At 46.0% G+C, this 72,089-nt stretch overlaps 1 protein-coding gene across 1 annotated transcript; it reads right to left on the bottom strand.

Annotated features, from left to right (window-relative positions):
• Positions 1 to 6,869: 6,869 nt before the first annotated feature.
• On the bottom strand, positions 6,870 to 31,561 carry LOC140720585 (uncharacterized). Its single transcript, XM_073035418.1, has 2 exons — positions 31,466 to 31,561; positions 6,870 to 7,274 (listed from the first exon to the last, which is right to left on the bottom strand). Exons 1-2 carry the CDS (start codon positions 31,559 to 31,561, stop codon positions 6,870 to 6,872), a joined length of 501 nt encoding a protein of 166 aa, XP_072891519.1.
• Between the last annotated feature and the right edge of the window lie 40,528 nt (positions 31,562 to 72,089).

The following is a 72,089-nucleotide window of genomic DNA, read 5'->3' on the forward strand; positions in this document are numbered from 1 at the left end:
CTGTGATTCACTCTGTTCCAGCAGCCTCTCTTCACAAACGGAGAGCATATTCTGATTGCACAGCCCCCTGTTAGTACCCGAAGTAATTCCTCTGTCCCGTCATATCTTCACAGACCGTCGGTCCCCAAATTAATTCTATTGCCTCGTGTTCTCCCTACAGCCCCATATCAGTTCCCAAACTAATCCCACTACCCTGCTCATTTCCCCTGTCCGTGTCAGACCTTAAACTAATCACACTGTCGCAGTCTCTCGCAACAGCCAGGGTCGGTGCCCGAGCTAATCACACTGTCTCACTCTCTCCCCACAGCCCGTGTCAGTCCCCGAACTAATCACACTGTCCCACTCTCTTCCCACAGTCCTGTGTCAGTCAGAAATAGAAATATAGTCAGCAGCAACTCTCTGAATGCGCCATTCTAAAGATGCTGTGCAGGATATGGTTCAGCTGCAACAGATCAGATGCCCCCGAGCCCACATCCCATTCTTCCGATGCTATGTGGGATACGGTCTGTTTGGAAGTGGAAAGCAGGAATTCAGAGTGTTGCGGGCTCAGTCTCTACACTCCGGCTGGAGGACAATTATGAAATGGAATGGCGGTGGATTGGTGATCTTCCGACAAATTAGAGCGATGCGCGGTGAGCAGTCGATCGCTCCTGTAAACAACACCATTTCCATTATTAGAGGTGAAATAGCTGAAGGGATTGTTTGTAGCCGTGACAAAGTGGAGTCAAATGATACAAAACACAATTTAACATTTACTGACTTATGTTAAAACAGACCTACGTGTCGAAAATAGACTGGACCGTCATTTAAATAAGCTGCCACGTTGTTATAAGGTCGAAGTGTCTGCACTGATAGAGACTCGGGCCTAGAAAAGCGGAGACCAGCATGACTTCAGAAAGCCGAACGAGGTGAAATTATGAAACAGTGACGATATTGGCACCAACTAAATTCACAACAGAAGAAGAAAACATTGCGATCGAAGTATGGAAAATGTAAAACCATTTGATGCCTGAAACCTCCATTCCGGAAACACGTTTCAGCCGACGGTAACATCTGTGCTCAGTAACAGTACGGATACCGCAGCAGAGTAACGACGGCACCATACATAAAGTAACCAGCTCCGGCATCTTACCGGGGACACCAACCGCTACAAGTGTGGGATAGAAAATGGCCGCGATGTAGTAAATCGTCGAATATCCCATATTCCGTCAAAAGCGGCGTTCAGTTGTACGGAACGTTTCAGCTGCTCAGATGGACTGGGGATCGGTTTAGCAGACGTTTATTGAGGTGAGAGCAATTCCGCTGGGGCAATTAGCGTGGGATTCACGTCAGGGATATTAGTGACAACCAACTGCAGAAACACTTACGTTAATCTATTTTTACTCGCTGTTCCCGTGTAATGAATTTCTCTCCTCAAGGGATATTGCAATCTATTTACTGTAAAACAAAATATGATGTGAATTTTCCATGAAACCTGAATTCAGCTATTTAAATAGAATATTTTTATATCATTGTTGCTTTAAAACAGGCATTCATCTTGGAATCGATTTATTTTGTAACGTTTGTCGGAGCACATTCGCTTCTGAAATTGAGGGAAGGAGATCGTTCTGGCGGGTGAAATGGAGAACACTTCTTTATTAAAGGGAAACATTCGTTCATTCTTTTCTTTTGTTTGTTCCAGTCATTCCGGGCGGTGCGAGTGATGGAATAAACAATGACAGCTGGCATGTATTAGAATAACACTGCACTTATATTCCTCCACAAACAATTTAAAAGATCCATAGCGATAGTCCAGAGACCTGTGATCAAAAAGGGAGCGTTTCTTCGGGAAATCAGCGAGGGCTGTGGATAGTCTGAAGAACAATGTTTTCCAGCGCACACATGGGCCGTTTGGCAGGAACCTGACCTCTGCCAGTGAATGACTTGACCACCCCACACCCGTGACGTGAGATGCAGTCTATTTAACTTTAAAGGTACTCTCAAATCTGCCACAATTCTACCACCATTTCTCCATCCATTCTCAGTTTGAACAAATATAGTAAGTAAAATCTATGCACAATCTGCAGGTTCTCTGTTGCATTATTTGCCACGAAGTTGGGTTATTTTTCTCCTGATTTACTTTCAGATATATTGCCTTTCGAGCGTCACTATGAGTATGTGCAGAACAGCGGATGTGTTCAAGCTCACCTGTCAATCACACTTCCTTCTGCTCCTGCAGTGCACCGCTCCGTGCCGATTGTGGTTCTCGTACCGATGAGCGGACCTCGGCTTATTGGAGAAAGTCTCATCACTCTGTTTCCATTCTGGAACTCGTACTAATGTGCGACCCTCTGTTGACTCGAGAAAGGATCACCTCTGCCTTCAAATCCATCCTTCCAAAGTGAATCACTTCGTACCTTTCCGGTTTGAACTCCGTCTGTAACTGCTCAGCACTGTTCTGCGTCCTGTCACTGTCCTGTTGGTAATCTGTGACAACCTTCTATACTCTCCATAACTGCACCAACCTTCAAATCTCTGAAAATACAATAAACCACCCTTCCACCTCCTCATACAAATCATTCATAAAAGCACAACAATCCGGTGGTTTCAGAACAGATCACTGCAGCACTCCACTGTTCATGGACATCCGGGGAGAATTTTTTCCATCCACAACTATCCTTTGCTTTCTGCAAGTTAACACACGGTCCTTCGACGGAGCATATCCTGAAACTGCTTTTCCTGCCGATTTTTCTGGGTTCTCACTGGGCACAAATCAAACAATTCTTGTAATAATGTACATCTCCGCTCAGATTTGGACACCAACACAGATTCTTCAACTGTTCCATAGATCTATCTGATCCTTGATGCCCACAAATGTCACGGTGTCATGCATCATCTGGTTTCTTTCACAATTCCGCTCCTCAAATTTACCACTCTCAAGTGTAATCGAAATCCATGCCTGTATCCATCGATATTTCCCATAAATATCAGAATCCTCTCCTGTTTGTACCTTTTCTAACTCCTGATCCTGTTGCTGTGTCATTTCTAAGTCTATGTGTGTACAGATTGCTGGTTTTTCTGTCATTCCTACCTCTATATCTGGATTCCATTTCACCACCCAACTTGAATCTAGTTTGGCTAACTCACCAGCACTCCTGCTCCCTTCCACGGATGTCTTTAAGTGATCCTCCATCTTTTTAATCCATCAGTGGTTTCCCTTGCCTTCTCAAATATTTACTTCAAGGGAGCCGATGACAAAGGTTTGCCTTCTATTAGGATACAACGTTTAGATTCCCATAACGGTAAATATTCATTCAAAGCACATGAGCATCCAGTGAATGAAGGGAGATGGGTCATGTACTGACAACAGAGTTTAGTCTCTTTCGGTATCTTGTTCAGCGCAGGAGTAGTGAGTCACAGGGCTTGTTCCTGTTCTCTGCTGTTCCATGATCCCAACTTGTCCAGGTGATGGGTTCACATTGTAATGTCAATCTGTTCATCATCTGCTGTCCATTCACCCCCATTCATCTTGGTCTTCTGCACTGACGGGTGTAACATAGGACACGGTGTCTTGCAACACCGGAACAAGTTCTCCCGCCAGCGATGTCCCTGACGAGCGGAACATTCCCGGCTGTGCAGTGACGTAGCAGTGACAGCAATTTCTCAGAGTTCATCAGTCAACCGCCTGCTGCAATGTGGACCTTTGGATGATTCCAAATGTCAGAGTTGAGCTTCCCTCGAATTCCTACTCACAAACTCTCTCAGTGCTGCCCCGAACAACGTAGTCACAATTTTCCCAATCAAAATTCATGGCATATTGCAGACGAGTCCGAAACTGTCATAAGAAAATCGAAATGATTTTTATATTATTTATGAGTGGGACATAACTCGAGTAGATTCACGCTCCGGTTCACATTGAGGAATATGTGACGGAATCAGCAAACGTAAGAGTGCAGAGATACACGGTGAAGGAGCAATTTAGAATTGCTGAGGGGAATGTATTCATATAAATAATGCAGGAACATGAAACAGGCTGTCTTGGTGGGTATTATTTCGATCGATTTATGAAATTAATTACGCACTTGTTTATTTAAATTAATTAATATATTTATTTTGTTTATTTTCATTCAACCTTTCAGAAGTTGTGTTGCCAAAACATAGAGGTTTACGGATCAAATGCTGCTCAGTTGGCGCTGTGCGGTTTAGCAACGTATAGCATGCAGGATGGTCTGTTTGCCATATGGCCCGATGGTGCTGACTGTGTTGCCCAGTACAACCGTCATTATTCATCAGTGCACTGTCTCTCTCACAATTTTAACATCATCCAATTGTAGAAGGCTCTTGTCCTAAGAATAGCTCAGTGAATACAGATTCTATTTTAAGAGTATTCACTAGATTGGTGGAACAGCAGGAAAGAAGGAGAGAAAAAAACAGCGGCTCACACTGAGTCAGATATTCACAGGTACGGGACTGAGACAACACCGTAACGCTGGAACAGACAGATACAGAACGAACCCCACACTCACACGGGAGTAGAGAGTGTCAGATACAGAATGAAATCCACACTCACACACTGTAGCAGAGACTGACAGATACAGAATGAAACCCACACTCACACACTGTAGACTGACAGATACAGAATGAAACCCACACTCTCACACTGTAACAGAGACTGACAGATACAGAATGAAGTGCTTACGAAATGTTCAGAAAAACAGGTAATGATAATGAACCAGAAGATTTTAATGCAACCAGGATGGAGATTAGGATCGAAGTCACGAGAGCCTGAGGTGCGATGACAAGGCCTTTCCAAGCAGTATGAGTGAAAACCTCAAGGCTGTCTAAAAGTACGTGAAGAACAAGATGATAAGACGTGAGAGAATAGTACCAATCAATGGTGAGCGTGGAGAAGTGTGTACGGAGCCGGAGGAGATAGTAATACTTTATGAATACTTTGCTTCAGTAGTCACTATGGAAAAAAAAGGATCTTGGCGATTGTAGATATGACCTTCAGTGGACTGAAAAGATTAAGTGTGCAGATGTTAAGGAAAAGGATGTGCTTGTTACAACGAATGACGCGAACCCAAGTGCAGGACACAGGCACGGAGAATTGGTTAGGATGCAGACGTGAACGGAAAACAGGAGGGAGAGCAGGTAGGCAGGAGACGTCGGACAGGCTTTATCAAGAGTCGGAGCGTCGAGAAAGAAAGGGCGCATAAAACTCTGCTTATTACGGAGAGACAGAGTTACACTGAAGTAAAACATTAGAAGACTTATTTTGGTGCGAACAGGCTGTGTTTCACGGGTAAACCTCTGAAATGGAATTCAACTTAGAAAGCTGAACTTGACATGAAGAGATGGAGTTTCACAGGCAATTCTCGATACTGGAGAAAAACTTAGAATATAAGGTCCTAAGCGGTCGGGAAACGTTAATTACCACACAGGCAAAACCAACGATCAGGCAACTAGTGGGTTCAAATCCGCGGTTTTTCTGCTGCAGGTCCTGATGAAATATAGATATGCCGTTATCAAATGGATTTAGCAGCAAATGGGAAATTAACAGTTGGAATCGTGGCGCAATCAAAGGAAAAGAAAAGAAAATACGGAATTGACGATCAGGACCATGATGGTACCACCTCCCCCCCCCCCCTCCATCTCAACGGGAGCTTCCAGGCAGAGATACACGGTGAAGGCACCAAATTAGGATCGCTGAGGGAAACTTATTCATATAAATAATGCTGGTACATGAAACAAGCTGCCTTGCTGGGTTTTATTTCGATCAATTTATTAAATTAATTACGCACTTATTTATTTAAATTAATATATACATTACGTCCGGCCGAGTGGTCTGTTTGGCACATGACCCTCTGGCGCTGAATATGTTGATCAACACAACCGTCATTATTCATCAGTGCACTGTCCCTCTCACAGTTTTAACATCTTCCAACTGCAGAAGACTCTTGTTCTCCAGACTTGAGAGACAAATTGGAGACCCCGGTCAGAAATAATATCCGAGAGAATTCCATGAAGGCGGAAGACGTGATGAACAAGGAGGTCGGCTGTTTCACGGGGTTTTAGGGCGTTTGGGAAGGGCTGCGAAGTGCGCTGCTTCGGAGTAGCGGTCCACCACGGTGAGTACAGCAGTGTTACCATGTGACGGGGGTAGCAAACAAGGACGAAGCAACCCAGCAGGTGGTCGATGGGAGGCTTTTCCGTGGCCACATACTGAACAGGCAGAGACCGAGGAGCGAGTGTCAGCATCCATGGAGGACCACCAGAAATGTCTCTTCAGAAAGGACAGAGTCCGATCGATCCCGGGATGGCAGGCGAAACGAGAAGTGCCCCCACTGAATAAACTGAGACCGAACAGCGTCGGGCAGGAAGAGACGACTGGCGGGTCCATTCCCTGGGTCAGGATGAGTCCGTTGGGCCTCGCTGACTATGGATTCCATCTCCCAGGTGAGGGCAGCCACCACACCTGATGGTGGAAGGATGGTCTCGGGGTTCGGAAGGCCCTCCTCGGAGATATATTGACGAGAGAGAGAGAGCTTCGGGCTTCCCGTTCTTGGGACCAGGACGATAGGCGAGTGTGAATCTGAAACGGCCAAAATATAATGCCCAAAGGGCTTGGCGGGAGGTCGGGCGTTTAGCGGTTTGGAGTTATGCGAGGTTCCGGTGTTCCGTCCAGTCGATGAATGGATGTTCAGTGTCTCCACTCCTCCAAAGCGAGTTTGACGGCCAGTGACTCCCGGTTCACTACGTCGTAGTTACTGTTCGGGGGGGGGGGGGGGGGCACAGGCGGCGAGAGAAGGAGGCGCAGGGACGGAACTCTTGGTCTGGGCTGGAGAGTTGGAACAGGACCGCTCCCACCCCAGAGTCGGAGGCGTCGACTACCACAAGGAATTGACTAGAAGGGTCAGGTTGGGCCAGGATGGGAGCGGAAGTGAAAGCATCTTTAGCTCCGAGAAGGCCGAGTTCGCTTCGGGGGTCCAGTTTAAAGGGGTCGCAGGAGAGGTGAATCGAGTAAGGGGCGCTGCCACCCGGCTGTAATCCCTGATGAAGCGACGGTAGAAATTTGCGAACCCCAGAAATCGCTGGAGTTGCTTAAGCGTCGTGGGGTTTGGCCACTCCGCCACCGCCCGGATCTTTTCGGGATCCGCCCTCAATTGCCCGCCCTCAATGATGTACTCCAGCAAACTGACGGAACGGGCATGGAACTTGCACTTCTCTGCGTTAACGAATAGCTTGTTCTCCAAAAGCCTCTGAAGAACCTGATGGACATGGTGCGTGTGTTCCTGGAGAGTGCGGGAGAAGATTGAGATGTCATCCAAATAAAAGAAAATGAAACGGTTAATAAATTTCGTAAGGACATAGTTTATCAGGGCTCGAAAAACAGCGGGGGCATTGATGAGGCCGAATGGCATGATCAGGTATTCGAAATGACCAAGAGGGGTGTTACACGCTGTTTTCCCACTCATCTCCCTCCCTTATCCTGACCAGGTGATAGGCACTCCGCAGAAAATTGTGGCTCCGTGAAGGGGCTCGAAGGCAGAGGTGATAAGGGGCAGTGGAGACTTATTCTTTATGGTAATGCTACTCAGGCCACGGTAGACAATGCAGGGGCTCAGAGAGCTGTCCTTCTTCCCCACGAAGAAGAATCCTGCCCCTACAGGGGAAGATGAGGGTCGGATAATGCCCGGGTCGGAAAGAGTCATTTAGGTAAGCCTCCATTGCTTCCCTTTCTGGTCGGGCAGGTTATATAGCCGACAGATGGGTAGAGGGACCCGGGGAGAAGGACCCACTTGTAAATTGTACAGAATGTCCCATTACTAACATGACTCAGTGTGTTTCATCATACTACTTTGCGGCGTTCGTAACAGGATCCAACGGATGTTATTACAGAAACGGAGAGAGAGGGTGAAGACCGCGAAGACCAGTTTAGGAAAGCGAGATCGAGGATACGGTGTGGGAAGGAGAGTGGTTAAGCAGGCGGGGTGAGAGAGGTCAGCGAGATGACACGGGTTGCTTGTTTCTGAAGGACTTTAGAATGGAAGCGCTGTAATCCCAGAATTCCCTGCAGAAAGGAACGTCCTCTAATCGCTCAGTGCATTTATGGACAGTATTCTCTGACTCACACTTACCGACCTCATCCCAGTCTCTCTCTCAACCCGTAGTGTCTATTTCGCTCCCAAGTATTTTAATTTCGCGTCTCTCTGTATCCGCCAATCTCCCCTACCCACCTCCCCCCCCCCCCCCCCCGGCCAATTACTCTCCCTACCCGCTTTCACTCATATCTTACTCCCCTCACCGCTGTCTTGGGCTCTCCCCTTCCGAGTTCTCTTCCAATCTTCCTCCTCACACTGATCTTTCCACATCACAAATATCTGTTCTCACTCCAGATCTCTCGACTTCCCCGGTCTCCCTCCCCCTGGTCTTTCTCTAAGCCCTCGGTCTCTCCCTCTACCCCGCCCCACCCGGTCTCGCTCAGTTTCTCTCGCCCTCTACCGTTTCTCCTCTCCTAAATTCTCGACTGCTTCTCTCTCCCTTCCGTCCTTCTGAGACTCTCGCCGCCGTCTCTTTACATTCGTTAGTCTCTTTCTCCTCAGTGAGGAAGACTAACGGAGCATTAAGCGGGATCTGGACCAATTTGAACAACGGGCTGAAAAACGGCAGGTCGGATGTAACACATACATAAGTGTTCGATGTTGCACTTTGTGAGGACCAGCCAGGGTTGATCTGACACACTGAGAAACAGGGCACTGAAGAGTACGATAGAACAAAATAATCTGGGAATGCAGGTCCTTATTCAATGAAAGTTGTGGCGCAGTTGGACAAGGTCGCGAAAAAAAAATTCGTACATTGGCCCTCATAGACGAAAGTACTGAGTACAGGAGTTGGGATGTTATGTCGATGCTGTTTAAAAAAATATTGAGGCCTAATTAGGAATATTGTTGTGTTTTTGCTCAACTACCAACAGGGCAGATATAAATACGTTTGAACGGATACAGAACAAAGTTAACCAGCTATTGCCGGGACTGGATGTTCTGAATTAAAAGGAACGATTACGTATGTTAGCACTTTATTTCCGAGCGGGTAGAAGGTATACAACCGAGGGGAGATTTGATAGAGGTATACAACATTAAGACGAGTATAGAGAGTGTAAATGCAAGCGGGCCTTCTCCACTGATATTGGGCAAGAATACAACTGGAGATCATGGGTGAAGGGTGAAATGTGAAATGTTTAAGGAAAATAGGAGGGGAAACTTCTACACCCAGATGGACCCCAGAGTGTAGACAGTGCTGCCTACGCAAATGCTTGTTGAGATTCCGATGTGAACGTTTAAGAGATGATTGGATGAGCACACGGATGAGAGGGATATGGATGGCCACGGTCCGGGTGATGTCGATGGCAGTAGGCAGTTTAAATAATTCCTCACTGACGGGCTGAAGACCCTGTTTCTGTGCGGTGGTTCCCTCTGGCTGTCTCGCTGGATATCTGGGTTAGAGCTTTAGTGTCTCACAGCACCGACCAATCTAGAAAGTCGTTGATACTGTTTTATCCCTCTGTCCTTGCACACACTGAAGCATGGAGACTGAGTTAATGGATGGTTACAGCATGAGACGATGGAAGCCTTGGAAGTTGTTTATTCTAAATTCTCCAATTCCCTGCGATGATTTGAAGGAAGGAAAAAAATGTGAGCCCGGTTATTTGCTTTGCTTTCGCTGCGTTTTTAGTTTGTGTAGTTTTGAGTGTTTCATTTATTATTAATTTCAGAGGGAGACACGGATTTCACACCGGCCATGTGGATTCACGGTAAAATAGATCGAAATATGAGCGTACCTACAGCCGATACGATAAAACCACGATTCAGAGGTAAATTGGCATTTGGATAACTTGGTGCGTACTTGAACTGGGAATTTGGAATTGGAATTTTGGAAGGCTAGTTATTTTAATAAGCAGAAAAACCTGCTGCTGAACACTTTGAAATGCTGTTTTTAAGTTGCAGGGCTCCATTGGAAATGATTGCTTTGAAGTCATTGTAGCATCTGCCCTGTAATATGTAAATGACAGGTCAGATTAGATAACGTGGCGGTTCAGTCAATAGCTCAGCGATCTGCTTACGTCTTCAGCCCTATTTCCGTAAATTAGCATCTTCTCTGTAACATGTAAATAACGGGATAGTGAAGAAAACGTGCCGGTGCAGTCAATAGCTGAGCGATTTGCTTACATCGTCACCCCTAATTCCATTAACTTTCCAGCTGTTGCTGGGTGGTCAAGTTAAATCGGTTATTTCACTCAGCCCTGTTTCGCGGAACACTGTAACTGCAGAGTCCAAAATAGAGTTGTAACTTGTACCACAATTTCGACCCTCCGTGCAGAACACGGTTGTCCGCTGTCTTCCAGCAGGAAGTCACCCTATCTACTACATGATCTACCTTCTGTTAGGAAGCCAAATCTGAATCAACGCAACCAGGTTTCCTTCGATCCCATGTCTCTGACCTTCTGAATGAGTCTACTATGGGGAACTGATCAAACGCCTGACCAGAATTAATGCACCCACATCGACTGTCCTGCTTCCTCTGTTGGTATTATTTTCATTTTTTTTTTCAAATAATTCTATCTGGCTCATAGAGGACAACATGCCATGTTGTCTCTCCGTAACCAGACAACATTTCTCCAAATATTCATAATTTCCTTCTTCAATAATCCTCTCCAGTAGTTTACCCACTACTGATGTAAGGCTCCCTGGTCTGTAATTCCAAGAAGTATCCCTATTATCTTTCGTTAACAAATGAATAATATTCCCCCTCCCCAAGTCATCCGGTTCTACATTCGTGGCCAGCGAAGACACAAACGTCCTGTTCAAAAGCTCACTAATATCTTCTCTCGCTTTCCCAAATTACCTGGACTATATTCCTTCTGTCACTGGGGAATCATCCATCATAATGTTTTCGAAGTTTCCCCCGAATCCTCTTTCTGAGCGTCTGCCGTTTTACGCTGTGTTCACATTCATCAATGTATTCAGTGAGGAGCTTCACTGCCTTTTTGGACTCCAGACACAAGTTGTCCTCTGATCTGCCCAGACTCCTCCAGTCTCCGCCTGTTCTTCACAGTGCAATTCGCCAAGAACTTCTCAAGTCCCCTTCTACCTCTTCTAACTCCATTGTTAATTTTTTTCCTTTCTACATTCTGACCCGCTATAGCCTTACCTGATTCTTTCTACCTAATTTTTAAGTATCGTTCTTTCTTCCTCTTGAGGAGTTGTTCCAACTTTCTTGTCACCCAGAGTTACTTTACGCTATCATCCTTTCCCTGCTTCACGGAGACAAGCCTATACAGAACCCTATGTCAGTACTCCCTATACAATCCCCTCATATTTGTTGCGCATTTCCCTGAGTAGATCATTTCCAAATTTACCTTCCCGAGTTCCTGCCAGGTAGCACCATAATTAGCTGGTCTCCAGTTAAATAGATCCCATGCTCCCTGGTCAAGGTCAATGGAGGGGAGTTGTGCCCTGTTGTTCTGTAATGCTGAGCCGCGGAAAGATCTGTCACCTGATCCATTTCCTTTTGTAATATTAGAACCGGTACGGACTGTTCACTAGTCCACCTGTCTTCTCATAGTGACATTAATCCTTCCTGGACACAACTGAGAAATTATGCTATACCGAAAAGTTTCACCTTGGGGAGTTGCCAAAGAATATTATGAAAGTTTCAGTTACCCATGCCAATAACATGGCAAATGTCCATGTCCCGCTTCCCGATCGGTTCCTCACTGTTCCCGTTGCAGTTTTTTTTTTATTAGAGGGGTGGCTGTATAGAATAGTCCAAATGAGCTGATCACATATCTCTGTTTGTCTCACTGTTGCCCTCCATATCTGCAGCTGCGATACTATCCCTGGTTTCCCATCGCGCTCACTTTCCAGTTTGTTACCCGAATCTGCCCATTTTGAAACATCTAAACCCCGGAAATTGCTGGAGCCATCCCTGCCCTTGTGACAGTCGAGTGTCTGTGATAGTTTGGAACATACTTCAACCGATGTAACAATCAAACCAGCAGCATTGAGCGTTTGTATTGCTATCAACCTGAACTGTATGAAGTCAGCAATCTTCCGCCGATTCTGCATTTCCCGGATGACCAGGCATATGATTGTTTGAATTAATGACATATTTGCTAAACCAGTTCATTGTAAAACAGCTTTATTTGAAAACTCCGCTGAATTGTCATTAGACTCGGGCGTTATCTACACAGATGGCCAGTTAATGTAAACACATATTTCATTCCATTCCTTAGCTCTTCTCTGAATTTCCTCTGTGTCAGTGTATAGATACAAGTATTGGTGCACACGCTGAGCATTTGTAATATATACCCAATTTGTTGGAGGATGTATACTGGGGAACTCAAATATCTGTCCTGGTAAAAATAGTTTTCCTTTTGCCATTTCAGGGAATGGGCTACATCGGGCATCCAAAATAGTATGAAATTAGCTGATATAGAAAACAACAAAATCATCGATTTTCTGCGTTTTTCCACCTCGGCATCTTTCTGATTGTCGCTGCTGTACCGAAGCCTTCTGCGGACTCTATTTGACACAACGATATGTCTTACGGTTAATCCGTTAAACACCAGGATTAAGCCGATTGGTAGCAATGGTGTTAAAATACAGTCCAGTAATGCGTATCCTCTCCACACGGGTGAAGTCGCGTACTCATATGTGGTGGTGCACCGCCACGGCGTGTTGTCAATGATGACGTAAGGTTCAATGGCAAAGTATAACGGGGCACATTTCCCGCAGCTCAGTATAACCACGGTCACGATAACCGCCGTTGCTGTTCTCTCGGTGCAGTATCGCTCCCGCAGCTTTCGGCAACATATTGCGATGAAGCGATCGAAGGTAAAACTGACAGTGAACCATACAGAACAGTCCATCGTTACTAACCGAAATACAAGTGTCAGAGCGCATACAGGAGTGATGAGCAGGGATCTGGAATAAATGTAGATATTGTTGGTTTGTTCCACTAAAGCAACAACGATAACCACCATCAGATCCGCTGTTGCCATTCCAACCAGGTAACGGGTGATGCATTTGGAGAGTCCGCATTTTCCCCGAGAAAGGATCACAATCGCCGTTAAGTTAACTGCAAGAAATTTGGAAACAAAATTGAAATACGTTCAGCTCCGTGAATGCCCCATTCTACCGATGCTATGCAGGTATGGTCTGTTTGGAAGTGGAAAGCGGGAATCCAGTGTTTGCGGTCTCCGTCGCTGCACTCCGGCTGGAGGACAATGACGGATGTGAGTGTCAGTGGATTGGCGACCTTCCCACAGTTTAGAGCGAGGCATCCGAGTTCCACGACTCACGGACCGGTGAGCAGTCGATCGCTCCTGTAAACAACACCATTTCCATTATTAGAGGTGAAAGAACAGACGTGATTATTTGTAGCGGTATCAAAGTGGCATCGAGGAGATATAAAGCACGAGTTTTCTTTTACTGCCTTACAGAAGAACAGACCGACGAGTCGCAAATAGACTGGACCGTCATTTAAATAAGCTGCCACGTTGTTCTAAGATCGAAGTGTCGGCACTGATAGAGACTCGGACCGAGAAAAGCAGAGACCCGCATCACTTCAGAAAGCCTAGCGAGGTGAAATTATGAAACAATGTCAATATCGGCACGAACATAATTGATAAAAGAAAAATCACTTCGTTCAAATTATGAAACGGTGTCAATATCGAAGAAAACACTGCGATCGAAGTATAAAAAATGAAAATGCCTGAATCCTCCATTCCGGAAACACGTTTCAGCATCTGAGCTCAGTAACAGTGCGGATACCGCAACAGAGTAACGACGGCACCATACATAAAGTGACCAGCTCCGGCATCTTACCGGGGACACCAACCGCTACAAGTGTGGGATAGAAAATGGCCGCGATGTAGTAAATCGCCGGATATCCCATATTCCGTCAGAAGCAGGGTTCAGTTGTACGGAGCGTTTCAGCTGCTCAGATGGACTGGTGATCGGTTTAGCAGACTTTTATTGAGGTGAAAGCAATTCCACTGAGGCAATTAGCGTGGCGATCACGTCAGGGACATTATTGACAACCAACTGCACAAACAATTACGTTAAACTATTTTTACTCACTGTCCCCGTGTCATTAATTTGACGCCTCAAGGGATATTTCAATCTATTTACTTTAAATAAAGTATGATGTGAATTTTCCATGTTATTTTCCATGATACCTAGCTTCGGCAATTTAAATAGGATATTTTTATATCTGTGTTGCTTTTAAAGTCGGCATGCATATTGAAGTCGAATTATTTTGTAACATTTTAGATAGATAGATAGATAGATAGATAGATAGATAGATAGATAGATAGATAGATAGATAGATAGATAGATAGATAGATAGATAGATAGATAGATAGATAGATAGATAGATAGATAGATAGATAGATAGATGGATACTTTATTCATTCCCATGGGGAAATTCAACATTTTTTTCCAATGTCCTATACACTTATTGTAGCAAAATTAATTACATACAATACTTAACTCAGTAAAAATATGATATGGATCTAAATCACTCTCTCAAAAAGCATTAATAATAGCTTTTAAAAAGTTCTTAAGTAGTTTACTTAAATACATTGAGTCCTAACCCCGGCACTTTAACATATCTTACTCCTGGCGGTTGAATTGTAACGCCTAATGGCATTGGGGAGTATTGATCTCTTCATCCTGTCTGAGGAGCATTGCATCGATAGCAACCTGTCACTGAAACTGCTTCTCTGTCTCTGGATGGTGCTATGTAGAGGATGTTCGGGGTTTTCCATAATTGACCGTCGCCTACTCAGCCCCCTTCGCTCTGCTACCGATGTTATACTCTCCAGTACTTTGCCCACGACAGAGCCCGCCTTCCTTACCAGCTTATTAAGACGTGAGGCGTCCCTCTTCTTAATGCTGCCTCCCCAACACGCCACCACAAAGAAGAGGGCGCTCTCCACAACTGACCTAAATTGACGGAGCACATTCGCTTCTGAGATTGAGGGAAGGAGTTTGTTCTGGCGGGTGAAATGGAGAACACTTCTTTATTAAAGGGGAACATTCTTTCATTCTTTTCTTTCGTTCATTCCAGTCATTCCGGGCGGTTTGACTGATGGGAATGACATGACAGCTGACATGTATTGCAATAAAATACACTGCACATATTCCTCCAAACACTGTAAAAGATCCACAGCGATATTCCAGAGGCCTGTGATCAAAAATGGAACGTGTCCTCAGGAAATTAGCGAGGGCTGTGGACAGTTTGAGGAACAATCTTTTCCAGCGCACAGCTGTGATGTTTGACAGGAGCCTGCCCTCTTCCAGCGAATGGCTTGACCACCTCATACCCGTGACCTGCGATGCAGTCGATTTAACTTTAAAGATATTCTAAAAACCCGCCACAATTCTACCAGTATTTCGCCATCCATTCTATGTTTGAACAAAAGTGACAGGTAAAATCTTGAACATTCCGCAGGTTTTCAGGTTATTATTTGCCACGAAGTTGTTTGTTTTGCTCCTGATTTGCTTTCAGGTATATTGTCTTTCATACAATCATAGAAACATAGAAAACTTACAGCACAATATAGGCCCTTTGGCCCAATGTTGTGCCGAACATGTCCCTACCTTAGATATTCCGAGCGTTACCCATAGCCCTCTATTTTTTTAAGCTCCATGTACCTATCCAAACGTCTCTCAAAACACCCTATTGTATCCGCCTCCACCACCATTGCTGGCAGAACATTCCACGCACTCACCACTCTCTGCGTAGAAAACCTACCCCTGACATTTCATCTGTACCTACTCCCCACACCCTAATCCTGTGTCCTCTTGTGGCAACCATTTTCGCCCTGGGAAAAAGCCTCTGACTATCCACATGATCAATGCTTCTCATCACCCTGTACACCTCTATCAGGTCACCTCACATCCTCCGTCGCTCCAAGCAGAAGATCCGAGTTCAACTGCTTTCATAAGACAATCGTCACTATGAGTCTGTGCAGAACAGCGGATGTGGTCAAGCTCACCTGTCAATCACACTTCCTTCTGCTCCTGCAGTGCACGGCTCCGTGCCGATTGTGGTTCTCGTACCGATGAGCGGCCCTCGGCTTATTGGAGAGAGTCTCATCACTCTGTTTCCATTGTGGAACTCGTACTAATGTGCGGCCCTCGGTTGATTCGAGCAAGTAACACCTCTGCCTTCAAATCCATTCTCCCAAAGAGAATCACTACGTAACATTCGGATTGAGCTCCATCTGTAACTCCTCAGCGCAGCTCTGCGTCCTGTCACTGTCCTGTTGAAATCGGTGACGACCTTCTAAAATTATTCATAAAACCCTAAAAGCCGGGGGTCTCAAACCAATCCGTGCAGGACACCACTGGTCACCGACATCCAGGGAGAAAACGCTCCATCCACAACTACAGTCTGCCTTCTGTGGGCGTCGGTCCTGAATCCACCAGCCAACTCTCCCCGGATAACAAGCCTTCTGACGCTATGAACGGTCCTACCATGGTTAACCGTATCAAATGCCATATTAAGATCTATTTATACCAGATAAACTTTTCTACCTTTGCCAGTCTGTTTTGTCACATCCTCACCGAATTGAACCTGGCAGTGAGCTATGACCTGCCTCTCCCAAAGCCATTCTGATTCTCCCAAATCAAGTTCTCCCAAACCTTGCAAATTTGGTTTCTAAGAAACTTCTCCTATAATTTGCCCGTCACTGAAGTAGGTCCCCTATACTACAAGTGCGGCAGTGATAACGCAAAGGTAATCGCCAAGGGTGCAGAAATCTCTTCCTCCGCTTCCCACAGTACCGTGGGGTTTCTCGCAACTTCACAAGAGGACTTATCTATCCGAATGTGTTTCAAAAGTTCCTGTACATCCACTTTTTTACATCCTCGTCTTGTTTTTGCACATCAGCCCGTTTAGAACTGTCCTCCCAAATCGCTCTTACTGTTGAAAATTGAAGTAAAGTCGGCATTAAGGCCCTGTCCCACCTCCACCAACTCCAGCCGTATGTTTCATCTCTACCCCTGACCGGTCCTACTGTCACTCTAGTCATCCACCTTCACATACATCCAGAATGCCGTGGGGTTTTCAAGTTCCCTAATTCCAATCTTCAGGTCGTCCCGTGCTGCCTTGTAACTCTACAGCCGTGTCTGATCCTAGCTTTCTAAACCTGGTCAGTTTCTTTTTTCCTCTTGACCAGATGATCCACATCTCTGTCAAACATGGCTCCTTCACCTGCCCAGAACCCTATGCAAGTGCTGTCTAAAATACATTCTCATTTCCGGTGTACATTTCCCAGGGTGCATCCGTTCCCTGCTTTAGCTCTGAGATTCTAGCCTAAAGCATCACAATTACATTTAGCCAATTCATTACTTTGGAAACTTCGGGCCTGTGGGGAGACAGACACACAGAAAGACAGACAGACATACTTTATTGATCCCGAGGGAAATTGGGTTCCGGTATAGCCACAACAACCAAGAATAGTGAAGAAATATAGCAATATAAAACCATAAATAATTAAATAATAATGTTAGTCATGCCGAGTGGAAATAGGTCCAGGACCGGCCTATTGGCTCAGGGTGTCTGACACTCCGAGGGAGGAGTTGTAAAGTTTGATGGCCACATAGGATTGACTTCCTATGACGCTCAGTGTTACATCTCGGTGGAATGAGTCTCTGGCTGAATGTACTCCTGTGCCTAACCAGCACATTATAGAGTGGATGGGAGTCATTGTCCAAGATGACATGCAACTTGGACAGCATCCTCGTTTCAGACACCACCATCAGAGAGTCCAGCTCCACCCCCACAACATCACTGGCCTTACGAATGAGTTTGTTGATTCTGTTGGTGTCTGCTACCCTCAGCCTGCTGCCCCAGCACACAACAGCAAACATGATGGCACTGGCCACCACAGCCTCGTAGAACATCCTCAGCATTCTCCTGCAAATGTTAAAGGACCTCAGTCTCCTCAGGAAATAGAGACGGCTCTGACCCTTCTTGTAGACAGCCTCAGTGTTCTTTGACCAGTCCAGTTTATTGTCTATCCGTATCCCCAGGTATTTGTAATCCTCCACTATTAGCAGGACAGTATAGTTAGTTCGGTGACTGACATAGGTTCGTGGGGAGAGATCGCTGTCACGGGATTCGTTTGGGAACTGACACGATGGTGTGGGGAGAGAGCGGGGCACGGGGATTAGTTTCAGTACTGACACAGGGCTATGGGGAATATGCTGGGACAACGGGGCAGTGAAGTCAATTTGGGGTGACACGAGGCTGGGGAGATAGCGAGATGGTGGCATTATTTTGGTACTGACACAGGCCTCTGGGATTAGAGTATGTCCCCGTTTACGAAATGTGAGTGCCGGTACAAAGTGAAGCACACTAAAATACGAATGTTACTGTATTTTTCACAAGAGACCGTTTCGTGTTGTTCCATAAATAGTTACAATGACAAATCGAGCTTCCCCGCCCCATCCCTCCATCCAGTAGCTCCCCCTAACGGCCCAGCCCCGCATTTCCATGCTTTCACTCCAGCCTTCCATTGACCTCCAGGCTACGGAATCTCCGAGCCCAGGAGCACCGACAAACACACGAGAGCCTGGACTTCTGATCACCCACCCACCGGGCCGGCTCTCCCCCATGGATCACGGAGGTGAGGTAAATCTCCAATCTTCCCTCACCTTCCCACAGCCTCTTCGTCCTCAGAACCTATGGACCCAAAACGACTCGCAGGCGAGGCCACTCTGAACACACACTCGGGATGCCCCTGCGCCTTCAGCACCCTTACCGCCTGGGACAGAGGCAGGAGCTCGGGGGCGTTTTGCGTCCGGATGAGGATAGGCACCGGTGAAACACCGTATTGAATAGGAGTAGAAGGAACCTGCTGGTTGGAGGGGGAACACGGGTACTTCAAGGTACAGGCGACGGAGACACGGGCCAGATTCTCCCTACCCACTTCCAGTCCACCCCGGCTCTGGTCTGCACTGAGCTCCGGCTGCGACTCTAAATCCGACTGCAGACTGGGAACAGGGCTGGCTGTATCCCGTCCGCATACACCAACCCCCCGCCCCCCCCCCCCCCCCCCTCCCCGGGGCACTGCACCTCTCTCCGGCAGGCAGGCACGGTCCCGATCGGGAAGGACAAGGGGCACCAAAGAGGGAAGGGAAGAAAATTTCAGTGGAGGGGTCACGGAGATAGTGAGGGTCAGGTCGGAGGAGGGCGTCATGCAGAAGAGAGTGGTCGGGAGAGGAAGTGGGAATTGTCGCGAAGGCGGGTCCGAGAAGGGGATCGCGAGATGTGGTGGAGAGGGGGATCAGTGTGACAGGGAGGGAAGGGTCAGTCCGAGACGGAAAAGGCTGGATGGATCTTTCAGAGGGATTTTACAATGGAAGTTGTGCAATCCTAAAATGACGAGCGCGTATGAAAGCCCTCTAATGAATCACGGTACGTAAACGTTTTCTCTGACTCACAATGCCCCATCCTCCCTCATCCCACTCTGTGTCTCATCTCCCAGTCTCTCTATAACCCTCCCCCAGTCTCTTGCTCTGCCGGCTCCATCTAACATCTAGTGTCTCGCCTCACTTCTAGCAAGCTTTCTCATCGTCTCTCTCTCACCTCACGGTCACTCATCTGCGTCTCTCTCCAACCCTCAGGTCTCCCTGCAAGCTTCTCACCAACCCCCGACAAATCACTCGCTACTGCCTCCCGTCTCGTTTTCACATAGAAATATAGAACATAGGGGCAGGAGTAGGCCATTCGGCCCTTCGAGCCTGCACCGCCATTCGGTATAATCATGGCTGATCATCCAACTCAGAACCCTGCACATGCTTTCTCTCCATACCCCCTGATCCCTTTAGCCACAAGAGTCCTATCTAACTTCCTCTTAAATATAGCCAATGAACCGGCCTCAACTGTTTCCTGCGGCAGAGAATTCCACTGATTCACCACTCTCTGTGTGAAGAAGTTTTTCCTCATCTCGGTCCTAAAAGGCTTCCCCTTTATCCTTAAACTGTGACCCCCCGTTCTAGTCTTCCCCAACATCGGAAACAATCTTAACCAATCTTTTTATTTTCACCTATCTATAAAAGGTTTTACAGTCAGTTTTTATGTTCCCTGCCAGCTTTCTCTCATAATATTTTTTCTCTTTCCTAATTAAGCCCTTTGCACTCCTCTGCTGGACTCTGAATTTCTCCCAGTCCTCAGGTGTGCCGCTTTTTGTGGCTAATTTATATGTTTCTTCTTTGGACATGATACTATCCCTAATTTCCCTTGTCAGTCACGGGTGCACTACCTTCCCTGGTTTATTCTTTTGCCAAACTGGGATGAATAATTGTAGTAGTTCATCCATGCGATCTTTAAATGCTTGCCATTGCATATCCACCGTTAACCCTTTAAGTATCATTTGCCAGTCTATCTTAGCTAATTCACGTCTCATACATTCAAAGTTACCCTTCTTTAAGTTCAGAACCTTTGTTTCTGAATTAGCTATGTCACTCTCCATCTTAATGAAGAATTCCACCATATTATGGTCACTCTTACCCAAGGGGCCTCGCACGACAAGATTGCTAACTAACCCTTCCTCATTGCCCAATAACCAATCTAGAATGGCCTGCTCTCTAGTTGGTACCTGGACATGTTGGTTCAGAAAACTATCCCGTATACATTCCAAGCAATCTTCTTCCTCAGCACCCTTACCAATTTGGTTCGCCCAATCTATATGTAGATTAAAGTCACCCATTATAAGTACTGTTCCTTTTTTGCACGCATTTCTAATTTCCTGTTTAATGTCATCCCCAACATCACTACTACTGTTAGGTGGCCTGTACACAACTCCCACCAGCGTTTTATGCCCCTTAGTGTTACGCAGCTCTATCCATATCGATTCTACATCCTCCAGGCTAATGTCCTTCCTTTCTATTGCGTTAATCTAATCTTTAACCAGCAATGCTACCCCACCTCCTTTTCTTTCCTGTCTATCCCTCCCGAATATTGAATATCCCTGGATGTTGAGCTCCCATCCTTGCTCACCCTGGAGCCATGTCTCTGTGCTCCCAACTATATCATATTCATTAATAACTATCTGCACATTCAATTCATCCACATTTTTACGAATGCTCCTCTTATTGACGCACAAAGCCTTCAGGCTTGTTTTTACAACACACCTAGCCCTTATACAATTATGTTGAAAAGTGGCCCTTTTTGCTTTTTGCCCTGGATTTTGCCTGCCTGCCACTTTTACTTTTCACCTTACTTCTTTTTGCTTCTACCCTCATTTTACACCCCTCTGTCTCTCTGCCCTTGTTCCCATCCCCCTTGTAAATTAGTTTAAGCCCTCCCGAACCATGCTAGCAAACCTACCAGGGATATCCTCTCTCCCCGTCTCTTTCTCGTATTTCTCTCCCCCAAGTCCCTCTCTGCAGCCCTCCTTCTCTCTCTCTCTCTCTCTCTCTCTCTCTCTCTCTCTCTCTCTCTCTCTCTCTCTCTCTCTCTCTCTCTCTCTCCTCTCTCTCTCTCTCTCTCTCTCTCTCTCTCTCTCTCTCTCTCTCTCTCTCTCTCTCCCTCTCCACTTTTTCCTTCCACGTCCTACCTGAACACAGTTTTCCTCCACGCTCCGATCGTTCTGGCCATATTTCCGCCCATTCCAGATCCCTCAGCTCAGCCCGACCTCTCTCCCATTTCAAGTCCACTCTCTCTCTCCCCCGCTCTTTCTCTCAAACCTCAGACTCTCTCTACCCCAGCAGTCGCTCTCTTAGTCTCACTCTCCCTCCCCACTTTCTCTCTCCTCAGCACCAGACTCTCTGTCGCCCAGATCCTCTCTCTCTCTCCCAAACTCTTCGTCCAGTCTCTGCCTCTCTCACTCTTTCTCGCTCTCTTCCTTATCACTCCCTCTCGTTTCTTCCTAGTGTCCCCCTTCTCTTTCGCCACCAGCGCTCTCTCTCTTCACATCTTATCTTTCCTGACCCTTTGTCCCTCGTCTTTCTCACCCGTCTTCTCCCCTGTCTCTGTCGGTTCCCAGTGTCCCTCCACTCGTGTCTCCTGTTCCTCATTCTCTTTCCCAAAGTCTCTTCCTACCCAGTTTGTCTCAATAAACAGTCATCCCCTCTTACGCTTTAGTCTCTCTTTCAGCCCAAAATATCTGTGTCTCTCATTGAACGGGCACACACATGTCGTCTTTCTCCTCCAATCTCTTTCTCCCCAATCTATCTATCCCCAAAATGTCTCTCTCCTTGTCTTTTCTACTAGTATTTCTCGCCTCACCCTACTCGCTGTGGAGCCTCCCTCGCCCTCTCTCTCCATATCTCTCAGCATCTTTCGGAACCCATAGTGTCTCTAACCTTACTCTCTCTATACCCGCAGCCCTCCTCGCATCGTCTCTCCCTACCCACTCGCTCTACCCGTTCTCCCTCTCCCCAGTCTCTCTATCATCCAGTTTCTCTCTCTTCATTACTATCTTCTCGTCAGTCTCTCTCTCTCTCTCCCTACTCTCTCTACGTCACTCTCTCTACCCAGTCTTTCTCACTTCCATCTCTCTGCCCAGAGTCTCTCTACCCAGTCTTTCTCACTTCCGGTTTCTCTCTCTCTTATAACATTTTCCCACTACCGTATCTCCACCGTTTCTGGCACTGCCTCTCTCCAGCCCGTTTTCTCTCCCCCGTCAATCTCGGCCGTTCTTCTGTCCCTCAGACTATAACCCCCCGTGTGTCTCCCCACCCATCCGTCCTTCTCTAACCCCCAGTCTATTCCCCTTCCCACGAGTCTCTAACTCCCTCAGTCATTCTCTCCCGTCTCTCCAACCTCATGCCTCTCCCGAGCCCGGACTCTTTCTCGCTCATTTTCAATCGCTACCTATCCCCCCATCTCACTTTCCTCCAGGCTCTCTTTACTCCAGTCGCTTCCCCCTCCCAATCTCTCTCCCAGCTTTCAACCTCTCTCACCGTCTCTATGTGCTCCGATCTCGCTCCTCATCCTGGTCTCTGCCCAAACCAATTTCCATCTCCACTCCGATCTCACTTCCCAAACCACATCCACGAGCTTTACCCACCCCGATCTGTTTGTTCACCATGGCTACTCTCCGCATCCAAGGTCTCTCTCAATCTTCCCATGGTTCTTCTCTCTACCCCACCACTCTCTCTCTCTTGTTGTCACATCCCGCCCCGTTCTCACTCTCCTTAGCAATCCAGTCTGCCAGTCACTCTCTTCCAGATGTTCTTCGTCCTCAAGTCTCTCCCTCTCTCCAGTCTCTCTCTCTCTCTCTCTCTCTCTCTCTCTCTCTCTCCCTGACCACTCCGTCTCTCCCGCAATCGTAACGAGTTTTCCCCAGTCTCTCTCTCGCGTCCGAATCTCTGTCCCCGTGTCTCTCCCTTCGACACTCCCTTCGTCTCCCTTTCCACTAGTATCTCCACCCGCTTCGTCTGACTCTTTCCAAAGTCTCTTCTCACCCCTGTCTCTTCTCTCCTAGTATGTCACATATTCCCCAAAATGTCTGCGTCAGTCTCTCTCACCGCAGACTTCATTTCCCCTCCGATTCTCCCCATCCCTCCGTTTCTCTCTCCATAGACCCAGTCTCTCAGCCCCTCGTCGAGGGGAAGTGGTGGTGTTCGAGAGGGGAAGTGGGACTCGAGATTTTTATTATGTGATTGTGTCCTTGTGTGTGCTCACTGTGTGTGTCTGTTGGGTATGATCATCGATTTCCCAAACTTCCGGTTCACCTTTTCACTCTTTGGACATTGTGGGAGTCGGTGGCCGGTAAGGGAACTGCGCCACAAAGCCGCGGTTCGTAGACCGTCGGGAGATGATATCGGTAGGCTGGGGTTTCCAGTGTTAAACTATATCAGTGTTGCGTTGTTGTATTTTTACTGATGTTCTATGTGGCTGTGATGACATATGCATGCAGCCACGGCGTCACCGGGGTGGGGGTTGGGTTGGGTAGGTCGGTGTCGGGACTGTTATTACGTCATCATGATCTTGCGTGTGCTCACTGTGTGTGTGTTGGTAACGAGTCCTCGCACCTTGACCTAGTAACGCTGTCTCGTCTGTCTGCATTCATGAGTGTTCATATATGGATAAATGACAATTAAATTGAAATTGAATTGAACCGAACTGAGGAGGGTTGTAGACAGAAAGGGGGCATGGTAAGTGAGAGTGAGGGAAAATGGGGTTGAGTAGAGTGAGACAGGGGTAGGAGGACAGCAGGGTGAGGAGAATAAGAGAGGATGGAGGAACAAGGCTGAGAGATAGGAGGGTGTGCTGAGGGGTTGGAGTGGGCTGAGAGAATGGTAGGGTGGAAGAGAGAAACGAGGTAGTCGAGAGCACTGTGGAGAGGGGAGGGAAGACGAATGTGAGTGAGTTGCACACATTCAAAAACAGGATGTTAGTGGAGTTTACATTCCCTCTGCTGCAAAGTACGATCAGTTAACACAAAAAAATATGAAATTACACAGTTAAAGACCAGCAAGACGACAAAAGGAGAAAATGCCAGGAGAATCCAGAAACTATCCAACACATTCAGGGATCTTGCAACAGTTTAGTTCAATCCGATTACTCACACAGGCAGAACCAAGTGACAAGCATCATTCACCAAAAACTTGCTTTGAAACACAAACTCATGAAGGATACGGTCCATTACTATCAATACAATCCTCATTCAGTCTGAGAGCCGGAGTACATATTGATACGAGGACCGATCTATTATTACATATCCATAATAACCTTCCCGATAGAATATTACAGGATACACCAGCAAGAACAACTTCCTTCATGGACCGATTCCAAACATGCACAACATTCTGAAATCCAGAAATGAAAACAGTAGAAATATTATAACTTCAAGGAGAAAATGGATAGACGATGGTATGAACAGTGTATATATTGTACCGACAGTAATATCTACAACTGTTTCCACCTTAAAGTCACTACACAGTAATATTAAACAATTAGGCCGACACAACAATATTTATGTAATTGTCCAAAACGCCAGAACACTGAACACCACTAGAATAGACGGAAAGCTTTTGGCAATCGAGAAGTCATTACAGGTTTTTGTTACTCTCCCACCCGTGTAGGCGCGGGGTCAGGTGGTTCAGGCCTTGGTCTACTGATCTGAAACTCACTAGTTCGAGCCTCAGTTGAGGCAGCGTTTTGTGTCTTTGAGCAAGGCGCGTAACCACACGTCACCGGTGCCAAGCTGTATCGGCCCCTTGCCCTTCCCTTGGGCAACATCGGTGGTGTGGAGAGCGGAGACTTACAGCATGGGCAACTGCCCGGGCCTGCGCCCTGAAAACCTTCCAAAGGTGCAAATCCATGGTCTCACAAGACTAACGGATGCCTATCCCTCTCCCATCCCCGCCAAATATCCAGGGAAATGAAGAGGAAACGTGTTTTCCTCACAAAGTAATATAAGTCAACTTTAATGATAATCGGACCTTCTGCAGACACTCTCTGTGCAGGTGAACACATTAGGAAATTGATACAAGCTCGCTGGATACAGGTTAATTAGACAATTGATCTTAGGATGTTTGTGCACGTGGACTTTGTCTGCTCAAAGCGTGTTGGCGGACGTGCCGATCAGATGTTGGATGCGAACAGTTAAATCTCACTGCGGTGTTGTCTACTCACTGCGAGCACGGAGCGGTCCCGAGCTGGTCTCCGGTGCGCTCAGTGTGAATTCCGCCCGTTCTCCTTGTGTCGGCACTGTTTCCGCTCGGTGCTCCATTTCCTCACCGTCAGCGAGAAGCAACGGATATGCCGATCACTTGACCGGTGAGCATTGACACTGGAGGGCGGGATTTGTTACCGATAGACGTGTGGCGGTAACAGCAGCGGGAATGTGGTGAAAATACAAACAGAAGGTGGTTTGAGTTTAATGACCGGTGGGAGGTGGAAATACAAACAGAAGGTGGTTTGAGTTTAATGACCGGTGGGAGGTGGAAATACAAACAGAAGGTGGTTTGAGTTTAATGACCGGTGGGAGGTGGAAGTCGCCGGCTGCAGTTGCCGAAGAGCCTGTTCCGGATCTGGGTCTCGCTCGGGCTCTCAACCACTCTCGCAGCTGCCACGTTCTCCGATGACCGTCAGTTCTGCCGTGTCGAGATGGAAAACAGAAACTGCGACAGCCTCTGGGAAGAACTTAGATAGTTTGTTTGTTAATTAGTTGAATGATTGACGTGAGGGGATATTTCGCTGCGCTGATGAACTGCTCTCTGAATTTGGACTGAGTTACCCCATAAATAAACGTGTTTGTGCAGCAACTTAATATCATCAGCATGTATCCGGTGTGTTGAAATATATATTCCGAATCGTTGTAACTATTCTGATCCAATCCAGCAATGGTGTAATAAAGGAATTCGGCAACTTTTACCGACCACAGGATGATGAAGCTTCCGGAGATGGTGAGGAGTAAGATCACAGACCTCCTCCTGCTTTCCATCTCCGGGTCTCTGCGGTTCTCCGTCTTGCTCTGGCCCCTCAGCCCCTTACGGACGCGACTAGCCACTAAAATGTGTCTGACTGTCAGAGCGTTGAGCAGTAGTATTAAAACAAACGGGAATAATGGCGCTAGAACGGTAGAAAGCCAACTGTATCCCACCCACCCAGGATCAGTATAGTAGCTCGATTTACGAATGCAGTCCCAGCGTATATTGTCAATTACTTTCAGAGGTCGATACATAAAGAAGTAGGGCACATTTTTAAAGCAGAAAAGAACACTGGTTGTTGTCAAAACTACAGCTGCAGTTTTCCCGGTGCAATATTTTGCTTTCAGCTTTTGACAACAGATGGCGACAAACCGATCAAACGTAAAAGTGACGGTGAACCAGACAGAGCAGTCTGTTGCTGCCCTTGCTGGGACAGAGATGGAACTGCATACGGGGGTCATCTCCAGAAAAGAACCGGGGAAGTAATAATAACTGATCCGCCACAATATGACCTGAAAGATAATGGTTAGTAGATCCGCCGTTGCCATGGCCACCAGGTAGCGAGTGGTGCAGGTGGAGAGGCCGCACTTTCCCCGAGACAGGATCACAATCGCCACTAAATTCACTGGGGGAACAGCAGAAAAAAATAATGAGTGAATTACTGTCACGCCGCACCACGGCTCTCAACACAGAGATGTGCTGAAAATTCAGAACAATCAAAGTTTGCTGACAATGCATTTCCGGAGTTTAAAAAGTGTAAAGCGGGAATCGCAGATTTCTCTTACAACTGCATGCATGCCGGCTGAATGGTAAGAGTACTCGGTCCTGGAAAAGGAGCAGGGTTTGGGAAGGATGCATTGTCAACGAATTGGCGTATATGCTTTGGTTTAGAGAAATAATTCCAAATGTCCAACGATCAAGGTTTTGACATATACAAAGCCTGGATAACTCGGCAATTTCTTGGCGACGATGTTTGCTGCGTTTCCGTCAGATACGTCCTGGAATCGCCCCTCAGAGCGGAGCCCCGATCCCGCCGCTTCTGTCTCCCGTTCGCGTGACTTCACGTCCTCTTCAACTCCTTTTTGCCATCCGCGTACAGGAACCTCCCTTAGTTCGCTTCTTTAAAATTCTGTAACTACGTTTGACCGTGGTCGGTTGCAATCAGGAAGTTCTATTTCCCGATTTTAAAGATTTAGCATGTATTTTGAACGTTAGTGCTTAAACCATCCAATTTCCAAAAGAAAGCCAATGTATGTGTTTTTTTCAAAATATTTGCATCTTTTAGTAGTTGTTCCAAAATTACTGCCGTATTATTCCAAATGCTGCCAAGCTTATTGTTTCGGAGCGGAGTATCACATGTACCTTACCCCGTCCGATCTCCCACAGACACTGCTGGATTGGCTCTTCACTACACGTATCGTAGGACATGGAAACAAGCCCTGGTGTACTGAAACTCTAACAGACCCTTACTTGAATTTTGGAATCTCACGATGGTTCGATGTCTTACTCACAAGTGATGTCTACAGTTCTCCCCTGAATCTCAGCGGCGATCCGCTCCCCGCCTTCCCTTCAGACTTGAAGCGATTTCTTAAAACGCAGCGCAGTACGATAAATCTGAATGTAAAGCATCTTACACTATTGACACGGAATCATACCAACTAGCCCGAAAAGGTGCTGATCGCGCTGGATTATCGGAGTTTACTTTGACAGCGGCTTTGCATTGGTAAATCAGAACTGCCTGCTCTGAATCCACAAAATGAATCTAACTGTTCGATCTTCCACTCTACATCTGTTTCAACTGCCGCTTTACATTCCGCCGAGGCCACGGATTAAACGGCGAGGGAGTTTCTGAACGAACACAGGGATTTGTCACAATGTCTGCACCGCACTCACCGGCATCACAACGCTGTCGGTAACCGAACGCGTCCAATGACCGCGGACACTAAACTGTAAACTTCACTCCGCCTCTGTTCTTACCAGGAACACCAATAACGGCCATGATCAAGAAGTATATTTTTCTCACACGGTAAAATGTTTCAAGCATGCTGTATGATATCCAGCCTGTCTTCCAGTTGCCTCGTGATCTCGCTAAAGAAACTCTGAGCTGATGAATCTCCTCGGTCATTAATTTATACTCGCGCCAGCACACTGAATATTCAGTATTACACAAGGCTGACGTACTTTCCAACAGCTGGGGTAAAAATAAACATGATGTCATTCAATTAAAATCCCAATTGCGATGAGATATGGATTGCACACGAAATTACAAAATCTCAGACAAAGAAATGACGATTGGAGAAGTCAGTGAGTGTTGTGAAACACTCCCAGACTCGCCTCTCGGTTTAATGATTGTTATTGTAGATCCTGTCCATTCCTTGGCCCCATGGGGGTGGACATCATAGACCAATGCTGTATCCTCATCGGCTGCTCTGTTTCACTCTGAGAATTGCTCCGGAGACAGATCTTACAATAGAATTATGTAAAACAGAATATTTTTTTTTGTATGTCCCTTTGTAACATTGTGAAGGGCTTTAAACTAATATCGCTTCCAAGGTTACGAAGACAGCCAACTTACCAAACCGTTCATCCAATGAATCGCAACACACACAAAATGCCGGAAGAACTCAACAGGTCAGGCAGCATCTCTGGAAATATGTCGACGCTCTGGCCGGGACCCATTTCCTGATTCATTAGCGCATCGTCGAACACCCCAGCTGCATCGACAAAGTTTTCCAGCGGCCAGCCGTTCCCATTTCTATCCCCATTCCAGGTGCGACATATCCATGGCCTCCTTTTCTGCCACGATTGGCCACTGTCAGATTGGAGGGGTAACTCCTTTCATTCCGTCAAAGTAACCTCCATCTTATGGCATGGACATGGGTATCCCCATCTTCCGGTATTTCCACCTCCCCCTTCCCTCTTCTTTACTTCTCCACTCTGGACTCTTAATCTTCTCCTCGTCTGTCTTTCCTCTCCCCCGGTGCCTCCCCTCCTTCCCTTTCTCCCATGGTCCACTCTCCTCTCCTATTATATTCCTTCTTCTCAAGCACTGTGCCTATTCCGCTAATTCCCTCCAAGACACTTACTTGTTCACCCTACTCCAATCACGTGACTTCACCTAGCAGCTTCCGGCTTGTTCTCCTCCCGCTACCCAAACATTCTTATTCCGGCATCTTCCTCCATTTGTTCTCCAGCTCTTTCCTGGGTTCGCCCCCGCAAAGTCAAACGCTTTTCCATTTCCATAGATGCTGCCTGACCGGCTGTGTCCCTCCAGCACTGGTGCGGCCCGTCACATGTTCGCAGTGGTATGAAGCAAAGTAATTCAATCTCCGTACACACGACCCTCGAACCGGTGAAAATGTTTAAACCGGCAGAGCATCTGCATTCATTACATTAGTACCAACAATGACAACTAATTGGTAGCGTTGTTGATAGTGAGGTAGGTGATCGGGTTTACGTATTTGACGAACTGACCAGCATTTCCATTGGGAATACTACACAGTATTCCATATTCTGTAGTTTGCTCGTGACGAAGTGCTTATGTCTTGAGTGATCTGAACTGAGCGGCACACAAGGAAATACTTCCACTGTGACTAGATACTCGTTGCAGTAATATATCAATGGGTCGTGGGTTACGGGATTAATTTCATTAGATGGATACTGAACGTCAGGTCGGGATCAATATTGAGGTACGTGGGGATGATCGTCCATGGGTGAGCAGTGCTACGATATTGACAGAGACTGACGGGTTCTCGTGAGTGCTGATTCAGAATCAGAATCAGGTTTATTATCACCGTCAGGGGACGTGAAATGTGTTAACTTAGCAGCAGCAGTTCAATGCAATACATAATCTAGCAGAGATAATAATAATAAATAAATAATAATAATAAATAAATAAAACAATAATAGTAAATAAACAAGTAAAACAGTTACGTTTAAGGAATAGATTTTGAAAAACGTGCAAAAACAGAAATACTGTATACTAAAAAATACTGAGGTATTGTCCAAAGATTGGTCATTTAGGAATCGGCTGCTAGAGGGAAATAAGCTGTTCCTGAATCACTGAGTGTGTGCCTTCAGGCTTCTGTACCTCCTCCCTGATGGTAACAATGAGAAAAGGGCATACCCTGTGTGCTGGAGGCCCTGAATAATGGACGCTGCCTTTCTGAGAAGGACATGGTAATGGAATTCCAAATATCAGTGAAGGTAGTGATGCGAATTGATAATGTGGTGTTTAATACTTGACTTCACTGAGGGGAAATGTCATAGTGCAGAAATATATAATATTGGCCCGATTAGCATCGGGTAATTTTCTGCTCCCCATCGGTCAACGATGTGATTACAATGGAGCTGACGCAGTGGTGTGCCATCAGGAGAATGGAACAGTTCAGATATCAGTGTCATTTTGACCCCAATTCTTTTCCACAGCCCCTGTTCACTCATCGAACCAGTTGTTCCGAGCTTTCACCCCCCTGCCTGAAGATGAGCCCGTTGCATGTTGTACTTAGTTTCTGATCTCTCTCGCTTTGTGGCCCTTCGTGGCTCGTTATGTTGCCGGTTCTGATTAATTTTATCGATCGCCGCTGAATCTTCTCCGCTGTTCTCCTTTTAGATCAAACTCCTCAGTCTTTCCTGAATCGATGAGTGAAACGTCGATTGAAGAAAGGATATGTTTGAAGAAAGGATATCGTCTGCCGGCATGAACACACGATCCAGAAGCAGCAGAGAGTCATTAACTACGGTCCGCCACTCTCATGCAGCTCTGCGTCTCGGTGGAGCACCTCCTCGCCTGGAATCGTCTTGTCTCTGAACCGCGAGTTCTGCTGCACAAACGGATACGATGAATCTCTAACCCGGCATTGCAACTTCCTGTCCCAGAGCGTCTAACACTTCGAGCTCCAGCGCTCTCTGTATTCTATACACCGTGACAAGATCGTCTTCTTAGTCTGTCTATTGACTGGACGAGATTTGACCTGGGCAACCGCTAATAAAGACAGCATTTGCAATAAGTATAAAGATTTCACCTCTGACGAGAGCTGGGCCTTCCGAGATGTGCAGAGGAGGCACCGGATCTGATACTTCTCCTGCGACAAGGATTGTGCCGTGGAATCCAGGATCATCGCCCAGGGGTTCTGCTAGACTGACGGAACAGACGCTTGTCCATTTCCATCACGGCCTTTGGAGCAATTGAAAGATGAGCTGTTTACTTGGGAGTTGCCCACCGACCTCTAACACCTCTTCAGTCTGGCTCTCCGTATTGACAAAGATCTTATGGAATCATGAACCAATGGCTTCAGAATCCACGCAGTTAAGGGAAAATGCTTTAACACCAACGAGCTTCGGCGCGGATAGCAAAAACACGAGTAGCTAATACGGTGGAGCCGACCACCAACGCATCAAATATCAACAGAGTCGGCTCTCCCCAGCCCCTCGTTCCATTACCACAGTCCGTCTCACTCCCTCTGTCCTCCTCGACAACCCGTCGGCTCCACACGCGAAGGAGGCCCTCTATTCCAGCGCAGCAGATTACTTTCTGGATGGGACTGTGTGTGTGCAGCTTGGAAGCCGAGCCGCAACTTTCTCTCACGCCATCGACATCACGGCCATTGACGAAACTCCCTTGGGATCTGTGACAGGCAGACGCCCACACCGCTTGTGCACCACGAGTCCACTCCATTCCTTTCACTCTGAGTTCCCCTTGGCTCCCCACTCAAGGCTCTCCCTGGTCGTCCGCTGCACTGTGGAGTGGGAGGCCCAGCTGCTGGACCACAAGCCTGCAACCTCAGTTGATTTCACCACATAAACTGTGGAAACGGATCGGACATTGGCCCTCACCAAACCTGCACGGGATTATTCTGACTTAGCTATCGCCTGCAGTGATAGAGAAGCAAACATCCTATCATATCACAGACATGACTGTGTAATCGAACTCTTTCGGAGCACCTCCCTATCCCGTGGCACTTTGCTCTCCCTCACTCCGGCAAAAGCTGGAAATTTGTGTTTCAGAATAAACTCTCTGAGTTGCTAGGACGCAACTCTCTTGTCGCACTCTTGTTTCCCCTATCCTTTAATGACTAAATACAGGAGATTCCTCGTTATCCTGACCGGTGTTTACAAGCCGCTAAATGCCGACTTTGATATTGAATGATGTCATCAGCAAACAAGAAACCGTCCAGCCCGACTTCTTCCAAATAATTTTGGTGACTTCAATCAATCTTTAAAATCATTGACGCAAACTTCAATCAGGCTTTTTTGAAGAAATCTCTGCCCAATTATCTTCACAATGTAACCTGCAGCTCCGAGTGTCACAACGCACTCGGCCATTGCTACACTGCCATTAGGGATGAAGAATTTTCCAAGACGACATTTCGGGACATCGGATCACTTGGCTGTATATCTCCTCCCAGTGATCAGGAAGAAGCTAAAGAGCAGGGCTCCAGAGATTAGACAACAAGAACAAGGTCGTGGGAGGTAGGGGCGGCTATTGGATTGTTGCCAGTCGGCAAACCTGGCCCTGCTAGGGATTCATCAGAAGGTCTGAATGATTGGTTCTTGGTTCTTGATTGTTTACCCTGTAACGTTTTATCAGGACGCATATTATGGATTCTCCTACCTATAATAACGGATAGTTCGTAAAATAATTCGTCGGACTCTGCCTCTAAAACTGGATCAGTCTTTTATCTACAGTCGGGGAGTGTGTCTTTTAAGTTTATATTTGAAACCAATGTTTTGATCTCCTTCCCAATATTTTGACATTTGTCCCTTGATTGTGTCTGTGTAAATAATAAATTGTGTTAAACTGCTGCCGGATCCTGTAATGTGTTAAGTTGTTTCTGGATTCTTTTGGCATTTTCTGCATTTACCACCCTGCATTTGTTGGTCTTGTATTATTTATATCTGATAATACTATTGCGTTAACCAGCTGGATCGGCATTGCAACAAGGAGCGTTTCTGTCTCATGGAGGAGCTGGACAACTCTCAGCAATGCGGACGACGCTTCCATGTCGACGCCCAGACTGCTCAGATCGTGGGGTGTCTTCCATGCAGGGTCTTGCTTTTCCTTGGGTTAATTTTTACTCATGTGGTAGAAGTTTCTACATTTTCTTGGGATATGCTCTCATTTAAGTTTAGTAGTGTGTACTTTTTATCAGAAATGCACATCCTCCCGCTGAGTGCTGAGTCCCGATTTCCTTGATGGAAACATATTATCAGAAGATTTAGCTGACTGATATGTATATTTTTATGCCTATTAATCCTCATCCTCCTCTGTGCGAGTTTCGGACACTCACTATTATGCAATATGTTATTGGGTGCCGATAACAGTTAGGAAAATTTTGTCTCAAAACTCTAATTCATCATCAACATTCTGCGGAGGCTGTGCGTCTATGATGTTACAATTACCGGAAGGTTGTGCAACCGTTGTTGAAGTGAATCTATTTTTAATAGCTCCTCCAGGGTTTGGTTGTCAACTTCAATGTTTTTTTGTACACCATTGTTGTGTTCTTTGGTTTGATTTCTCTCCAGCTCTTGCGCAACTTCATATTGTGTTTGGTTTTACATGTCTGTAGGGATTATATTATATGTTCTTTATTATCGCTATTCGCTGATCTGCTATTCCTTGTGCATTTACTTGTATGGAGTGATTTCGCGCTATATACTGCTGAGGAAGTTTATCCTTGTACGCTGTCATGCCAGTCTCAAGTACCATCACTCCATAATGTACGCACTTTGTAAGTGTGTGTACTTCAATTGAAATGACGGAAACGACGGACAACAAACGCACTTAAAATGTCCATTTCATGCGTGTTTGTCTTTTCCGAATGAGTCGTGTGTTCTCAGTTGCCAGTGGGGTTCTGTTACGAGAAACACCTGCAGAAGTTGCATTTTGAGATCTTCGCGGTCGAATTTGAATGCAGGCTGTATCATTCTTGGGTGTCCCGGTGAGAAGCTGCCCATTCACCAGTACACCACTATCGGCTCGCTGACTGTCACTCCCAGCGCTAGTTCCAGCATGTCCTGGCAATCCCCTCTGCCGCTCTCCTAGTGCTCTGTTCATTACAATGTCTGGAAGTGAATGGTCATGCACCTCGGTAGAAGAAATGAAAGGGTTATCTATTTTCTAAATAAAGAGAAAATACAGAAAAAATATCCGAGGTACAAATGGATTTGGGAGTCCTTGTGCAAGATTTCCTAAAGAGGAAGGCAACTACAAGGCTGGCATTCATTTCAAGGGGACACAAATATAAAAGTAAGGATGTAATATTGAGATTTTATAAACCACATATGAGGCCTCATTTTCACTGTTGTGTGCTGTTTTGGGCCACTTATCTTAGTAAGCATGTACTGAAACTGGACAGGGTTAAATGGAGGTTCATGGAAATGATTGCAGTGTTGAACACCTTGTCATACGAAGAGCGCTTGATGCTCTGGGCCTGTATTCACCGGAATTCGGAGGGATGAAGGGCGAACTATCGAGTGTTGCATAACCTTGACGGAGTGGATGTGGAGAGGATGTTTCCTTTGTTGCGAGGGACCAAGAGCAGAGGAAACAACCTCAGAATAGAAAGACATCCTTTTAGAACAGAGAGTTGGAGGAATTTCTTTTTCCAGAGAGTAGAGAATTTGTGGAATTCGTTGACACTGGTAGCTTTGCGTGCCCTTTTTATGTATATTTAAAGTCAAGTGTAACAGATTATTCATTGGTCAGAGCATGGATGGATATGAGAGTGGTGTTGGGTGGAAAGGAAGGCAGGAGATTAAAACTGAGGGGCTAAGTTGATCAGCCATGATGAATTGACGGAACACACTTGCTGGGCCAAGTGCCCTAATTCTGCTCCTATATCTTATGGTCTTATGGTCTATTCAGTAGACATGATCCCATTTATAAGGTGAAAGGGTATTGATTCTTATACTTATTGCCATGTTTTGGCTTTAGACGCCTGTTATATTGAGAATAGATGCTGACCAAAGCCAAAATGATATTTTATTTCCCACCTGACCTTCATATCTGCTGAGCATTTCCAAATCCGGCAAGTGTGTATGCATATTAATATTGCTTTATTTTCTCTCAGCCCAAGCCGGTGAAACATGAGGTAAGGGAATAGCCAAGTGCAGTCATTTCTCAATTGCTGGGAACTTTCATACTATTCTCTTGGTGGTGCCCATTGCGGCTTTCCGGATCTTTACATCAATATTGCCGTGTGGTCCGAATCAGTGAATGCTATTGTGAAGTGAAGGTGGAACGATACCAATTGTCAATATTGCTATTGGATCAATGTGCACCCTGTTCATGATCCATAGCCTTTCCGTTTCCTCTTCATTCGGCATATTACTGGTGTTTGTCACTTACTGATTTCTGTATGTTATGTGCGTTTTGGAATGACTACATCTGCATGTTCCTGCTTGTTGATCCTGTATTGTTTCAGTATTTCTTAAACTTTTATTGGATTGACCTCCCTGTAATTACAGATTGGTCGTAATATAATTTGTAGGACTGTGACGCTGAAACTGATCAGGGTTTTGTTTATAGTAAGGTATGGTGTCTTTTTAAAATGTATTTTAAAGCAGATAAATGATTGTGTCCATGTACATAATCAGATTGAGTTACACAATGCAGCATGATCCTGTAATGTGTTAAATTGTTTCAGGTTTCTCTTGGCATTTTCTGCATCTATCACGTTAAATTTGCTGGTCATTGACGCTCTTCTGTGTTAGCCACCTGGTCCAGTATTGCCAAAAGGAACGCATCTGTTTCTGGGAACAGGTCCCAAACTCTGAGCCAGGCATTGGACACTTCCTTATCTCGTCGGCTCACACCCTGGTGATCTCATCCTTGGAGGGTCACCACCTTCAAACGGCTGCCTTCTATTGAGGTAGTTTCTTCCGTTTTCGGAGTTGTGCTTTCGTTTGAGTTCAGTGGTGTGTATCGCTTATCCGAATTGCATATGCTCGGGTGGAATGCGTGTATTTGACTGGCGTGCATTTTATTTTGTGTCTGCTTTTGTCTTCTCCCTTCAGTCCTAGGTCGTGTTAATCTATAATGCACGACTGTCCATATTGTTTTATAAAATCTGTATTTTCAGTTTTTGTTTATATTTGTAAGGATTCCAGACAGGTTTCGAACCAAGTTATTATGCCAGAGGGGTACCTTAATATCGGTTTAGGGGAAATATTCATTGTCTTTGTTATCTTTTTAGCTATGTTCGGCCGATTTTCTTAAACCTTGAAGTAAATTCTGTCAGAAGTTCTTTTTTTCCCCTTTATTGTACTGTGACCTTCTAACTTTGCTTGCTGATATCCCAAATGTTTATCCGTCGGTTGTATTGTATATAACTGCTCTGTTTTATATTCTATTAGCTCTATTGCGCCTTTCCTGATATTTAATGATCTGCATTTATCCAGTCCAGGATTCGTGTTTATATCTTTTGAAAACAGTTCTACTATTTGAATTATTTGTTGTAGCTTTACTGATGATGGAACATATAACATTAAATCATGCATGTTTCGAAGGCATGTTAAAGTATAGCTCATTTCTTTGTTTCTGATTTAATACACAATCTTGGTCCGATTCAGTAAACTAGAGGGCAGATTTAAAGCTGAACAGAACCGCACTGGACAGAGCAACATGAAAGAATTATTTTGTTCTCCGAGGTTGATATAATATTTTGGAATCTATCAGTTCTTCTTTACATCCTTTTTTTACCCTTAAGGCATCAATTTTGCTCTTCTGTAAATACATTGTGACATTTCATGTGACTTCTCCCTTCCGTCCTGGAGAGTGTTATTCTATGATCAACGAGTGCCCAAAGTGCTTTATAAAAATTGTCTTTTCAGTTCATTTTTATCTGTTACAATTTTAAACGGCATACGTTTTCAAACAATTAATTTCTTACCATTTCTATTTGCACAGTTTGTTATTTTATCTATGTATTTATTTATTTATTTTTGCGCAGTGGTTGCCCGCCCTGTCTTACATTGATTACTCTCAACCTTGAACGTGAAGTTGATCGGAGAAGACCAGCTGATCGGTCCCTCCATGGTGATAACTCCCTATGAACTTCAGTAATGCTCTCCACACTAAGTCGTGCAATCTCTTCCTCAGTTAGCTTCATCTTTATCAGCGCTTTTATACCCCGGAACCCCGATATGCCGATCGTACCCATCCATCAGCCATGCTTCCATAACCAAGTACCCATAACATTCGCAATCACTTGTACAATTCAGAGGGTGCACTGTTCAAACTGTCCCAGTGATGAAAAAATAACTTTTGTAATGTTAATAACCCGCTGAATCGCATTAATATTAAGGAGAGACGATCTTGTATTTGGGTGCCGTATCAGCCTGATGATCATGTGGATGTAAGGAGAGAACCCAGAGTAGCAGTGAAACCGTGTAGTGTAAGATCTAGAATTAACTCAGACTCAGACTTCAAATTAACAGGAAGGCACAAACCCAATCTAAAGGTGAAATCACAAGCAGTATTACTTGAAAGGGAACTCTTTCGATTGGGCACTGAGTGATCAGGACAGGCTAATAAGTACAGACTTTCTATGTAAAGCAATAACTGGCAGCCTGAATCATAAATGGACAGCGGCATCGAACCACACTCCGGGCAACCAGAGTGACGAATCCTCGACACTAGCCACTTTTCAGTCCGGCCAATGATGGTGGAGCTCTACCCTGGTTGTGAACTACCGGAGACTTGATGTTGATCTTCATCCTGTCTTGAATCAGGCTTTTTACGTTATTCCATTGCATGTCGGGACGCCACATTAGGGCTGAGAATTTGTATTTTCAAATGAGTTGATTGCCCACTCATTGTGCTTCATTCTCTCGGCCACTTCACGTGAACCTTCAATAACTTTGGCAGGCTATGTCCACCAAATAATAGATAATCTCTGTACTTAAAACTAGGGCACTTAGTGAGAGATTGCACTCTGGCGACTCGCTGGCTAATGGACCCTGACACGCGCCTTTGTAAATACCCTCGACGTGACAATGAATGATAAACAGACGTCGTTCCCATGGAGTGCCCATCTGTATATCGATCCAGTGAGGTTGAAAAAGAATCACTTCCGTCTCCAAAACGGCTTCTCATTGTCTCTCTCTCTGTGAAATCCGTTCGATCAAAGTCACAATATCTTGCACTGCAGCAGATTAAAGATAATTAATTTCACAGAGAAACAGCGAGAGAAACAGAGATGCAGACTGATAGGTGATGTATAGATATGTTGTCCAGAAAGACATAACGTGCAAAACAGTAAATAGGGAAAACGAGGTCGTTGTTCTTTCCATGTGGTGGCAGGAATGGAGATTTTTTTCTCGGGATGGCTTCATCAGAGCAAATGCAAGTGGACGTAATGAGTTCAATTTTGTTTATCTTGTTTTTGCTGATGATTATCTGCGAAACCTAAGACTATTTCCAGATAATAGATCCACAGTTCGACCTGTTTGGGAAATTTATGACCCACGATTGTTTGGAAGCGCGAGTCACGTGACAGATTTTATTTCGAAGTCTGAAACAGAATCTTAGATTTGGAGAACTCATTCAATGAAACAAACTACGTAGGAGGGGAAGCCTGCTAAAACTCATCCATCTCCAACCATCATCCCTTGACATTCAGTGGCACTACGATCACTGAATCCCCTACTATCAACCTCCTGGCGGTTACCATGGACAGGAAACTGTACTGGTGTATCCACGTAAACACCGTGGCTACCAGAACAGGACAAAGGCTAGGGCTCCTGCGGAGACTAACTGAACTTTTGACTCTCCAAAGCCCGTCTACCATCTACAATGCTCAGGTCGGGACTGTGTTGGAATACTTGCCACTCGCCTGGAGGTGTACAGTTCCATCAACACTCAAGAAGCTTGACACCATCCAGTGCAAGACAGCCCACCTGATTGGTATCCCTTCCACACGCATGCAATCCCTCCACCACCAATGAACAGTTGCAACAGTGTAACTACCTATAAGACCGCCCCGACATCTCCATGTAGATAACTGACACACCTGAACCCCTGACCCAGTTCACTGCAACAACACGCCATAGTTCCTGAGGCAGCTCCTTCCAGGTCCACAACCACTAACATCTAGAGGGATGAGAACAGCAGATACCTGGGAACACCACCATGTGGGAATCCCCCTTCAGGGCACTCACCATCCTTAAATGGAAACACAACGCCATTCCTTCATTGTCACTGGGTAAAAACATGGAAATCTCTCCCTAACAACACAGTGTGGATGTCCCTACACCTCAGGGAATGCTGTTCAAGAAGGCAGCTCACCACCACCTTCACGAGGGCAACTACGGGTGAGTAATAAATGCTGGTTTAGACGGCGAAGCCCACATCCCGTAAATGAATAAACAAAAACTCGCCCTCAGAACTGGGTCAAGGGTGTAGGTGTGTGAATTCTCAACATGGAGGTGGCAGGGCGGTGAATGATAAATGATACCATGGAACTTTATTCAGTCTCTGTGACGAACTGCATGTGTACCAATATCAGGTAGGCAGTGTCTATGCAAATAAATAAGTGATCGACGTTTCAGCCACTGCCCTTCAAGAGGGTTCGAAAGGGAAAAGGAAGATGTGCGAATAAGAAGGTTGGTGGAGGGGAAGAAGGAAAAGCTGGAAGATGGTAGGTGACGGCAGGTGGGTGGTGCTGTGGGGCGAAATAAGTGGAAAATGCAAAGGCCTGGAGAGGAAGGAATCTGATAGGAAAGGAGAGTAAATTATGGGATAAAGGGAAAGAGGAGGTGTTCCAGCGGCAGCGGCAGACGATTTAGAGTCTAGAGTGGGGAATTAATGAAGAGGGAAAGGTGAGTGAAAAAGTACCGGAAGATAGAGATATCTTTGTTCATGCCACAAGATTGGAGATTACCCTGGCGGAATATAAGAGGAGGCCGTTGATTGACATGTCGGACCGAGAATGGGGATAGATTTTGAAATGGTTTGTCCACCGGGAAATGACGCCTTTAACGGATGGGGCTGCGTGGCTGGACAAAGCGTTAATCCGTTTGATTAACGGTTTGCATTCGTTCCGTATCTCCGTAAGCCTGGTTGCGACATTATTTTAAGGCTCCGTACGATATTACAAGGACCTACAAACAACATGAATTTCCATAACCGAAACAATTTCCAGAATGAAGCAAAGCAGCCGAATGGCAGTATCGCTTTGGTCTATGATGACAAAGTCCATGCAGTCCAGGAAGGGACAAGATCAGCAATAACTATTATTAAACCGAGAGGCGAACCTGAGAGTGTTTCGCAACAATATTCACTGACTTCTCGAATCGTCACTTCTTTGTCTTTAAGATTTTGCAGTTTCGTGTCAGGCTATCCATACCTCATCACAATTGGGATTTTACTTGAATGACATCATGTTTATTTTTACCCCAGCTGTTGGAAGACACGTCAGCCTTGTGTGATATTGAATATTCAGCGTGCTGGAGCGAGTATAAATGAATGACCGTGGAGATTCATCAGCTCAGAGTTTCTTCAGCGAGATCGCGGGCAGCTGGAAGACAGGCTGAATCTCACAGAGCATGCTTGAGACATTTTACCGTGTGAGAAAGATATGGTACATGATCATTGCCGTTATCGGTGTTCCTGGTAAGACCCTAGACGAACTACATTCGCAGTTCTGTGTGCGCGGTCTTTGGACTTGTTCAGTCACCGACCGTGTTGTGATGTCGGTGCTTTGGTGCAGCCATTGTGACAATACTGTGTTCGGTCAGAAGTTATCTTGCAGTTTTTTTCTTTTTATTTTTCTGTGGTCTTGTCTCAAACTGAACCGGCAGTTCAAACAGGGGTAGAGTGGAAGATCTGGGGGCTGAATTCAGTTTTGTGGACACATGGCGGCCATTTCTGGTTTATCAATGGAAACTTGTCGTGGAAGTAAACTATGATGATCCAGCGGGCTCGACACCCTGATGGTTTACTTGGCGTTATTCTGTATCTATAACACAAAATGATTTAAATTCAAGTGTAACGGTATTGTGCCGTGTTTTAAGACATTACTGTAAGTCTGAAGGGAACGGAAATTGAGGAGAGAGCGGTAGACATCTTAAACTCTGAATCATCGGGGGTATCAAAAATTCAAATAAGGTGTGTTAGCGTATTAGTTTACCAGAGTTGTTTCTACGCCCGATTATCAGCGAAGTGACTGGGTCGGGTTCAGGAGATCCCCGCTCTGGAACAATAAGCATCGAAATATTTCGAATAATGCTGCAGTAACTTGGAACAATTCCTAAAAGTGGAAGATGTTTTGAAGTGTAAACACGAGGAAATCTGCAGATGCTGGAAATTCAAACAACAACACACACAAAATGTGGCTGGCCTGCTGTGTTCCACCAGCATTTTGTGTGTGTTGATGTTTTGAAGTGCGTATGTTGTCTTTCCTTCGGAAATTGTATGGTTTAGGCACTAACGCTCAAAGGAACTGAAATGCTTAGCGGGTCTGGCAAAATCTTTGAAAAGCAAAAATTAGACCTTTCCGATTGGATACCTTGACAGCGTGTGAAAGAATCCCGGCAATTTAATTTTAATGAAGTGAACAGCGCAGACCCTATGGGCGGCTGACAAATGGGAGTAGAAGATTAAGCCAAGACATGCGAACAGGGGAAATTAATTCGCTGTTTTTAGTGGACAGTGGCCGAGGGGCGGTGCTTCGCTGCATGAGGAGAGTGCCGTAAACAGAGGTAACGGGTTCGCGGCATTAACCATCATTGAGAATCGTGCAAGAGTATCCACGCTTTTACACATCAGCCGAAAACCTTGAGGTTTATATTGATCTTTCGAAAGTGCCCCCCGCCCCGCAATCAGTTGAAAAGCCTCCTTTCCGAACGTGCACTTCTACTGGTGACGAGCACCGTACCCTTTCTCCCAGCATGTACCAACATGGGGCAACTGCGACTCCCGCTTTACACTTTTTAAATCTACAGGAATGTGCTAGAAAACACAAAGTCCGACTTATGATAATTCCGAGCTTGTCTCTGCTCTGAAAAAGAACGGAGGGGCGAGACAGTAATTCACTCGTTCCTTTTCCTGTTCCCCCAGTGAATTTGCTGGCGATTGTGATCCTGTCCCGGGGAAAGTGCGGCCTCTCCTCCTGCACCACGCGCTACTTGGTGGCCATGGCAACGGCGGATCTTCTTACCATCACCTTTGACGTCATAATGTGGCGGATCAGTTATTACTACTTCCCCGGTAATTTCCTGGACATCACCCCCGTATGCAGTGCGGTTGCTGTCCTGGGATTTGCAGCCACAGACTCTTCTGTCTGGTTCACCGTCACATTTACGTTTGATCGGTTTGTTGCCATCTGTTGCCAGAAGCTAAAAGCAAAGTATTGCACCGGGAAAACTGCGGCTGCGGTTCTGACAACAACCGGCGTTCTGTTCTTTTTTAAAAATATGCCTGAATTCTTTACATTTCATCCTGCGAAAGTGATTGACAATATACCCTGGGATTGTATTCGAAAGCCGGCCTACTATACGGATCCCCGGTGGATGGGGTATGACTGGCTTTCTACTGTTTTGAGGCCTTTACTCCCCTTCGTGTTGATCCTACTGTTCAATGCTCTGACAGTCAGACACATTTTAGTGGCTAGTCGCGTCCGTAAGGGGCTGAGGGGTCAGAGCAAGGCGGAGAACCGCAGTGACCCGGAGATGGAGAGCAGGAGGAGGTCTGTGATCTTACTTCTCACCATCTCCGGAAGCTTCATCATCTTGTGGTCCGTTAAAGTTGTCGAATTCCTTTATTACACCATTGCGGGTCTGGATCAAAATAATTACAATGATTCCGAAATCATACTTCAACATTCCGGATACATGCTGATGATATTAAGTTGCTGCACAAACACGTTCATTTATGGGGTAACTCAGTCCAAGTTCAGAGAGCAGTTCATCAGCGCAGCGAAATACCCGCTCACGCCAATTATTCAACTAATTAATAAACAAAATATTTAAGTTGTTCTCAGGGGCCGTCGCTGTTTGTCATCATGACTCTACAGATCTGACGGTCATCGAAGAACGTGGCAGCGGGGAGAATAACATGGTTAAGAACATGGTTCAGAGCCCGAGAGAGGCACAGCAGGGGAACAGACCTCTGGGTCCTAGCAATTATTAAACTCACCCTACCTTTTGCTATTTTCGTTTCACCATATTCCCGCTCACATCGCCACCACATCCCTTTTCATAATGATAGAGCGGACCAGGATCTGAGGATAGTTAAGACCAACTCGGCAAAAAGGCAACTCATTCCTTCCATTAACCTTTTGCCTGTGAATGAAAAGTCTACGTGAATTTTGTTAAGTAGAAACGCTTAAGAGTACAGAACACATGTATTCTGACCATCATTGTGCGAATATCTATGAAAAACACAGATGCCCACCCTGCTCCAGAAAAGTAAGTTCCCCAAACATGACCAGTTTTTGCTAAAAGGATGTTGCGTCTCCCTGATGGATCCATTTCTCTCCAGATACCTCGTTATTTCTTCTTTAATGGTAGCTTCAAGCATTTTCCCGGCTACAGATGTTAAACTAATTGGCCAATAGTTACCTGCCTTTTACCTGCGTCCTTTTCTGAGCAGTGGCGTGACAGTCGCCATCTTCCAATCCGCCGGGACCTGTCCAGAGTGCAGAGAATTTTGGTAAATTGTCACCAGAGCCTCGTCTATAACTTCTGCCATTTCATTCAGTCCCCTGGGATGCATTCCATCGGGACCAGACCATCATCAGAATCTATCTTCAGGCCCACACGTTTGCTCAGCACTACCTCTTTCGTGATAGCTATTGCATCCAGGTCCTCACATCCCATCGCTTGACATCTCACTTAGACGTGTCTTCCACCGTGAAGACCGACCCCACAAAATAGACATTCAATGACTCGGCTGTTTCCCCATTTTATCGTTAGTCGAGTCCGACTCTCCGTGACCTCATGGACATGGGGTCCACAGGTTTTTTCATTGCGAGATACGGGGATAGATTGCCAGACCTTTCTTCCGCGCAGAATCTGCTGCTGCCCAGGATGGGACTCAGCTGGTAGTTTCAGAAACTACCTTCTCTTTCTTTCTCGCACCCTTTGTGGTTCTTTTATTGTGTTTTAACGTCTTGCTAATTTTCCAATTTCCCACCGCTCTTGGTGACTTTACATACACGAGCGTTTAGCTTTTAGATGATTTCCTTTATTTCCTTCGTTGCCTAAGGCCGGCTCTGCCCACCCTCACTCTCGTTGCTTTTAACTGGAATATGCTTCTGTTGAGCACCGTGAAAAAGCTCTCTGAAAGTCGTCCACTGTTCCTGAACCGTCCCACCTTACAGCCTGTGCTCCCAGACTACACTAGACAAATCCTCCCTCATCCCATTGTTTAGGCATGACACGTTGTGTTTCGATCGACTATTGCAACCTCCGTTTGTATGAGACCGTTGGGATGTCTTTCATAAAAGGTCATGTTCTTCCATTGGTTAACTTTTTCTTCTGTAGTGAGCTTTCATTTGAGTTCGTAGCAGAATAACACATGCTCGCACCAAGTGCTGAATCCTGTTTTCGTTGACGAAAGTATTTCCTTACTTAGATGCCTCGGCACCATAACCTTCCTGTCTCTCACCACAGTACGCTTATCTTCTAGTTTCCACTTACCTTCTCAACCCTCAATCCACGGCAGACCCTGCTCTCTCAGTCACTCTTACTCTCCCTTCCCTACACTTCTTCTTCGATCTCCTCTCAACCTAATACTCACCATTCGTCTTCCTCACTCCACTACCTCACATTCTCTGGCCCGTGCACTCTTCTTCCCTTTCTGTCTATAACCCCCACACTGAATTTCTACCCACACTGAATTTCTACCCGTGTTCATAACAGGATATTGTGGAGGAGGTAGAGTGAGAGAGAGAGAGAGAGAGAGAGAGAGAGAGAGAGAGAGAGAGAGAGAGAGAGAGAGAGAGAGAGAGAGAGAGAGAGAGAGAGAGAGAGAGAGAGAGAGAGAGAGAGAGAGTGAAGAACATAGGAAGGATAGTCTTGCCGGTGATACGAGATGAGAGACTGGGGGAAATAGAGAATCGGGGAGTGATGCAGATACTGGGGATGAGCGACAGTCGAGGAATACAGAGAGAGTGTGTGGAGAAGGTCAGACTGGGTGGTGGCAGGAATAGAGTGGGGGAGAGAGACGGGAGGGAAAAATGGGGCAGGGGAGAGAAATGTCAGGAAAGGAACAGGGAAGGAAACACAAACCGAGAGAGATGGGGAAAGAGACAGTGCAGCAAATCAGACGGCGGAATAGACGGTGGGGTTGGGGGACGTGATGAGAAGACAGAGCGGAATCGGAGATAAGAGGGAGTCTAGGTAGAAGGATGTACGGCACGGAGATCGAATAGGGGGATGAGAGAATAACAGGAGGAGAAAGGTTGTGGGAGAGGGAGGGAGAGTCAGGCATACAGACGGAGGAGTGAGAGTGGAGAAAGAGAGAGACTGCGGTAGAAAGACTAGTGAGGGAGAAGCTGGAAGAGGTGACTGGAAATCTGAAGAAAGTGAGACCTTGCGGTTTGTGAGAGAGACCGAGGAGGGGAGAGAGATACAAGGCGGAGTGGGATGTGTCGATGGATGGAGAGAGGGACCGGGGTAAGGATAAATATTTACGGTAGCCAGAGAGTAGGGGTGTGGAGAGATTTTGCATGGACAGAGATCGATATGTGGCGGGAGATTAGACTGTGGAAAGACAGGGAGGGGGAGACAGAGAGATCGGGGCGCAGCGAAAGTGGGACAGGGAGAGACACGAGGAGATAGCGGGAAGTGTGGGAAAGAGTGACTCGAGGTCAAACGAATAACGAAGTAGAGAAAGGGAATGGCGGAGAGTCTGCAGGAGAGCGACACCAAACGGCTATGAGTAGCGAGAGAGAAACGGCGGGAGACAGGGGCCGGCGTTGGGAAGAGGCGCGATGTTGGAGAGAGACTGGGGGGAGGCAGAGACTGTGAGAGACGGATGGGCGAGCAAAGAGACTGCGGGCGGAGAGAGACCGGATGATGTGGACAGAAGGACGGGAGAGATAAACGTGGGAAAGAAGGCGGGGAGAGAGAGATGGAGACGACAGTCTAGGCAGTGGGAGGAAGAAAATGAGGGAGAGAGTTGGAGGAGGGAAGGGGAATCTATAACAAAATTAATGTTTTGGTGTGATTATTCCAGCCGCCTCCCTTCGTAAACGGGAAATACACAATAATGAACCTCAGTCCACTACCCAAAATAATCCCACTGCCTCGTCATGTCCTCCTAACCCGTCAGTCCCTAAACTATTCCCACTCTCTGTTCATTGCCTGCAGCTCTACATCAGTCCCCAAACTAATCCTGCTTTATCATTCTTTCCCGAAAGCTCCAAATCAGTCCTGAAACTAAATCACCAGCCCGTGTCAGTCCCCAAACTAATCCTGCTTTATCATTCTTTCCCGAACTAGTTCCACAGCCCCGTGCTCTCCCCACAGCCCGCGTCCATCTCCAGGCTAATCCCAGAACTCATTCTCTCCCCACAGCCCCTTGATAATTCTAAACAGTTCCCATTGCCCCTTTCCCCGCACAGCCCTGTACCAGTCTCTAAAGTTGTGAGGTGGATATCAGAGCCTAGTCGGCTGCAACCTCGGAGTATAAATCTTTAAAAATGTGGAGGTTGCATGGGGGTTCTCGATGGATTTTTGCCATTGAGGCAGGGAAATAATGGTAGGGTGAAGGAAACACGGTTGACAGGAGATGTGGAACATCTGGCTAAGACGATGAAAGGAGCATTCTTAGAGTTTAGGAAGCAAGCTTCAGACAGAACTCGAGAGAGTTAGAAGGTAGTCAGGGACGAACTGAAGAATGGAATGAAGAGAACTAGAAAAAAGGGCTCAAGGACGTAGCAAGCAGGATTAAGGAAAACCCCGAGACATTCTATATTTAAGAGAACAAGTAGCGGATGACTCGAGGAAGGGCAGTACTGGTTAAGGAGAGAAGACTAAAAAAAACGCCTGGAGGCAGGGGAGGGTGTGTAGGTTCTTAATGAAGATTTTACTTCATATTCACCAGTGACAAGGATCTTGACGTTTGTTAGGACAACGTTAAACAGGCTGATATGTGACAACATTTCGAGGTCAAGAGAGACAATATGCTAGAAATTTTGAAAAACATTCTGATAGTTCTATCTTGTGTGGCCGGGATGCACCCTGGGCTACTGTGGAAAGTGGGGGAAGAGATTGTCTCGCCACTGGAGATGACATTGGCTTCAGAAGTAGTGTCAGAGGATTGGACATGGAAAATATTGTTCATTTGTTCAAGAGAAGGAGTAGGGATAACCCGAAAATTATACTCCAGTCTTACTTCGGAGGTCGAAAACTATTGGAGAAGGTTCTTAAGAGCCATGATTTACGAGAATGCGGAGAAGCTTAACATGATTAGGGAGGGTCAGCAAGGCTTTGTGAGGGGAAGGTCATCTCTCGCGAGTCTGGTTAAAGTCTGCGAGGATGTGACAAAGCACATTGATAAAGGTAGAGAAGTTGATCTGGTTTAAATGGATTTTAAAGAGAAGTTCTATACACTTCACCATGATAGGTTCTTTCAGGAGGCATGGTTACCATGGAAAGCTGGCTGCAGGATTCAGAATTGGCTTTTGTCCAAGAAGGCAGAGGATAATTATGCAGGGAGCGTTGTCTCGCTGGAGGTTGGTGCCCTGCAGTGATCGGTTCTGAGAATCCCGGCTTTTTGTGTTTCATAAATTATTTGCATGAGGAAGGGCAAGGGTGCGATATTGTATTTGCAATGATGTGGAGGTTGGTAGAGCTGTGGATAGTGCAGACGGTTACTGCATGCTACAACGAGATATTGACAGGATGCAGAACAGTGCTGAGAAGTGTCAGATGGAGTTCAACCACGAGAGGTACGAAGCGATTCACTTTGGAAGGACGAATCTGAAGACAGAATGCAGGGTAATCGCAGGACTGTTAATTGGGAACAGCTGTTTTAGGGAAAATCCACATCTGACATTTGGAGTGTGTTGAAAGACCATTTGCACAGAGTACAGGGCCGGTATGTTCTAGTCAGAAGGAAGGACAAGGAAGTAAGAGAACCATGGGTGTTGAGGGAGATCATGAATACCGCCAAGAAAGAAAAGCAGAAGTATATAAAGCTGAGAAAGCTCGAATCAAAGGAAACGCTGGGAGGTTTGAAGAAACCAGAAAAGATCTTAAAAGGGGAATGAGGAAAGTTCCTGGCAAGTGGGAATAATGGCGCTCTCGACATGCAGCAAGAGAATAACTAGGAAGTGCACTCGAAGATAAAGGACTGGGGAGAATTTGATTGGATGCGAAGGATGTCAATGAAGTCCTTAATGAGTACTTTAAATCTGTATTTACCAAGATAGATGTGGAGATTAAGACGATCAGTATTGAGAACATTAACATGTTAAGGCATTTGGAAGTAAACGTAGTGTTGCGTCTCTTACAGAGCATTAAGTTGGGTAAGTCCCAGCACCTGATTCCGCGGGTTATTGACCATTGCTGGGGACCTCGCCAATATCGCTGTGTCCGCCCTAGCCAGAACGTTTACTCCAGCTTTGCCAGTCCAAAGGATTCCCACATCACTCCCTGGGACTGAGAGCTTTCTTCCATCACCAGGCTGAGGAAGATGGGGTTCCCTTCTCTATGAGTTATGTGGTTTCCTGTAAACAATAAACTTGTTGAGTGACAGACAGAGTGAAAGAGAATGGAGAAGACAATATTTGCTCAGTAATGGGACATCTCAGTGACTTTGAGCACAGGAAGTCACTCAACAGCCTGTGCACCCATTCTGTAAGTTTCTGGGTTCAGTCATTAGCAGCAAAGTACTGACTGTGAAAATTACACATCAGAATGTTATTCGGGACACAGAGCCCAGCAGCACTTCGGCCCTTCTAGTCAATGCCGACTTCTTTGTGTTTTTACTGCCTAGTTCCATTCACCTTACTATACCCGTCATACATTCTCAGCCACGTCGTCATCCAAATTTCTCTTTAGTGTCTAAATCAAACACACATCCTCCACTTCCACTGGCAGCTCATTCTACACTCGCACCAACCTCTGAGTGAAGAATTCCCCTTCAGATTCCACAGGAATATTTCACCTTTCGCTCCGTGGGGGTGAGAGGGAAGACGGAGCGGAGAGGGATGGCGTTAAGGGGAGGGGGAGGCCGATTATAGAGAAGGAAACACAGGAGAGTTATCGAACACAGAAGCAAAGATACAGACCCTGCGGCTCAACTTGTCCGTGCCATACGGATATTTCTTCCTAGTCCCACCTACCTGCACATTACACCCACACCTACCTGCATATTACACCCACACCTACCTGCACATTACACCCACACCTACCTGCATATTATCCTCTCCCCGTACATCTCCCGTTCCGTACTTCTCCAACTTTCTCTTAAATGCCGAAAACGAACCCAGATCCACCACTTCCACAGCCAGCTCGTTCCACACCCCTAGCAACCTCTGAGTGAAGAAATTCACCCTCAGGTCCCCTAAAATATTTCAGTTTTCAACCTTGAACTATGACTCCTGGGGGATGAGGGTGAATAGCGGGTAGGTGCGGAAGGAGGGCGAAGATGGTGGACTGTGAGAGGCAAGCGGGGAGAGTGAATTAGTCGAGGTGTTTATACTTACTGTTGTTCAGAAAAAAGGTAATTGTTTGAACTTACTTGCTGTAAACTTACTACCCATACCCTGTACATTCTCAACCAAATTATTGATACAGGTGACAGGTAACACGAAGCTCACACCTGTGAGCTGCCTTAATGACTAACGTCCACTGACACTCGGATCTCTGGTGATGAAATACTTCGAGAGTTTGGTCTTGGCTAGAATCAATTTCTGCCTCAGCAAGGAACTGGACGCACTGCAATTTGCCTATCACCAAAATAGCTCTACAGCAGATGCGATCTCAATGGTCTTCACACTGCTTTAGATCACCTGGAAAATAAAATCATGAAAACAGTTCTGCTAATCAACGGAAAATTGCATCTCCACAAAGTCCTCACTTGAGGCGACTAGCTATAATCGTGACACAGGAAATCACATCATCACTCTCCTAATACCGTGTACAATAATCTAAAACAGCAGTGAAAATGGACTATTCGATAGCTCCTGTTCCCACACACCCGAGACCATGCTTCCCTAGGTAAAACCTTCTCTCCCCTCACCCCTTCCCTGCCCCTTTGTCACTCCCGATTGGCCACTACATACGAATGCACTGTCCCATTATATCTCCCACGAGGCTGGACAAACCCGTTTCCATCTCTGATGCAGAGGTCACATCGACAACCCCCCCACCCCACCTTCCCAATGTGCACACGCAGCCTATGACGGTGACAGCCTTCCCAGACTCTGGGGCTTTGTAGCAAACACAATGTTAGCAGCAAGATTAGACAGTAACTAATATGAACAGAGAATTGTTGCTTTCTGAAAGAACACACGAGCTGAACATTGGACAGGATCCTCCTTTGTTATACAAATTATTATTTTTTCCCGTGTCCGTCCTTCCCGGGTCACGGAATGTCCAATCATCCTCCAACAGCATCTGCACCGCTGCGCTCCTCGACTGCAGCTCCAAACCTTTGCCACCACACACCCCACATATATACGCCCACCAATCACAAACACAAACCGATCCCCTTCACCCACACCCTTTTCCAGCTTTGAGAACCACAACTAACTCATCACACAGTCTAGGCTCGGACCTAAAGCTAAACGTGCGCCGCGGGACTGGAGAGCCCGGACACTCCAACCGTCCGGCAGAACTCGGTCCCAGGCCTTTTCCACTCCAAACCTTTGCCACCACTCACCCCACATATATAAGCCCACCAATCACCTCTAACCACAAACACAAACCGATCCCCTTCACCCACACCCTTTTCCAGCTTTGGGAACCACAACTAACTCATCACACAGACTGGGCTCGGGCGCACAGTTAAACGTGCGCCGCGGGACCGGAGAGCCCGGACACTCCAACCGTCCGGCAGAACTCGGTCCCAGGCTTTTCCCACTGCAAACGCCCCCCGATTTACAGAAACCAGGGATTAGCCCCTTCCTCACCGTCGCCCAAACAGGAGAACCGCCGTCAATCCCTGAGCTCGGCACTGCGCTTGCAGTGGCCGGAGGACCCCGCAGCACCCCTACGCGATGGAGGAGGTTACCTCAAAACCATCAGTGCCTCGAGGTTCCCGCAGCGCCCCTGCGCGTCGCCGGAGTTGACAGCGCCACCAGCATCTGAGATTCCAGCAGCGTCCCAGCCCGTCGCCGAAGGTAACTACAGCGCCAACAGTGGCTGGAGGCGGACAACGCGGAGTGTACAGCTATCGGTCGGTCCTGTCACTGGGAGACGACCAACCTTCACATCAAATCCATCCAAACGAATCATGGCGAAATTTGATGATAAACAAAAATAATTCCTCTCAGCAAATAGCAGTCTGAACAATTCTTTGAATTTTAATGGAAGGGGTACCTATGGTTTACATTGTCAGACTGACCAGATTACCAGTGACAAAGATTGTAGCGACGAGAGATCTGTTGACTAATACACTGCGTGTACAGCCCGCTGATAATTCCGGTTTGCTCGAGTAAAACAGTTGTTTATCAAAATACGTGATAGTTCACTGACGGAAGCCTCCCCAAACCACATCATCCTGAGAAGGTCCACCTCACTAGATTAGGGGTTTTATAACCTAAGTCGAGAGGAACACCACGCTGCCCACTCCACCAAGAACACGGCACAGCCGGACACATAACAGGGGACTTTACATCTCACAACACTGGATTCAGTGATGAAACCCGTGATTAATGTTGTTGTCCAATTGAAATCACGAGAAACGTACATTAAGGTGTCTTAAATACAAGCGCTTCCCCACAGTTGATAGATAGATAGATAGATAGATAGATAGATAGATAGATAGATAGATAGATAGATAGATAGATAGATAGATAGATAGATAGATAGATAGATACTTTATTTATCCCCATGGGGAAATTCAACCTTTTTTCCAATGTCCCATACACTTGTTGTAGCAAAACCTAATTACATGCAATACTTAACTCAGTAATAATATGATATGCATCTAAATCACTAACTCAAAAAGCATTAATAATAGCTTTAAAAAAAAGTTCTTAAGTCCTGGCAGTTGAATTGTAAAGCCTAATGGCATTGGGGAGTATTGACCTCTTCATCCTGTCTGAGGAGTGTTACGTACGCGTGACACGTGACGGTGGTACCCTTGTCACGTGACTGGGGTTGAAGTTATACTGGACATGAGGTAATGGTGGAGTGATGTCATTTTCCCGCCAGTAGAGGTCATGTGACAGGTTTTTTCTACAGGGTATAAAAGGAAGACCCACCCTGTTAGGTGGGGCAGTTCGTGGCTAGATTTGCCAAGATGACTTCATGTCACTGCGTGATTTAATGTGATGACGCAGTTTAGTTAAAAATGAAGTTTTATATAATGCCTAAAGTTTAAGGGGTCAGAGCCAACGGTTTCTTTGTTGATGGAGAGTGAAGTTTGGAAAATGCAAATCGAGAAGAATCGATTTTCGACGGTGGATTGATTTCGACCTTGTTTGATCCTTATTCGGAAGGATTTCGTTTACTATTCTCGTGATAGTCTCCGCTGGAAAAAGCGGGAGATTGAGAATAGTCTGGAAGGAAGGTCAGTCACTTTAAACCGTTATATTTAATAAGTTTCGACGTGGGAAGAGTTCGACGCTGGGAATCGAAGGACATCGACGTGGAAGAGAATTTACATCGCTTTAAAAAAGTCTCTCCTTTTAAAAGTACCGTGAGGTTTTGAACTTTCGGCATATCGTTCTAAAGAACTGTTTTCTTTCGGCATATCGCTTTAAAGAACTGTGTTCTTTTCAATACTGCTTTAAAGACTGTTTGGGACTGCAACGCTATTAAGAACTGTTTGATCAGCTGCCAGCAGCTGGATTCGGGTCAATGTTTGAGTTTGTTTACTTTTGAAGGGGGTTTGTTATCAGTGTTTAATAAACGTGTTATTTGTTATAAAAACCCTTCGTCTAACTCATCTATATTTATTGTTGCCTGAATACGTAACATAAATATGGGGGCTACTTCCGGAATTGAATTGTTTGAGTTAAAATGCTTTTTGAATTTTGAGTCGGTGTTTTGGTAACGGGGATTGCTCGATTATTTTTGTTTGATTGGCTTGTGAGTGGTATTCGGCAACGATGAATATTGATGAGTTTCTGGATTCGCCAGTCGCGGATTTGTTAGCGAAGGCGAAAAAAACTGAAGTATCTGAAATTGCTAATAGGTTGCAACTTAAAGGTATATTGTCGACTACATCAAAAGCTGTAATACAGAGAAAAATCGCGTCTCACTATGTGGCTTCGGGTGCTTTTGAAGAATCGATTTTAGAATCGTTTCCAATAAGTAATCTGGAGATACAGTTGCAAATTGAACAAATTAGGTTGGAACAAAGTAAAGCAGAGTTGGAGCGTTATAAATTGGAATCTGACCAGAAGAAGAGGGAGTTTGAATATGCAATGGTGAATTTAAGGTCTGAGAATCAGTCTTCTGATTCTAGAAAACCGTTTGTTGCTAGCCAAGAAATTAAATTGGTCCCTCCATTTAGTGAAACAGAAGTGGAAAGATATTTTCAACATTTTAAAACTATTGCTCGGATGTCAGACTGGCCGAAAGATAAATGGTCAGTGTTGTTACAGAGTGTGATCAAAGGCAAGGCACATCAAGTTTTCACAGCTTTAACTGCTGCGCAAGCATTAGATTATGATATTGTGAAAACAAATATTCTCAAATCGTACGAATTAGTCCCAGAAGCTTATAGGGAAAGATTCAGAAGTTTGAAAAAGTCTGTGGAAAAGACTTATGTGGAATTTGCCTATGATAAAGCTATGTGTTTTGAGAGATGGGTTTCTTCTAAAAATGTAAAGGAGGACTATGATACATTGAAAGAGCTGATTTTGATGGAGGAATTTAAAAGAAGCATTCCTGTTGAAGTAAGGACCTACTTAAATGAGAGGGATACTGATAAATTGCAGGACTGTGCTAGATTAGCTGATGAGTATGTTTTAATCCATAAGAATAAATTTCCTCAGGGTAGAATTTTTAAGAGGAAAAATAATATGGAGACTCAAGGTAAATCAGAAATTAAATCAGAGGTTAATGAGAAAGGTAAGGAGGAAGCAAAACCTGTGAAGGAAAGACAGTTTGGTCTTATTTGTAACTATTGTAAGAAACCTGGCCATGTAATAGCTAACTGTTTCAAATTGAAAAAGAAAGAGAAGGAAGCAGTTCCAGATGCTTGTGTGCAACATACTGAAGCACCTGTAAAGTTACAGGGTTTGGTAAACACAAATGAGGATTTGTTAGAATCTGACCAAGTTAGAAAGGGATATGATCATTTTATAACTGAAGGGTTTGTATCCTTGAAAGAAGGATCTACTCTGGTGCCAATAAAAATTCTTAGGGATACTGGAGCTTCTCAATCACTGATGTTAGATAGTGTGTTGAAGTTTAATGAAGAGAGTGATACTGGTGAGGTAAATTATATAAGAGGTGTTGGAAGTGATTTTATGCCTGTACATTTACATGAAGTAAATTTAAAGTCAGGGTTAGTTACAGGATTTGTTAAAGTAGGATTACAGCATAGCTTACCTGTGAAGGGTATTTCTTTATTGTTAGGTAATGACTTGGCAGGTGGACAAGTTTTTCCTGAAGTGCATTTGACAATGGAGTCAGAGGAACCAGAGGTGAATTCTAACACAGATTCTTCTTGTGTTGTGACTAGAGCTATCGCTAAAAAAGTTGATGTGCAGAATGAGGTTGTTACTCATGACTGTTCAACTCAGGATGTGAGTTTTGAGGATGTGTCAGAGACTTTCTTACCTTCGTTGTTTGAACAAGGTTCTGGGAGTAAGTCTGACTATGAAGATTTATCTTTGTCTCGGAAGGAGATGATAGCAGAGCAGAATAGAGATCCTGAGATTATAAAATTAAGGGAACAAGCTTTACTAGGTAGTGAAATTGAGAAGGTGTCAGTAGGATATTACTTGGAAAAAGGAGTGTTGATGAGGAAGTGGAGGTCGCCTACAATTCCTGCAAGTGAGGAATGGAATGTTGTTTATCAAGTAGTTGTTCCTAAAGTTTATCGGAATGAGATTTTGACTTTAGCTCATAGTGTGCCTTTAGGTGGACATCAAGGGGTAAGGAAAACTGTGGACAAGATTTTAAAACATTTTTACTGGCCTGGTCTAAGAAAAGATGTGGCGATGTTTTGTAAGACGTGTCATACTTGTCAAATTGTGGGTAAACCAAATCAGGTTACACCAGTAGCTCCATTACAACCTATTCCAGCATTTGGTGAACCGTTTTATAAAGTTATTGTAGATTGTGTTGGTCCATTACCAAAGACAAAAACTGGTTATCAGTATTTGTTGACTATCATGTGTACTTCGTCTAGGTTTCCAGAGGCAGTACCACTTAGGAATATAAAAGCTAAAACTGTGACGAAGGCTCTTATAAAATTCTTTACTTATTTTGGATTGCCTAAGGAAATACAAACTGATCAAGGTAGTAATTTTATGTCTGGATTGTTTCAACAGATAGTTTATAAATTGGGAGCTAAGCAAATCATTTCGTCTGCATACCATCCAGAATCGCAAGGTGCTTTGGAGAGATTTCATTCTACCCTCAAGAATATGATTAGGACATATTGTGTGGAGAATGAAAGTGACTGGGATGAGAGTATAAACTTACTTTTATTTGCAGTAAGGGAATCGGTACAGGATTCTTTAGGTTTTAGTCCATTTGAACTTGTGTTTGGGCATAGAGTTAGAGGACCTTTAGCTTTATTGAAGGAACAGTGGATTAGTAAGGAAGTGCATATTAATTTGTTGGACTATGTTTTGAAATTTAAGGACAGGTTACATAAAGCTTGTAGTTTATCCAAGGAAAATTTAAAGTTGGCTCAGGAGAAAATGAAAACTTGGTATGATAAGGAAGCTAGGATGAGGATGTTTAAGCCTGGAGATAAGGTGTTGGTTCTTTTCCCAGTGCAGACAAATCCTTTACAAGCTAGATTTCATGGACCTTATGACATTGTGTCTAGAATCAATGATGTGGATTATGTAATAAAAACTCCAGATCGTAGAAGGTCAACACAACTTTGCCACATAAATATGATTAAACCATATTTTGAGAAACAATCTGATACTGTGACTGTTGTGGTTAGTGAGAATGAGTTGGATTTAACTGGGAACATGATAGATGATTCATCTGACTTTCATTCTAAATCTAACATTGTTTCTGTTAGGTTACCTAATTCGACCCTTTTGGAAAATATGGATGAGAAATTAGCACATTTACAGCTAGAGCAGAAACAACAGATGAAGGAATTGATTTTTAAGTATAAGGATTTGTTTCCAGATGTTCCGAGAAGGACTACTATAGCTTCACATGATGTAGATGTTGGAGATGCCAAACCTATTAAACAACATGCATATAGGATGAACATGGAAAAATGTGAACTTGCTGAGAAAGAAATTGAATACATGTTAGAGAATGATATTATTAGACATTCTAACTCGGATTGGAGTTCGCCATGTGTTATGGTGCCAAAACCTGATGGTAGTATTAGGTTTTGTACGGACTATAGGAAGGTGAATGCTGTAACGAAAACAGATGCATATCCAATTCCTAGAGTAGATGATTGTGTAGATAAAGTTGGAAAAGCAAAGTTCCTTACAAAGATTGATTTATTGAAAGGGTATTGGTGTGTTCCATTAACGGACAGAGGTAGAGAGATTTCTGCATTTGTAACTCCATCTGGGTTATATGAGTATAATGTTCTTCCATTTGGGATGAAGAATGCCCCAGGTACTTTTCAGAGGATGATTAATTCTGTGATTCAAGGTTTGAAAGATACTGATGCTTATATTGATGATTTAGTGACAGGAAATGATACTTGGGAAGCACACATAATTGCGGTGGAGAAATTGTTTGAAAAGCTTTCAAAAGCTAACTTGACTATTAATTTAGCCAAGAGTGAATTTGGACATGCTACTGTGACTTACCTTGGTTATGTTGTAGGTCAAGGTAAGGTAGCTCCTGTTCAGGCAAAAGTTCAGGCAATTTTAGAAATTCCCACTCCGACGGGGAAAAAAACTCTCAGAAGGTTTTTGGGAATGGTAGGATATTATCGAAAATTTTGTAAGAATTTTGCTAATGTTGCCCTTCCATTAACTAACCTTCTGCAGAAGAATGTGAGGTTTGTGTGGACAGTGTTTTGTCAGGAAGCATTTGAAAAATTGAAAACAATGATATGTCAACAACCTGTGCTTAAGGCACCTGACTTTGAAAAACCTTTTTCATTAGCTGTGGATGCTAGTGATGAAGCTGCGGGAGCAGTGTTGATGCAAAGGAATGAGGGTGATGAGGTTGATCATCCGGTAGCATACTTTTCTAAGAAATTTAATAAACATCAAATAAACTATTCAACAATAGAGAAAGAATTGTTATCTCTTGTTTTAGCTTTGGAATATTTTGAGGTATATGTTGGTACAACTCAAAAACCACTTATTGTTTACACTGATCATAATCCGTTAGTTTTTCTGAGTAAGATGAAAAACAAAAACAGAAGATTGTTAAATTGGAGTTTGATGTTACAAGAGTACAATATTGTGATAACTCATATTAAAGGTAAAGATAATGTGGTTGCTGATTGTTTATCTCGATGTTGAATGTACAATGTAATTTTTTTTATGCAGTGGTTTTTTTATTGTAACACTCCTACTGTATTTTATATTGTGTATGTTATATGATTTATACCTTTGGTTTTTTTGGGGGTTTTTTTTGTAAGTAATTGTTAAAAAGTTTTGTTCTTGTCAGACCAAAAATGTTTTTTTTTGGAGGGAGGTGTTACGTACCCGTGACACGTGACGGTGGTACCCTTGTCACGTGACTGGGGTTGAAGTTATACTGGACATGAGGTAATGGTGGAGTGATGTCATTTTCCCGCCAGTAGAGGTCATGTGACAGGTTTTTTCTACAGGGTATAAATGGAAGACCCACCCTGTTAGGTGGGGCAGTTCGTGGCTAGATTTGCCAAGATGACTTCATGTCACTGCGGGATTTAATGTGATGACGCAGTTTAGTTAAAAATGAAGTTTTATATAATGCCTAAAGTTTAAGGGGTCAGAGCCAACGGTTTCTTTGCTGATGGAGAGTGAAGTTTGGAAAATGCAAATCGAGAAGAATCGATTTTCGACGGTGGATTGATTTCGACCTTGTTTGATCCTTATTCGGAAGGATTTCGTTTACTATTTTCGTGATAGTCTCCGCTGGAAAAAGCGGGAGATTGAGAATAGTCTGGAAGGAAGGTCAGTCACTTTAAACCGTTATATTTAATAAGATTCGACGTGGGAAGAGTTCGACGCTGGGAATCGAAGGGCATCGACGTGGAAGAGAATTTACATCGCTTTAAAAAAGTCTCTCCTTTTAAAAGTACCGTGAGGTTTTGAACTTTCGGCATATCGTTCTAAAGAACTGTTTTCTTTCGGCATATCGCTTTAAAGAACTGTGTTCTTTTCAATACTGCTTTAAAGACTGTTTGGGACAGCAACGCTATTAAGAACTGTTTGATCAGCTGCCAGCAGCTGGATTCGGGTCAATGTTTGAGTTTGTTTACTTTTGAAGGGGGTTTGTTATCAGTGTTTAATAAACGTGTTATTTGTTATAAAAACCCTTCGTCTAACTCATCTATATTTATTGTTGCCTGAATACGTAACAGGAGCATTGCATCGATAGTAACCTGTCGCTGAAACTGCTTCTCTGTCTCTGGATGGTGCTATGTAGAGGATGTTCAGGGTTTTCCATAATTGACCGTAGCCTACTCAGCGCCCTTCGCTCAGCTACCGATGTTAAACTCTCCAGTACTTTGCCCACGACAGAGCCCGCCTTCCTTACCAGCTTATTAAGACGTGAGGCGTCCCTCTTCTTAATGCTTCCTCCCCAACACGCCACCACAAAGAAGAGGGCGCTCTCCACAACTGACCTATAGAACATCTTCAGCATCTCTCTGCAGACATTGAATGACGCCAACCTTCTAAGAAAGTACAGTCGACTCTGTGCCTTCCTGCACAAGGCATCTGTGTTGGCAGTCCAGTCTAGCTTCTCGTATAACTGTACTCCCAGATACCTGTAGGTCTTAAACTGCTCCACACATTCTCCATTAATGATCACTGGCTCCATACGAGGCCTAGATCTCCTAAAGTCCACCACCATCTCCTTGGTCTTGGTGATATTGAGACGCAGGTAGTTTGAGTTGCACCATATCACAAAGTCCTGTATCAGTTTCCTATACTCCTCCTCCTGCCCATTCCTTACACACCCCACTATGGCCGTGTCATCAGCGAACTTCTGCACATGGCAGGACTCCGAGTTATATTGGAAGTCTGATGTGTAAAGGGTGAACAGGACCGGAGAGAGTACGGTTCCCTTCGGCGCTCCTGTGCTGCTGACCACCGTGTCAGACCTGCAGTCTCCCAACCGCACATACTGAGGTCTATCTGTCAAGTAGTCCACTATCCAATCCACCATGTGAGAGTCTACTCCCATCTCCGTTAGTTTGTGCCTTAAGATCTTGGGCTGGATGGTGTTAAAGGCACTAGAGAAGTCAAGGAATGTGATCCTCACAGCACAACTGATCCCATCTAGGTGAGAGAGTGATTTGTGCAGCAAATACGTGATAGCATCCTCCACTCCCACCTTCTCCTTATACGCAAACTGAAGCGGATCCCGGGCGTGCCTGGTTTGTGGCCTCAGATTCTGTATTATCAGCCGCTCCATGGTCTTCATCACGTGCGACGTCAAGGTAACAGGTCTGAAGTCATTCAACTCCTTTGGTTGTGGTTTCTTCGGTACCGGGACAATACAGGATGTTTTCCACTGTCTGGGTACTCTTCTGTGATCTAGGCTCATGTTGAAGATGCGCTGTAGTGGTTCCCCCAGCTCAGTCGCACAGGCCCTCAGTAATCGTGGGGAAACTCCATCCGGTCCAGCCGCCTTGCTGGTACAGATCTTCCTCAGTTGACCTTCCACCTGTGCAGCCGTAATCCTGGGCGTGGGCAAGGTCTCCTGTGAGTGGTTATTTTCCTGTGAGGGAAGTAAGCCTGGTGTGGAGTTCTGCGGTGAGGATGAGATTGTGCTGTCGAACCTATTGAAGAAGTTGTTCAGCTGGTTCGCTTTCTCCACATCTCCACTTATGTTTGCCCCCCGCTTTGCACCGCATCCGGTGATGATCTTCATCCCATCCCACACCTCCTTCATGCTTTTTTTCTGCAGCTTTTGTTCTAGCTTCCTCCTATACTGCTCGTTTGCCCCCCTTATCTGTACTCTGAGTTCCTTCTGAACTCTTTTAAGCTCCAACCGATCACCATCTTTAAAGTCCCTCTTCCCGCGCGCCTGACGTCATGCATGGGTTCTCCTCTCCGGGATCTGTCGTCACGCGCACGGTGCCTTACGTCACACACGCGCTGCTGTGCTTGCGCTTGCTCGGTGTAACGGCTGAGTAAAAATCACGCCTCCTCAGTCGCAAACAAACAGTCAACAGAGGATTCAGAGGGTCCGCTATTCTAGTTGGTGCGGAGCGATGTCATTCACTGGTTAAATCCAAAAGCAGAGGTGAACCTGTCGAGAAGGCGTTACCTGCGCTGATTCCGCCTTCCGCTCCGTCGCTGAACTCCCCGTCAAAGCGGAATAAATCCCAAAGTAAATGTCCTGCTTTTTCCTACGAGGGAAGTTGGGGGCGTTTGTGAAGCTTTTCCTGCGGCTGAAGTCTGAAGGAGAGCGCTCAGCGTATCGGCCTGATGACCTATCTCCGGGGAAGAACAAATCCCGGCAGAAGAAAGGAGGAAATTTTATTGAGAGGGTAAAGATGATGTGAGAGGGGGCCGGACAGGTTGTTCTGGGTTGCCACGTCAGAGGAATCATCCTATCTACCTAAATACACTCTCGTCCTTACAACATTCGATATCTTTCAATGCGATCCCCACACATTTCTCTGAATTCCAGTGAGTACAAGCCCGGACTCACCAAACGCTCATCATATGTTAAGCCCTGCAATCCCGGAATCATCCTCATGAACCTCCTCCGGATTTTCTCCAATGACAGCACATCCTTTCTGCGATATGGGGTCCAAAACAGTAGACAATACTCCAAATGCAGCCTGACTAGCGTCTTAGAAAGGCGCAACAATATCTCTTTGCATTTATATTCAATTCCCTATGAAGTAAACACTAACATTGCACTTGCCTTCTTAACCATAGAAACAACCTGTTAATTAACCTTCTGGAAGACTTGCACGAGCACTCCTGTGTCATCTGCACCTTTGTTGTTTGGACCTTCTCGCCATTTAGATAATAGTCCGGTATTGTTCCTTCTACCAAAATGCATTTTCATACATTTCCCAACAGTGTATTCCATCTGCCACCTTTTTGCCCATTCTTGCAATTGGTCTTAGTCCTGCAGCAATTTCATTGCTTCCCCAGCACTGCCGACCCCTTCACCTATTCGTAGCATCCGCAGACTTTGCCACAAGGCCATCAACTCCACTATCTGAATCATCGACTAACAATGTGAAAAGAAGCGGTCCCAATACTGACCGCTGAGGATCACTAATAGTCACACCAGACCGCCAGAAAAGACACGTCTATTCCCACTCGCTGCCTACTACCTACAAGACGTTCCGCTATCGTTCCTGTAACGCCATAGGATTTTATCTTGTTGAGCGGTGTCACGTGTGGCACCTTATCAAATGTCTTCTGACAAGTAAATGAACTCACTGCATCTCCTTTGTCCACCCTGCCTGTTACTTTAAAAAACTCGAACAGATCTGTCAGGGAAAAATTTGACTTTGCTGACTTTGACTTATTTTATCAGTCGTGCACATACACCCCGAAACCTCATCCTTAATAATAGATTCCAAGACATTCCCAGCCACTGGGGTTAGACTAACTGGCATATAATTTCCTTTCTTTTGCCTTTCTCCCTTCCTAAAGAGTGGAGACATTTTTTCAATCTTTCAGTCCTCCTGGACCATACCAGAATGAAGTGATTCTTGGAAGATCATGAACCAGTTAACTTTTCAGCAACAGCTCTCAGGATACTGGGATGTAGTCCATCTGGCCCAGGTGACATGGCCCCATGATTATGTGATGGGACGGCCTGAATGGAGATGTACGCTGCGTCTGAGCCCATGTCTGTATAACGGGAAGGTGCGGAGGGAGATTCACTCTGTCTGACCCTGGTAGTATTTGAAGGGACGGTGCGGAACAAGTGATGTGCCGGGAGCAGTACTCTGTGTCTGAGCCGAGCAGTACAATTTGTTTTCGGACGGTACGGATGGACCTTCACTCTTGGTGTGACCTCGAGGGTCTGTGATGGGAGGGTGTTGGGGAGCTTCACTCTGTGTCTCATCCAGGGAGTGTGTTGGGACGGTGTGGTTAGAGCTTCACTGCGTGCATGACACCCGTAGTGCGTGAAGGAATGTTGTCGAGGGACCTTCACAGCATGTCTGACACCCGGAGTGTGTGAAGGAATGTTGTCGAGGGACCTTCACAGCATGTCTGACACCCGGAGTGTGTGAAGGAATGTTGTCGAGGGACCTTCACAGCATGTCTGACACCCGGAGTGTGTGAAGGAATGGTGTTGAGGGACCTTCACAGCATGTCTGACTGCTGAACCGTGAATGTCGCAAGGAGCTTCACCCAGTTTCCGACACTCCTTTTCATACAAAATATCTTTATTACAAATTCACGACAAATAGACAAAACACGTTAAACCAAAATGTTCCCACCTCTATCAATAATGGCAATTGCACCCCGCGGAGCCCAACGGCCCCGGAACGCCTCCATGTTCGCCGCGGAATGCGCGTGTCCCTTCTCAATATTTACCCTGGCAAGAACATACCCCCTAAATAATGCCAGGCCGTCTACCCGGGCAGATCCTCCCGCAATACTTTTCCAAGACCCACGGATGACTGTTGTCGCCAGCCCAAGCAGCAAATTGACAAGGATATCCTCATCCCTCCATGCCCCCTTCCTTACTGGATGACCATATATAAACAGGGTGGGGCTAAAATGCAACCAGAAGGCGAGAAGCAGACCACGCAAATACGCAAAAAGCGGCTGCAGCCTCGCACACTCTATGTACATGTGGTACACGGTCTCCTCCAGCCCGCAGAAATGACACGCGGGTGGGAGATCCGTGTACAAACTAAAAAACGTATTGCAGCGCACCGCTCTATGCAGCATCCTCCAGCCGAGATCCCCCAGGTGCATGGGAAGAACCCCTTCGTAAAGGGGCTTCCAGTGGGGACTCTCCTCACCTCCAGTTGGAAAGACCGACCGCCATGGTGTGTCAGGACGGTGGACAAGGGCAAGGAAGTGGAGGGTGTGGAACAGCAGCCCATACAAATACCTCCTACTTGCATTCCTGAATGGGATTGTGGGTGTCGATGCGAGACGGCTCAAGTTGTGTGGACACGGCTCCCGGAGAAGATTGAGAGGCCTAGGCCCGACTAGCAGATCGGCCTGAGTCGGTCCACACACCTGCGCCTCACCGGCATCCACTGAGGTAAGACAAGGGTCGGCCAGGACCCCGCCCTCCGCCTGAGGAGGGGATTCCCGGCCTGAGGTGACCATGTTCCAGACTCTCAGTAGGTCGTGATAGAAGCCGGGCAGACTCCGCAAAGCAGTACGGCTGACGCCCACTGGTGGTAGCCGCACGTCTTCGTGAAGACAGCAGCCCCTCCGGAGGAAGAAAGTCGCCAATACGTGCCACCTGGGAGGGTGCTCGGCGTCCAGGAATCTCCGCAGAGTCCTGAGGCGGAGAGCCGTCAGTCGCGTTCGAACGCACACCAGCGACCGTCCGCCCTCTCCCACTGGGAGACTCAAGACCGCTGCAGAGACCCAGTGTTCCCTGTTGCCCCAGAAGAAGTCCACTAACTTCCTCTGCATTCTCGCAACAAACGGGGCAGGAGGGGCCAAGGTGACTATTCCGTTACCACAACATGGTCACCAGCAGGTTTATGACCACCACCCTGCCTCGATAGGAAAGCACCCTGAGAAGGCCTGACCAGCGCCCCAGCCGGCCATAACTTTCGTCTCCAGGTCCTGCCAGTTCGCCAGCCAGGTCTCCCCAGAAGGGCTCAGGTAGACTCCCAGATAGAGGAGTCGTCTAGTGCTCCACTCAAAAGCTCTCATCTCCTCCGGCAGGGAGTCCACCTGCCACTGACCCACTAAGAGTCTGGAACATTTCGCCCAGTTGATCCTAGCGGAGGGTGCTGCCGAGAAAACTTCTTGGCACTCGCGCATCCTTCGCAGGTCATTGGGATCTGTCATCATGAGGAGTACATCATCGGCGTAGGCCGACAGGACGACCTCCATGTCCGGTTCACGCAGAACCAGACCTGTCAGCCTTCGCCGTAGGAGGTTCAGGAATGGCTCGACACAGATCGCGTACAATTGACCGGACATGGGGCATCCCTGACGTACTCCTCTCCTGAAGGGAATGGGCGCTGCCAGTGATCCATTGACCTTAACAAGGCACTCCGCGGCAGAGTATAGGAGCCGAAATCGGGCCACAGAATGTGGTCCGAGCCCAAAGGCCTGCAGAGTGCCCACCAGGAAACTGTGGTCTACCCGGTCAAACGCCTTCTCCTGGTCAAGAGAGAGAAACGCTACCCGGGACCCAGTCTCCTGCTGCAGGTGGATCAGGTCCCGTACTAGGTGGACATTGTCCTGAATGGAGCCACCCGGGACCGTGTAAAATTGGTCAGGGTGAATCACCTGTCTCAGTACTGAACCAAGACGGTTGGCCATTGCCCGGGCGAAGATCTTGTAGTCCGCGCACAAGAGGGAGACCGGGCGCCAGTTCTTTAGCAGGCGAAGGTCTCCCTTCTTGGGCAGCAAGACCACAACAGCTCTCCGCCATGAGAGGGGCATTTCCCCGGTGGCTAGGCTCTCCCCTAGAACAAGGCTGTAGTCAACCCCCAGGACATCCCAAAAAGCCTGATAGAACTCTACACTCAGACCATCTAAGCCAGGGGACTTACCCCTCCGTAGTTGCCGAAGGGCAGTAGACAGCTCCTCCCGAGTCAGGGGAGCGTCCAGACGCGCTGCGTCTTCTGGGCTGACCTTTGCTAAATCTTCCCAGACCTCACTGCACGCCCCAGCATTTGACGGATCTGGTGAGAATAAGGACCGATAGAAAGTGCGGACTTCTTTGATAATTTCGTCAGGATCCGTGATGGAGGAGCCATCAGCAGCCAATAGCTCCACCAGCTGCTTTTGAACTCCCCGCCTCTTCTCCAACGAGTAGAAGAAGGGTGAGCCGCGGTCTAAATCTTGCAGCATTTGGATCCGCGACCTCACATATGCACCTCGGGACTGCTGAAGCTGCAGATGCCTGAGTGCGTCCTTCTTCTCCTTGTATTCCTGCCACATTTGATGGTCTCCACCGGTCGGACCAAGACGGGACTCTAGGTCAAGCAACGCTCTCTCAAGCCGCTCAACCTCAGAGCCCCGCCTCTTTGTCGATCCCCTAGTGTACTCCCGACATCCCTTGACCGCATCCCACCACAGCCGTAGGGAGATGAACTCTCTCCGTCTCTCTCTCCAGGTGGCCCAGAACGCTCGGAATGAATCCCGGAATCGGCTGTCCTCCAGCAGCCGGTTGTTAAAGTGCCAATACCCGGATCCCACCCGAGGGTGCAGAGGAGTAAATTCCATCCACACAAGGTGATGATCCGAGCACAACACCGGCCGCATGGAGGACGCCGACACGCGGGAGACATAAGCCCGAGAGATATACAGGCGGTCTATTCGGGAACTCCCCTCTCTAGATCTTCTGGAGAAGGCGCTAGAGTCGGGGTGAAGATTCCGCCAGCTGTCCACCAAGTCAAACGAGCCAGCTATCTCCTTTAACTTTTTCGCCGATGCCGGGTCGCGTTGGAAGCCTGAGCGGTCCTCCACCTCGAGGGTGCAGTTGAAATCTCCGCCGAGGATGACGCAGTCCCCAGGATCGATGGGGCTCAGCAAGGTGGACAGCTGACAGAATAGGCGCGTCTGCATCACCCCGCGCCTCGGAGCATACACGTTGACAAAATGCAGCGGTACTCCATCGAGGCGCACAGACAGGTGGAGCAGACGGCCGGGCACAACATCTTGGACTCCTTCGATTTCTGGCCGGAAGGTTGGGGCCAACAGGATCGCCACCCCGCTAGAGTTGGAGCTAAGGTGACTCATGTAGACCCCGCCCTGCCACTCCAGGAGCCAAGCGGACTCGTCCCCTGCGGTGGTATGGGTTTCCTGCAGGAAACTCACCGCGTATCTCCCATCCCTGAGGACTGTGAGGTTGTTATATCTGCGGAGAGAGCGCCTGCTACCGTTTACATTAAGACTAGCTATGGTAAGTTTCATATCGGGAGCACACTAGGCCTCAGCACCGGTACCCTTCCCGCTGAGAGCGGTGGCGCCCTCAGCCGCACTATCGCGGAGAAAAACAAGAACATTCTTTGCTTTCCGGGTCCGACTGCTACCATCCCTACCCTGTGACCCACCATCTCCCGAAGGAGCGAGGCTGCTTTCCACCCTGATGTCCCTCACCAGGTCATCCAGGAAGGATTTCAGCTGCCGTCTGTGATTCCCCGACTCTGCATTCCCCTTCCTCTTCCCCTTCCGTCCGAGGATGACTCGCAGGGACTTCACCAGCCTCGGCATGCTAGGCCAGCGAGGCGAGGCTAGTTTAGGCCGATACTTTGCACCCACAGAGAAGTAAATGAACTCTTTGATCTCCTCAACAGGTATCGATGGGGATTTCTCAGGAGAGGTGAGGATGTCCATTGTCTCGCTATCAAAAGAGTCTCCCTCCAACCCCTCACTGCAGACAGATTCCCCATCTTCTTCCTCATGTGGTGTATAAAGTGGCTGCCCTTGTAACCTACACTGCGCAGCGGGTACCTCCCTCATACCTTCCCGCTCCACCGTCGCATCAGTCTTACCCACAGTTACGAAGATGGAAGGAAAATCCCCTGGGACTTCCTGCAGGCCATTAGTTGATGGGGTCGGCATGCAGGTTATATCACCCTCCCCAGGGGACCCCAGCAGCTCTGGCCCAAGGGATTCACCGGCAGCCTGATGCTGACAGTGAGAGAGCTTGGACTCCTCTCTGCTCATACTATTTAATACACTTGCCTCTAGGGAGGCGCTTACTACTAAGTCCTGGGTGGAGGGCTCCAGGTCTGTTTTAGTTGTGCAAACAGGCCCAGCAGTAGCTACCTGCACAACCACACCACCCACCACAGGACTGGTGGCTACATCTGGGGATTCAGGGTTAGACACAACTTCCACCCGGATTCCCACCCCTTTCTGGGACTCTTCAGCATCTACATTCCCTTCCCCTCTTCAAGCCGGAGGAGCACACAGGTGCGGGATTCACCGATGGAGCGTTACTCTCCGCTTCCAACACCCCGTCCGACTGTGCACTTCCCCGAGGCTTCCGCTCCAATTCAGGGCAAATGGGCGTGAACTCTGCGGTCTCGGGGGCCGACTTCTTCATGTGTTTGGATTTCTTCCTCACTTTCCTTCCCCGCACAGGCTCCAACCCGTCCCTCGCCTGAACCTCCCTGCACGTAGCCTCAGGAAAACTCGCCTGAAACACCGGGGTAGGAGCATAGACTGGAATAGACGTAGGAATAGAGACAGGATCAGGGGCAGGAGCAGGGGCCGGCACAGGTGTAGGAGCAGGAATGGGATCAGCGACAGAGGTAGCTGGGGCACTGATTCCAGAAGTGGACTCCCTGGGTTTTCGGGTGCTAGGAAAGTCCCTTCGAAAGTGCCCCACCTCCCCGCACGCATGGCACCGTGGGCGCTCAAAGCTCCAATATACCTGATAATCTACCCCTTCGTGCCGGACAGTAAACCGGCCCTCAACATCGTCCTCCTTTTCCAGTTTCATGAATACCTGTCGCCGGAAAAAGATTACGGTACGGAGGGTGCGTCTCCTGAATTTGTGCTCGATGGCAGTTATTTCTGATCTTACTTGGCCCAAGCGTGCTAGTGCGGGAAGCAGGTCCTCGTTGGGGATGAAAGGCTTTACGTGACCGAGGACGATGCGATGTATGGGAGCTGTCACCAGCTCCATCTGTAAAAAGATGTTTTCCACCGTGATCGCCCTACTGAGGGCCCGATGCACCAACTCATCATTCCTCAGGTAAAACACTGCCTTCCCGAACTCTTTCTCAGTGGCCAAAACACCATTTCTCCCCAACAAGTCCTCCATAGCCTCCGCGCACTTTTCCAGAGTAGTTCCAGGACGCAAAATACATTGCACCCCGCGTTCAACTTTCACCGACCGAAACAGGGCGTTGTCCGAGGCTGGAGAGGCAGCCGCCTTTGTATAACTCCCCGAAGGCCTGCGACTCCCTGTAGACTGGTCCGGCGTGTTGCTTCTGTGTCCGAATCGAGAGTGATACGGTGGTGGTGCTGCTTATAAAGTCCTGGAGCGAGTTGAGTGACTGGCCGGAAAAGTTTGTACTCGACAGTACCTTGCAGGCTCAGTGCCAGAAATTCCAACGCCAGGAAAGGCTCCGTTAGTTCTGCAGAACTTCCAGGCCTTGAGAGGTAGAGACGTTTCAAACAATGTTTCGGCTCCTACACCGATCAAGGGTCACGACGATAGAGATGGAAGGAGGTTGTCCCGATGTCAGTGAGGGAACAACGGCGTTTGTCTCCGGTTTTTGGAGCGACCCGGCTTCCTGGCGAGTTGCCAGCGGCCACAGCAGGGTGCTACGCATTTCGCAGCCGTCAACGGACCCCGTCCAAACTGGCAGAAAAACTCCAAACGAAGCTTCCACACTAACCCAGCCGCTCACTCAGATGTTCAAGAGACGTTTCAAACCAATTTCCAAGTAACTCACGACCTTCATAAAGCAGTTCTTCCTCGATTTCTCCCAGCGCAATCAGAACAGCCCCACTCTGTGTCTGACCCCGGGAGTGTGTGATGGTACGATGCAGAGGGAGATTCACTCTGTGTCTCACCCTGGGTGTCTGTGATGCGACGGTGTGGTGAGAGTTTCACTCTGTTTCTCACCCCGGGTGTGTGTGATGGGACATTGCAGAGGGAAATTCACTAGGTGTCTCACCCCCGGGAGTGTGTGTTGTGATAATAGGGAGGGAGATTCACTCTGTGTCTGACCCCAGGAGTGTGTGATGGGACAGTGTGGAGGGAGATTCTCTCTGTGTCTCACCACGGGAGTGTGTGTTGTGATGATGTGGAGGGAGATTCACTCTGTGTCTGACCTGCAGTGAGTGTGAAGGTACGGTTTGGAGGGAGCTTTAATCTGTGTCTCAACCTGGGTGTCTGTGATGCGACTCTCAAATTTCTAAGCCCTTTAAATTACAGCGGGGAACTAGACAAGGTTGTTCTCTTAGTCCTTTACATTTTGCTTTAGCTATAGAACCCTTAGCAATAGCATTTCGAGAATCTAAGGACATTTCTGGTATACTGAGGGAAGGTATGATTCATAAAATTTCATTATACGCTGATGATATTTTACTTCTTATCTCTAACACTGAAACTTCTTTATCTTCGGTTCTTTCTTTAATTTCCCAGTTTAGTTCATTTTCAGGATATAAGCTGAACTTACATAAAAGTGAGCTATTTCCTTTAAATGACCTAATGTCATCAAATGCCAAACTTCCGTTCCAAGTTGTTACAAGTCAATTTACATATCTAGGTGTAACAATTACTAAAAACTTCAAGAATATATTTGAAGAAAACTTAAACCCCTTATTGAATTATGTGAAAAAGATGCTTTCTAAATAGTCTCATCTTTCTTTATCCCTAAATGGCCGAATTAATTCGGTTAAAATGAAAATTCTTCCTAAATTCTGATATCTTTTTCAGGCCTCAACTATTTTTATTCCAAAGACCTACTTTGATTCTTTAGATTCAATTTTAACATCTTATACTTGGAATAATAAGCAAGCTTGTTTAAGTAAAGTTTACCTACAAAGAAATAAAGAGATGGGTGGATTAGCCCTACCCAATTTTAGGTTTTACTATTGGGCTGCCAATATAAGGAATATTACTTTCTGGTCTTATTATATTTATCGTAAAGATTGCCCATCATGGGTCTCCTTAGAAGTTAATTCTGTAAAAAAAAATCCTCTATTGTCTCTCTTCTTGGATCATACTCTTCTTTTTCAGCAAATAAAATAACAAATAACATTACGGTTAAGCAAACTTTAAGGATTTGATCTAAATTTAGGACATTTTTTGGGTTTAGCGAATTTTTCATTATCATCTCCCATTCTCCTTAATTTTTTTTATCCCTTCCATGATTGACAAATTCTTTAAGGATTGGGATGAACTAGGTATTAAGTATTTTTGGGACCTGTTTATCTCAGGATCTCTTGCTTCATTTTACCAATTGTCAACTAAATTTGCACTCCCAAAAACACATTTTTACAGATACCTTCAAATTAGAGATTTTTTACGTTTCCAATTAACTACTTTTCCTATAGGTCCTGATAAAAATTTACTGGACGACATTTTAAATTTAAAAACTTTTGTTAATGGTTCTATTACCAGTGTCTATAACTTGCTAATTGATTCTAGACAAGACTTTTTAGATAAAATAAAAAGAAGCTTGGGAGGATGACCTCAATTGTCGGATTTGTGATGAAAGATGGAATAAAATTCTTAAACGGGTTAATAAATCATCTTTCTGTGCCCGTCATTTTCTTCTACGATTTAAAGTGGTTCATAGAGCTTACATTTCTAAACAGAAGCTGTCCAGTTTTTATCCGAATGTTTCTCCACTTTGTAATAAATGCAACTCTGCTGATGTTTCTTTAATTCATATGCTTTGGTTTTGCCCTAAAATTGAAAGGTTTTGGCGGGAAGTATTCCATACCTTCTCACTTTTAGGGTCCAATTTGATCCAAATCCTCTTACTGCCTTGTTTGGTATTATTGCAAATGAAGATATAACTTTAAATACTTCTAACCTACAGGTTTTAGTTTTTCCCTCACTTTTAGCAAGGAGAGCAATCTTGCTTAAATGGAAGGAGCCTACCCCTCCTGCACATCTTCAATGGCTACGTGATATGTCTTACTTAAATTTAGAAAAGATCCGCTGCTCAGTCTTAAATTCGAAACAATCTTTTTATGATATCTGGGGACTTTTCCTAAATTACTTTTCCAATTTGTAAAGTTTAACAGTGCACAGACTTTTATGTATATTTTTATCTTCTCTTCTTAAGCGATTATGTTTTCTTTTCTAATTTATCCATTATCATCCATCAGCTTTTTTATTTGGTAGTTGGTAGGGTGTTGACTTTTTATATAAAACATTTCTTTTATGCTGTATGACCTATCTGTAATTTTTTGACTACAGAGTGGTATACCTTTATGTGTTATGCTATAACATTTCGATCAATTCTATCACAATATATGAATGCACACAAGTTATGTTGAGATGTATCTATGTGTTGCACTCTGCAAATCTTGTTTTTTTCTTCTTCTGAATAAAAATATTGTAAAAAAAAAAAAGAGTGTG

The sequence above is a fragment of the Hemitrygon akajei genome, unplaced genomic scaffold, assembly GCF_048418815.1.
Source record: "Hemitrygon akajei unplaced genomic scaffold, sHemAka1.3 Scf000045, whole genome shotgun sequence".
Classification (NCBI taxonomy): Eukaryota; Metazoa; Chordata; class Chondrichthyes; order Myliobatiformes; family Dasyatidae; genus Hemitrygon; species Hemitrygon akajei.

What these genes read in the sequence shown, in the direction of transcription:
- LOC140720585 (XM_073035418.1), bottom strand. Translation starts at nt 31,561, where the DNA reads ATGATCCTGGATTCCACGGCACAATCCTTGTCGCAGGAGAAGTATCAG. An exon ending in AGGCCCAGCTCTCGTCAGAG is followed by an intron (nt 7,275 to 31,465) that starts GTGAAATCTTTA and finishes CGCACTCTCCAG; the next exon opens with GAACACACGCACCATGTCCA.